This window comes from Acomys minous (assembly GCF_964271855.1).
Source record: "Acomys minous genome assembly, chromosome: 1".
Classification (NCBI taxonomy): domain Eukaryota; kingdom Metazoa; phylum Chordata; class Mammalia; order Rodentia; family Muridae; genus Acomys; species Acomys minous.
In genome coordinates, this window is record NC_140483.1 from 27,660,940 (window position 1) to 27,717,500 (window position 56,561).

Here is a 56,561-nt window from a genome sequence, read left to right on the forward strand (position 1 = left end):
TTTCTTGACATTACATATTTTAAAATACTACTCTCCATATCCCCACTTTTCCATCCTTGAACTTTTGCTTGAGACTTTTTTTGTCGTTGCTGTGGTTTTGCTTTGTTAAATCCCTGACTCCAAATTTCCTGAGCATATAAGAACCATTTAACATATCAAAGCCAATATTTATCTTGGTCGTAGTCTCACTATAGAACCCTGAGTAGCCTGGAACTCACTACATAGACCAGGCTGGCCACAGACTCACTGAACCGCAGGGATTCTGCCTCTCAACTGCGGTGATTTTTATACTTTTAATTTAATTTATTTAAAAGCATATAACACACCAGGTCTGAGTTGCAGTCTTGCCTCCCATAATTTCTTGATGGCAAAACACCCAATACCAGATTTACTCTATTGTTCAACTGGCAATTGATTGTGTAATTGTGGTCTCCTTGTTCATTATCCTTAGTTAGACGAAGAAATCACAGCTTGCACTGTCTTCAGCAGCACATACCATATGCTGAAAATGAAACAATGTGAAGTTTGGCATGGCTCCTGTGACCTATATTTTTTAAAAAGTCATAGCTTCTTAAGTATGTTAAATCTTTAAATGCTTCTCATTGGTGCTTATGATAGACATCAAGGGTGATGTTCAGTAATTCTAAGTGGTCACAATTTGCCCCAAGTTCCTTATCAATATACAATCTGGTACTCTGTGGAATAGTAATTGAGCATCACTATCTTAAAAGCCGGGCATGCTTTTAATCCTAGCCCTGGAGAGGCAGAGGCAGATGAGTTACTGTGAGTTCAAGGCCAGCCTGGTCTACAAAGTGAGTTTAGGACAGCCAAGGATACACAGAGAAACCTTGTCAGGAAAAACCAAAAAAAAAAAAAAAAAAAAAAAAAAAAATCACTATCCTGGCAAATAGCTAAACACATGGGAAATTACAATCAGGCAGTGGGAACCCCCAAACAGACTCATTTGTTTTATGTGCACGGTGTCCATCAGCTTACTTATTTGTTTCTTGCTCGTTCATCCAGCGAACAATTGACACACAGTGCTTCTTGACCCTGAATTATCCATTCCTTCTTCCCCTCCCGTCTCCCCTAGGGTTTGACAGCAGAAAATTACAGCACTGAGATTCTCATGTGCAGTCTCCACTCTTTATTTCAACTAAAGTTGACACTTTAATTCTTAGGGATCCAGGCAAAAAATGGTGTGAATGCTCTTTAGAATATTAATGAGTTCTGGATGCCAGGATAGAAGAAAATCTAACTGAAAACAAAACGCGCCCCAGACACCACAGCAGTCTCTACTTCCCAAAGGAAGCAGTGATTACTACTTGCCAAGGCAATGCAATCCCTTAGTCTCCACACACTAAAAGCCTACTCGGTCCTTCTCTCCCTGACTCCACTGTAGCTAGCGTAGAACTCACCGCCTCCTGTTCAGGGCAGCACAGTGAGACTCAGAACACCCTCAAACCTCTGCAGCCACCCTGGCTTGCCTGGCCTCCTGAATAGCGAGATTACAAGGGTGAGCCACCACGGACGGCCAGCTAAGGAGTTTTAACTTTTGCTCTCTGCACTCCAGATACTGAGCTCTCTTGTTCATCTGCTGTAACGCTGACGAACGAAACTGGCTATCATAAGACTCAGAGCAGCAGTTGCCTTAGGATGGAGAAGCTTCCTGTCTTGGTGGAAGGACTAGGCTGCTGCTGGAGAGCTCCCATGGATTTCATGCAAACCCTTAGGAGAGGGAGGCTCTGTTGAGGAACTGCCTTCATCCGATTGGCCTGCAGGCACATCTGTCTGAGGGGGGAGAGGAGCTTTATCTTATTAATGATTGTTGTGAGGAGGGTCTGGCCCCCTGTGAGCAGTGTCACCCCCTGGGCAGGTGGTCCTGGGCGGTATAAGAAAGCAGCCTGAACAAGGAACAAGGCAGTCAGCAGTGTTCCTCCGTGGTCACTGCTTTAGTCCCTGCCTCCAGGATCCATGAGTTTTTGCCTTGGCTTCCAGCGATGGACTGGAGGCTCCCTGGTCATGGCGTTTATCACAGCAATGTGATATACATATGTAATATTTTTTGTTTGGTTGGTTTTTTTCTTTTTCTTTTTCTTTCTTTTTTTTTAAAAAAAGATTTATTTACTTATTATGTACACAATGTTCTGTCTGCCAGAAGAGGGCACATATATAATATGTGATATACATATATAATATGATATGATATAAATATAAAGCCAATATTTCTTAGAATTTTTTCACTTGTAAACCATCCTTAAAGAAAATACTGTCTGGAGTCACATAGTCTTCAGGACAGCAACCGAGCTATCTGGATTCATATTTTTATTCATTAAAAAAAAGTGAAATTGACCAGGATGTGCTTGATTTGTTCTGTAGCCCAGGCCGTAAAGGGCTTTATTTTTTCTTGCTTCTGGTCCTTAAGTGTGGCGTTGAGTAAGTTAACATCATCCTTGATGTACTTGTTTTAAGCCTTTGGTCTCTTGTTTGTTTTTGTTTTTCTATTTTGGTACAGGGTCTCTCTGGCCCTTGCTGTTCTGGACTCGCTTTGAATTCAGGCTGACCTTGAATTCACAGTGATCCGCCTGCCTCTGCCTCCCAAAGTGTTGGGATTAAAGGTGTGCGCCACTGTGCCCAACACCTTTGGTCTCTTGTGAACCCAGTTTTCTGTTAATGATACATCCTTCACCCATCATTATTGTGCTTTGGGTACCTTTGCCAATGAGTGAGTCATCGATGTCAGACACCTGGTAGATGGTCGCAAAGATGGCAGCTGTAGACTGAGGCACTCACCTGGAGGAAGTAGCTGGCCGAACAGGCCGTAGAAATTGATCTAAGGACAAGGTTGAGAGTCTAGCCTTTTCTTGACTGTATTTCCTACTCAATTTATAGGTTATTGTATCAATCTTTTTTCAGAACCACTTCTCAAGTGCTGCCTTCCTCTTCGTCTCCAGCGACACCTTATACCATGGACATGTGTGTGCTCTTTCATTGCTTTCTTTCTCATTCTTTTTGAGACAGGGTCTCACTATGTAGAACAAACTCACAAAAGCCTCCTGCTTCTGCCTTCCCCTTCCCCACCCCCCGGCATGAGGAGCTCTCTTCATTACAGATTTGCCTTTGTCTCTCCCCTTTTTGTGACTCTCTGCTGCCCACAGAGTAACCTTAGGGTCTTCAAAATACCACCACTGAATATACTGTTAGCATTCTTCTTTTCCTTTTCTCTCCCTTGAAACTGGAAGCCATTGCATGCCTAATGTACATTTTCCTGTCCTCTGAGTTTGCTTTTCCTATTCTGTTTTTGTTTTATTTTTATTTATTTTGGCTTTCTAAGACAGGGTTTCTCTGTATAGCCTTGGCTGTCCTAGACTCATTTTGTAGACCAGGCTGGCCTCACACTCACAGCAATGCACCTGCCTCTGCCTCCCGAGTGCTGGAACCACAGGAGTGCATCACCGCGCCTGGCTTTGTTTTCTTTTTTTGAGATAGGTGTCTCCACTGTGGTGCAGGCTGGCGTAGAGTTCATGGTGCAGCCTAGGCTGGCCTCAAATGTGAAACAACCCTTCTTTCTCAGTCTCATCCTCCAAAGCTTGCCTCTTCTATTTCTCCAGTAAATTTTCATTTATTAAAAATCCACCCCAAATGTTATCTTTCATAAATCCTTCCCAGAGTTCTCCTGGCCAGATTTTTCTGTGTTGAAGTGCATGCCAATCTTTGAACCTTTTGACACATCTCTGAAAACCACCGTTTGTCCATTAGCCTCAGATAATGGCTTTATTTGCTTTCTCTTCAAGAATTGCTTTGAGGTAAGTGGGGTGGTGCACGCCTTTAATCCCAGCACTCAGGAGGCAGAGGCAAGCAGATCTCTGTGTTAGAGGACAACCTGGTCTACAAAGCAGGTTCCAGGCTAGCAAAGACTGCAGAGTGAGGCCCGCCCTTAAAGGAACAACAAAAGCCAAAAGGATTGTTCTAAAATTTGAGTATCAGGTTGTCTACACCTCTAGACCTCTATGCTACTTGAGGGTGAAGGCTAGGGGCCGGTGCACCTGGCACCTACAGTTCCACTAGGAGTGCCACTTATTGGAAGGACCTGCTGACAGAAAATGCCCTCCTGGTTTTCTCTAATTGCCTGGTAATTAGGAACTTGATGTACTACATAGTTAATAGCCCAGACCCGCAAAGACATCAGGAAGCATTGCTGAGATGGGCTTTCCACAAAACCCGAAACGAGAGGCTGCAGTTTGGACTCTTGCCCCATGCTCTGCCTCTAGCCTTGTTCCTGTCTAAAACGTCTTGTCCTCCCCAAGGTTCTCACTTGGATTTTCTTGTTCTTCCTTCCCTCTCATCTGTTTTGTGTACTAGTACCTCCGTTTTCCACCCATTTGAAGGCTATCTCTGAATCAGGTGGTGTACAGTAGGCGTTGTCAGAGTCGAGGCGGGACACCTTCCTCGTCGTAACTTTCCTTATACCGGCCGAGGGACATTGATATGCTAAACAAACAGTAAGTTCATTCTCTGGTGATCTAGTTGTCGGGAACGCTTTCCAGTTCCCGTTCCTTTCCTGCCCTTTGATAGCTGAAAGAGGAGCTGTTCAGAAGTTAGGGCAAGATGGAGACCTCAGGCTGCAACACAAATGGTCCAGTCCAGGCAAAGGCAGACCCTGGGTACAGGTCAAAGGAATGGTGGGTCCTTTTATGTCTGGACGACCGAATGGAAAGTCTCTCCTCATCTCACTCTCGCCTACCATCCACTCCCACACCCGCCCCTAAATTAATTGCTTTTCTTTAGGTGAAGCCAGGAGTCACCAAGCAGATCCTAGTGAGAGATGAGATCAGGACTTGGAAGAGACCGCGAGGATAAACATGAAGAGGACTGTAGGGCTGTCCCTAAGCAAGGACGGCAGCATCTGGCGGCGGAGAGCCGGCAGGCTGCCCCACGACCAGCCACGCAGGCAGGCTCAACGTAGGGCCGCTGCAGAGGCTCTGTACGCGGGCGTGCAGCACCAACAAACCAAGGGTGGGACCCAGAGGGCGGGGCCTTGCTCCAGGAGGGGCTGACGAGCAGTCCTGTTGTCCAGTGGTTTCTTTCACGGGATGCCCCGAAGACCAATGAGCAGGCAGCGGGGCGGCTGCCGCCCGGCGGAGGGGCTGGCCGGTGGCCGGCGGGGAGGGGAGAGGGGAGGTGTGGCGTGGAGGTGTCCTCGCGCCCGCAGCCGCGACCCGGATCTGTGAGGTTTGAGGCAAGCGAGCCGCCGCAGCGGGAACCGGGCCGAGCAGAGCGGCGGGAGCAGGATGGCAGAGGCCGTCGGAGCCGTGGCACTAATTGCCGCCCCGGCTCGCCGGCGCTGGCTGTGGTCGATGCTGGCCACGGTGCTCGGGCTGTGTGAGTGATGCCGGGCTGGGCCGGGGTCGGGTGGGGGCTCGGCGGCCGTGCGCGCGCTCGGGGCGCCGCAGAGGGGAGGGGGGCGCGGCCAGCGCGCTCTGGGGCCCGGGCACGGCGCCCGGGGAGCGCGGCCCGGAGCCGAGGAACCTCTTTCTTTGGATCCCTGTGCGTGGAGGAGGAGGGGGCTCCCTGCTTTGCAGCTCCCTGGGGGCACTCCCAGGAGCTACGTACGCCCAATCCCCTGCCGTCGTCTCCTAGGGACTCTGGGTCGCCCAAGGCCTCCTGGGAGTCGGACCCTGGAATTGGGGTTCTCCACCTTTGGGAGATGGCGGAAGGTTGCGGGATTTTTCATCTGTGGGCCTTTTGTTGGTTTATTTCCTTGTTTAAGCTAGTTTTTTTTCTTTTACCTGGTAAGATCCGTTTCAAACTCGCACACACTCTTAAGTTCAAGATAAAAAACTCAGAATCTCATTTATCTCACTTCTAGGGCTGCAAGCCACTGAGACGAAATTTATGTTGCTTCTGGACTAAAATGCAGACTTAAACGAATTTAGTTGAATTCGTATTAATGCCAAGCATGGGCACCATAATTTGACCAGACATAGAACATTTACAAAGCATGCTTTTACTTTGATTTTTAAAACCCCCCTTCTCCTCTCGGCCGCGTACCAAATAACCAAACAAGTTTTTGATAAAGGCTCCGGCTTCGTTTATGTGAATTGGATGAGTTGTTTTATGGGGCGTCTGAAGTAGTGTCTGCCCCAGGACGGACGTGTGTGTGTGTGTGTGTGTGTGTGTGTGTGTGTGTGTGTGTGTTGTTCAAAGCCAAGTGTTTGTTTCTGTCTCCTACTTCGGTTAAGTAGTGATTCCAGAGAGGACGGACTGCTAGGAAAGTACGGAGGGGGTTCCTCCCTGCCCTATTTCTTTTGTTGTGCAAAATGTAATTTGTTCAATGTCCACTACTCAGTAATTTCTTCCGTGTGAAAGTTCTCTGGAACCAGAAATATAGGTGAGGTTCTCTTGGATTACCGACTTTAATTTAACCAAGATGTTACTAGCATAACATGTGAAAATGGACCAAGATTCACTTTGCGTTTATCAGATGGGATCTGTTCTGTGTTTTCCTATTTCTCCTAAGGAAAAAGAAAAAGTGGATATATATGTATATATATATAAAATTTTTTTTGGTATGGGTTGTATTTGCAAAGGAGCACAGACTAGGTCCCAAACTCCATTTTATCAGCACTCTTGCGGGCTGAATTGCGACATGTCAGACCCCGCCATTGAGGACAGGGTAGTCACAGTGATCAGAGTGTTTAAAGCAGCAGAAGCGGCGGTATGAACTAAATGTCACTGGAACAGGATTACCATGAATTCAAGGCCAGTCTGCGATGATTTGAAGGAAGTACAAGTAAGGGTTCATCTTCTCCGGGAAAGTTCTTTTGAGACAGTGAGCCCCTCACTGCTTATCGAAGGTTGGCCTGGAACTGAGTATCTTCCTGCCTTCCACTCCCAAGTGCTGGATTAAAGGTGTGCAGCCCACCTGACTTTGCTGCTTTTGAGATTCCCTTTCACCATGCCGCCCAGACTGGCCTTCCGTTCCTTGGCTCGAACAGTGCTGTGTCAGCCCCCAGGGACCTGGACTACAAGAACACACTGTTGTGCTCTTCTGGAATAGAGTCTCAAGTTCTGTCCAGTTACTTAGCAAATATCTATAAGCACTTCTTAGATGGAACATGGGGTGTGGTGGTGGGGCGGGAGTCACAGTCTTTACCCTAAGATACCAAATTCTTGAGAAGTCAAAACAATAGGTTTTGTTTGTGTCTTTGTTTGTTCTTTGTTTTTAAATGTGGAAAGTGGAGATTTAGTCAGTGTGGTCACATTGGGAAGACAGACAGAGATCCAGTGACCGAAGTCCAGTTCATCCCCAGGGTCCTGAAAAGTTGAAAGTTAAAATAGAGGTCGGGAGACATATGCAAGTCTAAACAGTCCAGCTCTGTCTGTGGGTTCACCCTCCCTTGACCCATCATTATCTGGGCTTAAGTCTCCAGCCAGGTGGTCCAACAACTTGCTAGTGTTGCAGGCTGCCGCCAGTTACATTGTAGGTATGGAGCTACAGCCTCGAAACATGATAGGGTGCTCTCCTGGACTGTAGTTTTCCAGGGCCGTTTAGAAAGTAGATTAGATTCTACAAATGACCAGTGTTGTCCATTCAGTGGTCCTGTATCTTGTTTCAAAACTCACACGCCCAACCTTTTTTGCGCCTTCCCTCTTGCCCCTTAGCAATCGCATCAGTGCTGTCCACAGATCTAGACTAATGTTAGGTGAGAGAAAGTTGCACCGAGCAGTTAGAGCGCACAAACTCGCCCATGTGCACAGCCAGCACTCATGCCTGCTGGGAGCACTAGTCACAGAGTGAAATTGTTTACAGACCTACTGACCCCATTACACACTCATCTGCACTTCTCTGGTTCGTATTCTGTCTACTGGATTTTTTTTTTTCATGGCTTTTCCACTAATGGTGATGTGAATCGCCACCAAAGCTGAAACAGAATAAAGTAGAAAAGGCCAATTATTAGATCCTGATGATTTGTTGATTGACTTAGTGACTTTCTTGAAGCACTGCTTGTACTGGCCTGTTTGCCAGGCATGGCTTCACTTGCCACCTGAAACAGAGTGACCTGGGGAAATCACCGAAACAATGGCCAGTTGCTCTTAACAGCCTGCTGACTGGCAATATGCGTCTATAAACTCTTGCTTGTTTGCCCACCCCACCTTGTGGCTTTAGAGTACAAATGAGAGTACAAGCTGGACCCAGGAGCGAAGCCTTTCGGGAGCTGTGCTGGCTTCGGTCCACCAGTGACATCTCTTCTCTTCCAGTCTCACTGGTGTAGCGTGCTTACTGTAGAGAGAATGCCACCACAAAGCCTAGGAAAGTGCCTGGGGACGTGGCAGGAACTCAGTGGGGTTGCTGAGTGCCTTCCTTGGGTGGCAGCAGTGGCATGACTTCATTTGCAAGTTGAAGTTTGTTACCTGAAAGTTTTAAGTGGAGGAACTTTGGAGTTTCTAAGCTTTTATACACACACACACACACACACACACACACACACACACACACACACACTTCTTTGAGACAGAGTCTTACACACTTTGTAGCCCAGGCTGGCTTCAGACTCACTGTATAGCTCAACCTGGCCTTGAACTCACAGTAATCCTACTGTGTTGGCCTCCTAAATGCTTGGGATTACTGGTATGAGCCACCGCATTTGACTTCAATTTTTAAAATCAGAGTTAAAGCTTTCTAAACTTGGAAGGGTACATAGATAATTTAACATAAACAAATGTTGGAATTGAGGTCTGACGTTACCTGAATGGCACTGCTTTCCCATAGACCCTGAGCCTCAATGAGCCGCAGGGGTCCTGGTAAGCAGACGTCTGTCTGGGGAGTGAATACAGGCCAACTTAGGCTCTCACTCTGTCGGTCACCTGGATGATCCCTCCCCTCAGGAAGTCCCTGTTTCTTTAGGGTTCTGCTCACCCTCAGGCTGTTGTTTCTTACTGGCCTAGCCTTCTCTCCTCCCCTTCTTATGCCTCCGGCTGTCACCATTACTGGAAAACTTACCAACTTCAGAATGTCACCCTGCCCTTCAGAGCTGTCTCCCCCCTCCCTCTCCCCCCCCCCCAACCACCCCATCAGTGCATTAGTCACTTCCTGGCTGTGTCTCTCCCTCTCCAGCTACCCACAGCCCTTTGTTGGAATCGTTTCCTGCCAAACACTCTTCCCTTCCCAGTACCTTCTGGCCCTTCGTGGCTGCACCTGGCAGCCCCTCAAGGCTGGGAAAGCTCTACCTCCCGTCTTGTGTCTGCTCTTGCGTCTGATGCTGCGTTAATGTCCCCCTCTCAGATCTTTCTTACTGCTGTGCAGTACAGACGTGTTGTAGAATCAGTCTTGGTTTTTTTCTGGGGGGGGGGGGTCAGCTTGGGTTTGTTATTGTTTGTTTGTTTTCCGAGACAGGGTTTTCTCTGTGTAGTCCTGGCTGTCCTGGAACTCACTCTGTAGATCAGGCTGGCCTGGAACTCACAGAGATCCGCCTGCCTCTGCCTCCCTGAGTGCTGGGATTAAAGGCCCGTGCCACCACCGCCCAGCTAGAATCTGCCTTGTTATGGAACCTGACTTGTGCCTCACAGCTCCCCTTAGCTCCAGGTCTCAGCAAAGCTTCTCAAGATGTGTCTGAAGTTCATTTACTAATTAAATCTTGTCATCCAGGAGGGTTTGGAGTTTGACGTTTACATTGCGGGTCTTTTATTTGCCTTGATTTTTCTTTTCTGATTCTTCTCTTTAGCCTCTAGTTTGTGGTGCTGTTTCCAGTCGGTGTCATCCTATTCCTCCCTCCCCCCTCTCCCCCCCCCCCCCCCGTGACCCCCCTCCTAGTCTGTGGTCACTCCAGTCAGGGCGGGACCAAGAGAGACAGTGTCAGAGCATGTGTTCAGGGACCTTCTGGTTATGGAGGATCAACAATGAATCGCCCCCTGATGACTAGAGCTCCCCCAGGCGAGCATGCTGACAAGAGGGAGCTGGCTCAGTCTCAGCTCTTGTTGGCAGACGGACAGGACGTGCCAACCTTGACCTGTTGGTAGCACTGTATGGCAGCAGAGGCGTGGAACTGGAGCAGTGGTTCTCCACCTTCCTAAGGCTGTGGCCCTTTAATACAGTTCCTCAGGAGGTGACACCCCCCCCCAACCTTACAGTTATTTTTGTTGCTACTTCAAAACTGTAATTTTGTTGCTGTTGTGAATTATAATGTAAATATCTGTTTTCCCATGGTCTTAGGCAACCCGTGTGGAAAGGTCTTTTGACCTGCTCCCACAACGTGGCACAAAAGGTTCCGACCCACCGGTTGAGAAACACTGAACTAGGGGCTCACACAACCCCAAATTCTTAAAAGCCCTGGGGCATAGTGGAAGACTGGGGATGCTTAGGTCCTTCAGTGCTTAGAGACCATTTGGACAGATAAGTAATGTACATTAAGTAGGACCAAGGTTTTACACTCGTTACAAATAATGGCAATTGTTTAGAGAAACAGTAAACGATATGCCTTTTATTTATTTGTTTGTTTATTTATTTATTTATTTTATGTTAGGATACAAAGTAATGCGTCTTCTCACAACATTTTAATGTATATGTTTCCTAAATGTTCTCATTTCATCCTCACCTGCTAATGTCTCTTGATAAATAATTTCCTTTAAGCCTTTTGCAAGCATTAATTAATGAGGCAGGCACTCCAGATGGCGTATCCCTTATTTAAAATGACAGGACCTGGTGGCGCACGCCTTTGATCCCAGAACTTGGGAGGCAAAGCCAGGCAGATCGTTGTGAGTTCAAGGCCAGCCTGGTCTAAGAGTTCAGGACTGTCAAGGCTACACAGAGAAACCCTGTCTCGAAAAACAAAACAAACAAACAAACAAAAAATTAAAATGACAGGACCAGAAGTGGTTTTTAGTTTTTGTCTCCTCCCTCAAGGGTTTTTTTGTCTCCTCCTCCAAGACAGGGTTTCTCTGTGAAACAGCCTTGACTGTCCTGGACTTGATTAGTAGACCAGGCTAGCCTAGAACTGACAGACCTGCCTGCCTCTGCCTCCTGAGTGCTGGGATTAAAGGCATGCACCACCGTGCCCAGCCTTCAGAAGTATTTTGTAGGCATTTTTTTTTAACTCTACTTTATTTGGGTTTGTGTATCTACCACCCTTCTTGACCCCAATCCCTTCCAACACCCCAACATCAGGTAGGAGAGACAGAAGGTTAGTCAGGAGAGGTGGCATTTACGTCTGCTTCCTGCTGGTTAGGGTGTTGCGTTCCTTGGGGCAAGCCCAGTCTTCATCTACTCAGGATGGCCTCAGCTTCTTGTCTCTTTTCTCTCTACCACTTGACAAACCAGCAGGAGGAACAGCTGCGCCCCTTTCTTCAGGCTCTGGCCTTTTTATACTCTCTCTATAGTCCCCAGAATTAAACTGTCTTCTGCTGGCACAGTCACTCCTTGCCAGAGCACATAGCTCACCAAGTTAGGCACAACTGGCAAATATTTTCTCCTACTGGGGAGTTCTTATCTCAATTTCTTGAGAGTTTGAATCATATACACTTTAAATTTTCGTTTAATCCGGTTTATCCCTTATCTTGTATTGCTTCTGTTTTTAGTATCATGCTTGTGAAACCGTCTACTGCCCAATACAATATACCGCAGTTAACTCAGTGTTCTCTTTAAGATTGTATAGTTTTGTTTTTTTTAAAAAGATTTATTTATTTATTTAGTATACAGTACACATTAGGTTACATTATAGATGGTTGTGAGCCACCATGTGGTTGCTGGGAATTGAACTCAGGACCTCTGGAAGAGCAGTCAGTGCTCTTAACCGCTGAGCCACCTCTCCAGCCCCAAGATTGTATAGTTTTACCTCTTATATTTGAGTTAAATTTTGTATAGGATGTATTTACATTTTAGCTTTTTCTTTTTTATTGTTTAATAGCTTATATTGGGGATCATTTTATACCACCGGCATTAAAGAACTTTCTTACTGGACTAGGGAGATGGCTCAGTCAGTCAAGTCCCTGTCACTCAAGTACAAAAGTAACCTGGATTCTACCAGCAGCAGTACTGAAGTGCCCAGGGAAAACATTAGTGCTGAGGAGACAGGGACAGGGGAATCCCTGGGGCTCTATGGCCAGCCAGTTTGGCTGAGTCTAGCAAGCTCCAGTAAGGTGGATGACCCTGCCTCAGAAAATAATGTAAAGATCTGTTGGAGAAGATCCCTTAAGTTAATCTCTGGGGCATGCATGGCACACACACAAGTGTACGTACACACACACACACACACACACACACACACACACACACACACACCCTTATTCTTTCTTATAATCTATGGTACCCTGTTAGCTAAGACTTACTTAAACATTTCTCTTTGAAAAGTCACATGAGCATACGAATTTGAAAATTATTTTTTTAAATGACAGTGTGACTTAATTTCATGCTGGCTTCCTCAAGGGTTCTTGAGCTATCTGTTCTGGTAATGTGATTCTTCTGTACGAGACTCTTTACTCGTATTTTGTACACCGGTCATATAACTTTGGCGTCACACTTGGTGATTCAACAGCTTGGTTGTTCTGGGCACTTGCCATGTAGAGGTCTCTGGTGAGTGCTCACCTCTGGGGATGCTGAGGAACTGAGAAAGGTTTCATCCCATTGAACATTTATAGTGTGTCAGGAAGCAAAAGACATAGTTATGTGAAAGTGTCTGGCAAAGTCTTAGGTGAATGAGGTGCCCTGAAGTGTCTGTGTCACATAATTAACAGTATTTGTTCTTTTGCCCTTGGTTGTGTTGTTGTCTCTCTGTGTATGTGACTCACAAAGAGTGCTAAGCTAAACTTTGGTCACTTCAGCCAGCCACACCGCAGGTGGTAAAATGTCCCGAGATTCTGAAACAATGTGATGAGGGAGGAAGTTAGGAGAGCCCTGAAATACACAGCGCTTCCCTCATCTCCCATGACACCTCTGGCCACTGGTTCGCAGGCGACAACAAAGCCGACAGGAAGCTAAAACTAACTTGACAAAACCCATTTCTTCAAGTTACTAAGATTTTAAAAAATGTAATACGTGCGTTCCTAAAACTGTAAGATTTTTAAATTGAGCATGCGCGCACACATGTATGCACGCCCTAGTGCTGTGGCATGCTTGTGGAAGCAAGAGCACGGCTTATAGGAGTCTTTACTTCCCACATGGGTCCCAGGGATGGAAGCTCTTTAACCTTTTGCCCGTGTTCATGGCATGCCACTTCCAACTTAGCTCTTCCACAAGACACTAAGCTTATTTTATGCACTGGGAAACGAGTTGTGGGGTCAGGAAGAAATAATAACCTTGGAATTCTTCACATCCTGATTTTGTTCATACAGTCTGGATACCTTCCATAAGTCATCCTTCTGGCCTAGGGTATTTTCGTCTGTAAAATGAATACGAGCCAGACAGTTTCAAAGCCTGTAATACATGGGAACGCTTAATTAGGAGGTAGCGTAGAGCTGCTGCGGCTGGCAGCGACCCAGGGCCGCTAACCTGGTGGAAAGCAGTCAAGGGCACACGTGAAGGTTGAGTCTCAAAGCTGGCCGTTTCTAGGTGGCTAGGTGGGGCTCATCGGTCCGCTTGCATGAGGCCTGGGGTGTGGGTAGGGGGGCGAGGGCTCACTGAATTGTAGTAGTTGAAATGTCTGCAATCCACTTTGTTATAATTTCAGACTTAAGGAAAAGTTGCCAAAGAATACTTCTGTCTTCACCCAGACTGTTCCAATGTTAACATTTTAATCTCTCTCCTCTCCCTTCCTCAGAAATGATGCGTCCTGCCCCCAGGCATGTCGTTGCACATTCTCAAAAGACTAAAGACACATTTTTTTTTCTGCTATCACCACAGTGTCATTATCCTGATCAGGAAATGGATATTGAAAGAGTTTTATTATCCAGTCTGTGGCTTCAGTTTGCCTGTGATCTTAAGATCATCCCTTATAGCACAGCATATTCACCAGGATCTTTAAATATAAATGAAGGAGGCAAGTTATATTTCAGATTGTCCTTACCCCATCTGTCTGGTGATCAGGCTTTGCTTTGGGCAGGAATGTCACAGGAGCCACACTGCTCTCCATGCAGGCCACCTGGAGACGATGGCTCTTCTTTCTGTTCCTGGTGCCATGTTGCTCCACCGTAAAGTAACCATCATTTCCTGCTTTGTAAGGAACCATCTTGTTTGTTTGTTTGTTGTTTTTCTTTTGTTTTTTTCCAGACAAGGTTTCTCTGTGTAGCCTTGGCTGTCCTGGAACAAGATCCACCTGCCTCTGCCTCTCAAGTGTTGGGATTATAGGCATATCCCATCACTGCCTGGCCAAAGATGACACTTTGAAATTGAGTTTTAAATAAGAAGCTGGCATGGTCAAATTTGCATTTAAATCAAATGTAATTGAGAACCTGTCTAAGAATATCAGTAATAGACACAGCTCCCAGCTACCCACAGCTCTAAAGAAGATGACGTGTTTCTACGCACTGCTTAGCTCACTCTCCCTTGTATGCTGTTAGCTTGTTTGTCCCACTTCTGGCTGCTGTGGTCACAGACTTAAGTTTTACACACAGGAGTAAACTCAAAACTTTGCAGCCGACGTTCATTCAGATTTTGTTACTTTTTTGCCTTCGTCTTTTGAAAATCTCAGGTCCATAACATTGTTTACCAGTGAACCTTCCTCTGTCTGAACCTTAGTCCGATGCCAGCCTCGTCTGCTGCAGGCCTGGTCTTCCTGTGGAAGGGCATCACCAGTGAAGTTCTGACTTCCTCTTTGGTCCTAGACTCTGGGGGGCAGTTGAAGGTTTGAATGCCTGGGTATTACGCTTCGTAACACTTCAGTCCGACTGTCTGAAGGTAGAGGGTGTGTTGGATGGACCCTGGTGTTTGAGGGTGCACTGCTCCCAGTCTGCATAGGTCACTCTCCAGCAGCAAGCTCACGGCCTTCTGAGCTCTGTGGGCTGGTGGCCAATAGCCCCCCAGGGAAGAGGAGGACCACAAGGGCGGGCCCATGTATGAGCATTTTGATTGTATTCTTTCCCTAGCTTATTTGAGATTCAGTTTCATGTAACCATGCTTGGCCTTGAACTCACCCAGTGTCTCTGTCACCCAAGTTTTGGCATCACAGCATATGCCACCATACATATCTGACACGCCTTGCTTTTTCTTTTCTTTTCTTTCTTTCTTTCTTTCTTTTTTTTTTTTTTCCAGACAGGGTTTCTCTGTGTAGCCCTGGCTGTCCTGGACTCACTTTGTAGACCAAGGTAGCCTCAAACTCACAGAAAGCCACCTACCTCTGCCTCCCAAGTGCTGAGATTAAAGGCATGCACCACCATGCCCTGCTGCATGCTTTGCTTTAAAAAAACAAAAATGTATGCATCGGTCTCTGTGTCTCTGTGTGTGTACCATGTGTGTGCAGATGCCGGAGGAAGCCAGAAGAAGGCATTAGATCCTGGAGCTGGAGTTACAGTAGCTTGCGAGCCATCTTGGGTCCATGGAACCAAATTTAGGCACTCTGGAGGAGTCCCAACACTCTTAACCAGTAGCTGTCTCTCCAGCGCCAAGGATTTTTGTTTTTAGCAGACTTTGGTTTCCAGAGTTGTTTGGGTTGCTCTCCTTTGGTAGTGCCATCACAGCTTTCATCATGGGATGCTACGTCAACCCATCAGAAGGAAGTGATCTGATGTGCCCACAGTATTGTATTTTCACCTGCTTGCCAAGAACTGAGGACATGTTTGGATACTACGTGTGCGTGCTCCAGGGCAGACCAAGGGCCGCGGTGGCATACGCACTGCCTGCTCGATTGCATTGAGCTTTCGGTCTTTAGTGAAGTCCACTGTGGAGCATCCCCGAGTTACTCCCTGGGAATCCCGGGGCAGGGAATGGGTCCTCCCTGGTGCACTGCAGATGTTTGTCTTCACGAGGCTGTCAGTTCCAGCGTGGGCTTGTAAGAATGAATGGGGGGGTGGGGGTGGGGCGGGCAGCACTCAGTCACAGGAGATAGAGAGGAACAGAACACACAGAGAGAGGCAAAGAAGCCACGCCAGCCCATATAGTCAGGTGACCAGCGCAGTGACTGGCCTGATTCAGGACCTTTTGAATGGTTCTCATTTCAACAACAGAACAATCTTTGTTGGTCAAAAAAAAAAAAAAAAAAAAATTAAGGATAGAGATGTGGCCCAGCTGGACATGCATGTGAGTGGTAGGAATTGACTGGGAGAGATTGGGGAGTCCTGCCTCTTTCTACAAGTGCATGGAAGTTTCTCTTAAATTGAGATCTCGACATATAAATTCCCTTTGGAGGAGGCCTGTAGATGTCAACAGACCCTGAGAAATCTCTATAGATGCCTTCTATGATGGTGTTTTAAATCTTGAATTGATTTTTGTTTTTCGAGACAGTGTTTCTCTGTATAACAGAGCTGTGCTTGTCCTGTACTCGCTCTGTAGACCAGACCTCTTTGAACTCAGAGATCTGCCTGTCTCTGCCTCGAGAGGAGGGCTGACATTAAAGGCGTATGCCACTACACCTGGCAAACCTTGAATTCTCTTTTGATGTTTTATTCTTTTTTTCCGCTGGTTCTCTCATTTTATTCCCCTTCTCCCCCGGCCCCCCAGCAGTCAAACAGTACCTGAACGCATTGAGAATGGGCCTGGCATTTGTCAGATAACAAGGGTATAATGGTGAACGCAGCAGGGCTAACTCCCTGCCCTCTGCTGCCTGTAGACCGCTGGCCTTTCTGCAGAGCATGATGGGAGAAGTGACAAGGGAAGGACAGGATGTCAAGGGAGCACCAGGGTGGAGGAAGGAAGTCACTTTGAGACTGAGGCCTGAAGCAGAATTTCAGACAAAGTGCAGAGCAGTGTCTTCCTGACAAGTGGAAAGTTCACTTGATGAGTATTCAGGCTCGCTGAATGGAGTGTATTTTTTTTTTGTAGCTGTCCCTGACTTTGTGTCTTTCAGCTAAGAGATCCAAAATAGCAACCCTGAATCATGGAAGAAAGGAGCCCACTTGAGCTCAGAGTGTAATCTGGCTACCGGCAGCCCCCCAAGCAGCTTTGCACCTGCACAGTCTCCACTGACACGCGAGCAAGCCGGCTCCGCTTTCTACCCAGCCTGCTTGTCCAGGCACAGTAGGCACTACTGAATATTTTGACTGAAACAGGCTGACGTCTTTCCTGTCCTTACTAATGTCTTCCCCTCAGTTTGCTTGTTTGCTGTTATTGCTGTTTGTTCTTCGAGACAGGGATTCTCTGTGTAGCCCTGGCTTTCCTGGAGCTCACTCTGTAGACCAGGCTGGCCGCGAACTCAGAGGCGTGCACCACCACCCACCTGGCTTTCCCTCAGTTTTTATTCTGAAAAGTAAAACGTGTGAGAGGAAAAGGCAGAGAGAGAAAGCAGCTAATGGGGTGTATATGAAAACGAGCACCCAGGCAGTTGTCATGGGCCGTTCTAATCTGTCCCCCTCAACCATGGCCCAGCAGGAACCGTTATCCCCAGTAATCTTGTGTTTACTGTTGTGTTTTGTTCCTTCCTTTTAAAAGGTCACACACGAGCCTTCTCTTAGGAGATACTATTAGCCTGTCACATGTACCAACAGAATCAACAAAAAATAGGCCAGAGAGCGCTTAAGTAAATGGATTGGCTGTGCCCTTTCACCCAAGAGGATATACTGAAAACTTCACAGTGCTTAAGAAACAGACAGAAGCAGGGACAGAGATGGGGACGGAGACAGGGAGAGCAGACACCTTCTTTCAGTGTTAAGGAAAACCTTAAGTAGCATCTTTTGAAACGACAAAGGTTTTTACACAGCCGTGTACTGTAAACGTATTCGCTTGAGGCATTGAGGCTTTCTCAACCAATAGCAGTTTCAGGATCATTGTCTGCCTGGGCTGTGCCGGATGTGTACTTATTCACAACTATGCTATCCAGTGTATTTCCAGTGATTTTACAAGTGTGAATTTATTTGGAATAATAAGGTCATTGGGGGCACCTCACACACTTCATATTACTTTAATAATTCAGAATATTGGAACAGGCCTTGTCCGGAAATGACCTCCTGGACAAACTGTTTGACAAAGGGTGCCTGAATTTGCTTTCTTCAGCCTAGGCGGCGTGGCACACGCCTGTAGACTTGGCTGGCTGGATTGCCAGGTCAGAGTCAGCCTGCCCAGCTGCAAGACCAGACAACAGAAACAAAAGCTTTGTTTCTTTGTTGTTTCATACTCATTATTTCCCTTTTGTTCTTGTCTAAATGCTCTGACTTTCCATCTAAAACATAATAAGCACATCAAGTGTGGGCATCAAGAAATGACCTTGTGAGCCGGGCAATGGTGTTGCACGCCTTTAATCCCAGCACTTGGGAGGCAGAGGCAGGTGGATCGCTGTGAGTGTGAGGCCAGCCTGATCTACAAAGTGAGTCCAGGACAGCCAAGGCTACACAGAGAGACCCTGTCTTGGGAGAAAGAAAGAAAGAAAGAAAGAAAGAAAGAAAGAAAGAAAGAAAGAAAGAAAGAAAGAAAGAAAGAAAGAAAAGAAAAAAGAAATGGCTTTGCTGGGGGTGTTTCTGCCTGTTTTCTCCATGTCTTCCTGTCTGAATCAAATTCCGTGTTGTAACCCTCAGTGTCCTTCCCTGCTGAACGACGGTGCCTCGTAGAAGCCCTGTTCTCTAAGGCGCAGTGACTAAAGGGTTCTTTCCGGCTTGTTTATTTGTTTTCTTGACCTTTAAGCTCTGGCATAATTTAGCATAATTTCTTCTTGTCAAGCCAAGGGGAAAAAACGTGCAGTTGCCGTCACTGTGTCTGAGTTTATATGTGAGTATATGTGAGCCTCCAAGTTCACGGAGTATAGCTCACTTGATAGGCATTCTATCTTCTTATTCATGCGTTTCATTTTTGTTTCATTTGTAGGTAATAGTTTTCCCTGGTGTCAGTAGGGGAAAAACGTTGTAAAGACTTTTGGGACCCAAAGTTAAATACACTGTGTCCTGTTTTTTGTTGTTGTTGTTTTGTTTCTTTCCTCCTCTACTTCCTCCTCATTTTTCTTTTCTTTTCTTTTCTTTTTTTTTTCCTTTTGCTCTAATAAATACTATGACAAATACAGTGTACCGTGCAGGGAAGCCTGGGCAGGGACTCCAGGCAGGAGCTGAAGGAAGCCGTGGAGGAGCTCCGGCTACTGGTCTGCTCTCCGGGCTCCCGTTCAGCTCTCTCTCTTTGGCCTTCCAGGACCATTTGCCCACTGTGGCCGGGGGCCCTCCCACATTGATCATTATTAACCAAGAAAATGTCCCACAGGGTTGTCTGTAGGCCAACCCAATGAACGCAGTTCCTCCTTTGAGGGTCTTTCTTCTCAGATGATTCTGGTTTGTGTCAGGTTGACAAAAACCAACCAACATACATTACAACAGTCCTTTTCCTTATTATTATTTTTTACTTATGTTTTAACTTTAATTTTATTTATGTATGTGCATACACACATAATGGAAGCTGGTGCGAGGTAGCGTGCATGCCATGGCCTGCATGTGGGGGCCGGAGGGCAACTGACAGGAGTGGTTTCTCCTTCTACCATGGCCTCTGGTGTGTGAGTGTGAGGCATGGAAGTCGATTTATCAGGCTTGTGCAACAAGCACTTTTACCCTCTGAATGATCTAGCTGGCAACTTTTATTTTCTCATTATCTTGAAGAATTGGATTTCCACATGGCTTTAAAAAAAAAAAAAGATGTATTTATTTATTATGTATACAGGGCTCTGCCTGTATGTACACCTGCATGCCAGAAGAGGGCATTAGACCACATTATAGATAGTTGTGAGCCACCACGTGGTTGCTGGGAATTGAACTCAGGACCTCTGGAAGAGTAGGCAGTGCTCTTAACCTCTGAGCCATCTCTCCAGCCTCTCCACATGGCTCTTTTTATACATAATGGTTTTGGTTGAACCTTTTCCACCATCCCCCATCTCTCTACCTCGCCCCACCTTAACCCTTCTGTTTTTATACAGATCTGCTCTCCTCTCCTCCCCTCCCCCACCCCCCACCATAAAGAATCTCTTCTCTCCTCTCATGGGCACCTTTAATCTCCTTGGTTCTGTACATGCTTTACTAAATGTACATATTTAAAATTAGAAGCTAGGATGTGTATATAAGAGAGACTACGTGGCTGGGCAGTGGTGGCGCACGCCTCTAATCCCAGCACTCGGGAGGCAGAGGCAGGTGGATCGCTGTGAGTTCGAGGCCAGTCTGGTCTACAGAGTGAGTCCAGGACAGCCAAGGCTACACAGAGAAACCCTGTCTTGAAAAAAATGAGAGAGGGGGTGCGGGGGAGGGGGAGGGAGAGAGGGAGCATGGGGATATATGTGGTTTGTCTTTCTGAGCTTGGGTTACCTCACTTCAGGCGTTTTCCAGTTCCATCCACTTTCTTACACGTCATAATTTCAGGTTCTTTACAGCTGAATAAAGTCCCATTGTGCATGTTTACCACATTTCATTACCCATCCATCAGTTGGTAGGCATCTAAGATAATAATAGCCCCCCCTTTTTTTTGCCATGCTCCCATCATTATAAATTCTGTATCTGAAAAGAATCTATTTGATTTTTCCCCCATATTGCGATTCTAGCCTTTGGTGACTCGGAATGCGTCTTAGCTCAGTCCTCTCTGTGTCTTGGAGTTCTTCACGTTTGCATGTGTAGACGTTGTGATTAGGCCCTGAGAGCTCCCTTTTCTGCCTCTGAAGCCGAGCTGTCTGAATCCACAATGACTTAACTATGTTTTTCCACTATTATAATTAAAAGGGTGGTGGTGAGGGGTGGGCGGGACAAAGCAGGCCATTCCTGATTGTTTAAGAAACCAGTGAAGCCTCCCTTTGCTTGGGCTGCATGGAATGTAGCTTAGAGGAGAACCTGACTTCCAGCCTCTCTCTCTCTCTGCTCACACAGAAGAGAGCATTGCTAACAAGATGCCATTCCTGTCAGAAACAATTGCAGTGGGCTTGTTCCAAAGCACATTGGATTCTAGATTCTGTCCTTGCATAGAAACCACGCACAGGTTTAAGCATGAGAAACTGTTGCAGTGTGCGTGGTAAAGGCTGGTTGGCTTCTAGCTGCTCTTAGAGTTGGCAGAGGTGAGTCTGGTCTCAAAAGGGAGGGCCATGACTCAAAAGGAAGCTGTTTATTGGTGGTCTAAGCTTTGAAACCACAGACGACAGTTGAAGCGGACATTCCGAGAACTGAGGAACGCTGACAGACTGTGGTGATGAGAGGAGATCTTCAACAAAACTTCCCAGGGGCTTGGGTTGTGTGATTTGCCTTTGTGTTGAAGAGATGGATGCAGCAATGTGTGCTGGGCGTGTGCTGGAACCAACGAGCTGTTTCTAGAGAAGAGTCTAGAAAGCCCGGTGCCTGTTGAGCAGTGAAGAAAATTGTGGTGGTGGTGGTGGTGGTGGTGGTGGTGGTGGTGGTGGTGGTGGCGGCGGCACTAAAGAAGATACAGGGGATTATAATCTAAGACACTACTTTGAAAAGTATGGCAGCGTGAAACCATCCAAGTTCTGGAAGTCAGGCAGAGTGGGGAAAAGAGGATTTGCTTTTGTAATTTTTGATGATCATGACACAGTTGATAAAACATCGTTGCCCAGAAATACCAGCTGTCGATGGGCGTAATTGTGAAGTGAGAAGGGCTGTTTCTAAACAAGAGATGCAGTCCGCTGACCATAGAGGCGTCCATCAATGGGCATAATTGTGAGGTGAAAAGGCTGTTTGTAAACCCGAGATGCACTCTGCTGGGTCGCAGAGAGGTAGGGGAGGTGGGTGGATGGCAATGTTATGGGTCCTGGAGGAAACTTTGGGGCTAGTTTTGGTTGTTGTGGAAACTTTGGAAGAGGAGGCTGTGGTGGCAGAGGCGACGGCAGCAGAGGTAGTTGTGGAAGTGGTGATGGTGGATGTAGTGGATTTGGAGGTGATGGGAGGAACTGTGGTGGTAGTCATGGTTATAACAGTAGAGGAGGCTGTGGTGGTGGACCAGGATGTGGTGGTAGAGAAGGAGGATGTGATGCTTACATGGAAGGAGGAAGCTGATGGAGGTAACTATGGTGGTGGTGGAACTATAATGACTTTGGGAATTATATTGGACAACAGCCATCTAAGTGTGGGGCCATGAGTGAGGGTGGCGTTAGAGGATGCTCAGGTGGTCTGTATGGTGGTGACTGGTGGTCTGGTGGTGGAATGTGGTAGGTATGGTAACGGAAGCTTTAACAAACAGCAGAAAATGGCTACAATAGAGAGGGAGGAGTTGTCAGGAAAGGGCATTCATGTAAAAATCCGTCACAGAAGGAACAATGGTCCATAGTCAGAAACTTTCACTGCAGATTAAACAGGAAACTTTCTTGCTCGGGACTGTCAGAGCACAGTTTGCAAAATGTGCATCTGTTTATTAATGCAATGCGGTGTCAATTACATATACATTCCTTCGGTCTTTTTTTTTTTTTTTTTTTTTTTTTTTTTTGGTTTTTCGAGACAGGGTTTCTCTGTGTAGCCTTGGCCATCCTGGACTCACTTTGTAGACCAGGCTGGCCTCGAACTCACAGCGATCCGCCAGCCTCTGCCTCCTGAGTGCTGGGATTAGAGGCGTGCGCCACCACGCTCGGCTCCTGCGGTCTTTTATCTATGGTAGGTTTTTTTTTTTCCATTACACCGTTATTTCATTATATTATTGCCCTGTAAATTGTAATAGAGGTACCAGGAATTAAAAAAAAAAAAACTAAGGAATTTTTACTTAAAAAAAGAAGAAGAAGTAGCCAGATATGGTGACGCACGGCTTTGATCCCAGCACTTAGGAGATAGTTCTGGTACAGTCAGGACAGCTAAGACTACACAGAGAAATCTAGTCTTGAAAAACAAAAACAAAAAAGAAAGAAAGAAAGCACATTCTAGTTTAAGCAAGAGAGGCTGTTGCAGTGTGCTTGGTGAAAGCTGGCTGGACGCTAGCTGCAGGCTTCAGTCACGGTTTCCTCCCCCAGACTTTCTCCTGAGATAGCTCTGCAGAGCAGTTGGCGCACTACCTCCCCTTTATCACTCACCAAATACTCCCAGGCCTGTCCTTCAGGGTGCTCTGCATACTTGAGGAGTGGATGCTGCAGCCTGTTTGAATGAGGCTGGAGAGGTGGAGGTTAACGCCTCAGGGAATGTGAGTGCTGAGCCTGATTCTGGGTCTTGTAAGGAAGTGCTGGAAGGCTTGCAGGGAGGAGTGGGGTGGTGTGGTCTTACCTGTTTTCGTTGTTGTTGGTTGGTTGGTTGGTTTCTTTTTGTTTTGTTGTTGTTGTTGTTGTTGTTGTTGTTGTTGTTTTGCTTTTTTTGAGACAGGGTTTCTCTGTGCAGCCTTGGCTGTCCTGGACACGCTTTGTAGTCCAGGCTGGCCTCGAACTCACATCGATCCATCTGCCTCCGTCTCCTGAGTGCTAGGATTAAAGGCGTGGGCCACCATCTCTGGCTGTTGTTTCCTGACCTCTCTGTGGAACACTTGCACTTAAGTGGGTAGGGATGGAAGCAAAGGCACCAGTTAGAAGCCACCGAAGTTGTCTAAGTGACAGTGCTGGCTTCGGCCACTACTATAGCGCTGAGCCTGGGAGAGATTTAAACTGTGTTTTCACGTAAGAAGAAGGTGGTTTCTAGGCAGCTTTGAAACTTGTGAGGAAAAGGAGTCAGGACAGCTCTGAGAGTCTGGAATTGCCACTTACCGAGAGAGAAGACAGTGTGAAGTCAGGAGTTAGGAGTCAGACGTGGATATTTCACATTTGTGACAAATGTCAGTTGTGGGTTCTGAGCCATCACTTTCAGGAGCCCTGAGCATTAAGTGGGTCGGGGGTCACTTGGGGTGCTTTACCTTGTGGCGCCAAGGAGAGCTGGAAGGGGACAGGCCATGAGGTAAGAGGATCTAGGGAGAATAACTTTCCAGAGCCAGATTGTGAGATTTTTAAGGAGCGAGATATCTGATAAGCTTACAAAATAAAGCTGGGTGTGGTGGTGCATGCCTTTAATCCCTGCACTCGGGGAGGCAGAGGCAGGTGGATGGCTGTGAGTTCAAGGCCAGCCTGGTCTACAAAGCAAGTCCAGGACAGCCAAGGCTACACAGAGAAACCCTGTCTTGAAAAACAAAACAAACAAACAAACAAAAAGATTCCAAAATTAACCACTGGTTAAGCCACGTGAAGGTTATCTTATCCCTTAGCAAGAACATCTTGGTTGGGAGAGCGGGGAAGATCTGATTTGAGTTTCTTCAGGAGAAAAGAGGTAGAGATTAGACACTGGAACCAGCTGGAGTTAGGATTCAGAGTCTGGCTCCAAGAGCTATGTGTTCAAATAAGCTGGCGATAAGGTGTTCCAAAATGGAAGTCTGCTTAGTTACTTTATTCACCAGCTTTTGAAATTAGGTCCATCTTACATACACTGCTGAAACCTATTAGGTATCTGACTAGGCCTTTCCCCAAAAGTCCCAACTTTAAACTCTGCCACCTGGCTCTCTTTTTTTTTTTTTTTTTTTTTACACGTTTTTATTGAAAATTAAAAATAATTCCTATTACATCTCATTTTCTATCCCATCCCATGCATCCTCCCATTCCTCCCTCCCTCCCACTTTCACCCCAATCCCCCTTCCCTATGACTGTGGCTGTGGGGGACCTCCTCCCCCTGAATATGGTGCTAGGGTATCAAGTCTTTTCTTGGTAGTCCTCTATCCTTCTTCCGAGTGCCATTGGGCCTCCCCCACAAAGGGACATGGCCAAATATGGGGCATCAGAGATCCTGTGAAAGTCAGTCCCCAGTCTCCACTTAGCTGTGGAGAATGTTCTGTCCCTTGGCTAGATCTGGTTAGGGGTTTGATGATGACTGCCCGTTTTGTCCATGGTTGGTGCCTTAGATCAAGCAGAATCCCTGGGCTCAGATCTAGCCATCATAATGTTCTTCTTGTAGGTTTCTAGGACCCTCTGGGTCCCCCTACTTGCCTATCCTCTATATTTTCCTCATCTAGAGTCTCAATAGGATGTCCTCACCTCTATCCCCGTTTCCTGGTAGGTGCAGACTTTCATGGGACCTGTCCCTTGGGCTAGTGTCCGGTAATAAGTGAGTATATACCATTTGACTCTTTCTGCTTCTGGGTTAGCTCACTCATTATGATCATTTCTAGTTCAATCCATTTGTCCACAAATTTTGGAAAATCCTTGTTTTTAATAGCTGAGTAATATTCCATCGTGTATATGTACCACAGTTTCTTTATCCATTCTTCTACTGAGGGGCACTTAGGCTGTTTCCATGTTCTGGCGATTATGAATAAGGCTGCTATGAACATGGTTGAGCAAATTTTCTTGTTGTGTGCTGGAGCATCTTCTGGGTATACTCCTAGGAGTGGAATAGCTGGGTCTTGAGGAAGCCCTATTCCCATTTTTCTGAGATAGCACCAGATAGATTTCCAAAGTGGCTGTACTAGTTTGCATTCCCACCAGCAATGAAGGAGTGTTCCTCTCTCTCTACATCCTCGCCAGCATGTGTTGTCACTTGAATGTTTGATTTTAGCCATTCTGATGGGTGTAAGATGGAATCTCAGAGTTGTTTTGATTTGCATTTCTCTGATGACTAGAGATGTTGAGCATTTCTTTAAGTGTGTCTCAGCCATTTGATATTCCTCTGTTGAGAATTCTCTGTTTAATTCTGACCTGGCTCTCTTTTTAAAACTCGAGACTCTTGCTGTGTAGGCCAGGCTGGCTTCTACCCTTCATCCACCAACCTAAGCCTCCCACTGCTGGGATTTCAGTCCTGTGTGACCTTACCTAGTTACCTCAATTCATCGTGACGTCTCAAGGGAGGAGCCCTTTGCAACTGAGCCCCCCCCCACCAGGCAAGACTCTTAACTTAGCAGAAGTCTTGGAGAGACTAAGTGTGTGGACATTAGAGCCTGGGACTTGTAATTCTCCCCATCTGAGGAAAACTGTGTGAAATGCCCTGAGCTGGCTAACTGGCCTATCTTGTGCCTTATTATTGGTTCTAAACCCCAGTCCCCCAGGGCTGCTTCTGCCCGCCCACAATTGCAAGGCAAGTCTTTTGTTTGCTTGAGTCTCAAAGAAAGGCTTATTTTGAGGTCTGGACCAAAAATAATAATCCATTGTTCCCTATAATAATAATCCACCCTCTTTGAATAGGAAAAAAATGTGCCTGCTGCAGTGTGGCTATCAGTTTATTTAAAAGAATAGCCCAAGTGCCCATTATATTCTGAGAATAAACATTTGCAGGACGGCTGGGAGGAGTGAGGGGTGCTCTCATTCTCCTTGGCTAGAGTCACAGTTAAGCCTTGGGGTGAGGGGTGGGGTCACTGTCAGCCCCAGTGACAATGCTAGTCTGTTACATTCTCTCGGAGTACTTGAACACAACAGGTATTTAGTCCAAGCTCTTTCTTATAAGAATACCTTATTTTGCAGATGGGTGTTTTTAGGTTAACACTTTCAGGACAAATGCATTGAGCCTGTGAACATGGCTCTGTTCTGACTGAAGACTGCCTTACCAGGCTGCTGCCTCCAACCCCGTTCCGCACTTGCCTCTCATTACAGATCTTGAGGAGGAAAAAAAAAAGCCATTTTAAAATCGCAAACGATAGATACATTTTAATTACCATTTCCTGGTCTTTAGGCTAACTGAACAAACACAGAGCGTGAAATGCAAACCTAAACCAGCATGATTGGGTATTTCTAGAGTACCCATGTCCCTAGCACAGGGACACGTTGAGGAAGGCGGGATTTCACTCACAAAACCAAATATATCATACATTTCCCTGCCCTGAGTCCTTGATAGGAAGTGTCAGTTAAGCAATAACTTAACAAATACGTCTTAGATTAGTTGAACGGCTTTAAATATGAATACGAGTGGAGGTTAATGTGATTACAATTGCAGCATATCACATGAATATAAAAACCATTTAGAGAATAAGACCTTCATGCTATTAAAAGTAGACCACCAGGGAAACCCCAAGAAGACTTTTTTTTCCCCTCCTGGTTTGGAACTCACTTTGCAGAACAAGCTGGCCTCAAACTAACAGAGATCTCCCTGCCTCTGCCTCCCTATGCCTCCCTGCCCCCTACCCAAGAAGGCTTTCAATGGCTGAAGGAATAAACTGTGACCAGCTGGATGTTTCTCATAGCATTGGTTACTTTCCTGTGGTTGTGTTGAAAGACTTCCAGGAGGCCTGAGAGAGTATTCGTAGGTGAGAGAAGTCACTCTGAAAGGCCACCCACGGGATGCTCCCACTGTCTGGCGTACTGAGGAAGACAAAAAGCTGGGGACAGTAAGAGGCCAGTGGTTTCCAGGAGCTTGAGGCCATGCTTAGTCAGCACACTCAGAGATGCTCAGGACAGTGAAAGATTGTGCATGATGCTTTCGTGAGGGGTGTACATTGTGACACTCACTGTTAAGAGCCTTGGGACTTAGAGGAAAGGGTCTTCACAAGAATGAACCCTAATGTAAAGAAGTATTGGCCTTAGTTAACAGTAATGGAGCAATATGTTTATAATTGAGACAAATGCACCACACTAACGCCAGATGTTAGTAACAGAGGAGACTGGAGGAGGGGGACGAACTGTGCGACTCTACACTTTGCCTGCAGGTTTCTGTAAACACAAAACTGCTTTCACTCTTTGTTCTTGCCTGTTCGTTATTTTTTTTTTAAACATTTATTTATTTTATTTTATACATAAGAGAATCGGCCCCAGGTCCTCTCTAAGAGCAACAAGTCCACTAAACTGAGCCATCTTTCCAACCCAAGAAAGACCTCACCTCTCCCCCCTACTCCGCCATCTACCCCCCCATCCTCCCACCCCCGCACCCCCCCTCACCCCCGCACCCCCCACAAGACAAGATTTTACTATGTCTCCCTGGCTGACCTAGAACTCACTGTAAACCAGGCTGTCCTCAAACTCACAAAGATCTGACTGCTTCTGTCCCTGGAGTGCTGGGATTAAAGGCGTGTGCCACCACACCTGCTTCATCTGTTAATTTTTTTTTAAATTATATAGTCAAACTAGTGAAAAATGTTTAGTTAATAAAAACTGAAAACAAACCAAGTCTGGTAGTCCATGCCTGTAATCCCAACACTAAAAAGGCTGAAGCAGGATTATTCTGAGCTCAAGGCTAGCTCAGGCTACATAGTGAGAGTGTCTCCACATAAACAACATGTCTCCCAAAGAATTAGAAAGAAAGAAAGAAGGAAGGAAGGAAAGAAGGGAAAGCAAGACAGTGAGCATTTGTTCTAAAGAAACCCAGTAAGCTCTCTTGTTTTGGTAAATATGTGCAGTGGAATTTCTGCCAAGTCCTGCTCATGAAACTTTTTTTTTTTCCTCTTCAGTAACAGCTAGAATATCAGCCCTGGAGGTGCATACTCCTAAAGAAATCTTTGTGGTGAACGGGACACAGGGGAAGCTGACGTGCACTTTTGACTCTAACAACACAACTGGATGGTTGACCACTGTTTCCTGGAGCTTCCAGCCAGACGGCACTGACAGTGCAGTGTCGGTAAGGACCAGCCCACCCATCTGCCCCTCTTCCCTCCTCTTCCTGTCCTGTGTTCCTTGTTTCTCACAGACTGTTACTCTTGGGCCAGGTGTGGTGGCACACACCTTTAATCCCAGCACTTGGGAGGCAGAGGGGGGGCAGGGGGTGGGTGTGTTTGGGGTGTGTCTCTGTGAGTTCCAGGCTAGCCTCGTCTACAAAGTGACTTGTAGAATGTCCTTCCCCACGTCTCTCCTCCACCCCAGAAACATCCAGAATGGTAACTATTCTTTGGCTAATGATGCTGTGGTTTGAATGTGTTCCCCAAAAGTTCATGTTAGATCTTAGCTCCCCCCCCCAGCCTGTTTGGATGTCATTAGGGTGAGAATAGGTGAAGTGATCAAAGTAGGGCCCCCGTGATGCATTAATGACTCCAGAAGCAGAGAGACTTGGCCTAGGACATGTGTTCCATCTTCCCATGATACCCTCTGCCGTGTTCTGATGCAGCAAGATGCTCTACGGTGCCGACACTGGTTTTCGGCATGCGACCCCTGCTGCATAAAGTTGGGGTCCACATGTCTAGCGCTGAACCGACTTTCCTCCCCTCCTCTCTCCGTTCTCTCTTCTTTTATTGTAGTTGTGTTCTTTGAAGCGGTTCTGTGGGATTCTGTCGTGAATGTTCTGCTTCCTCCTTTCACTCCCACTTCACTTGTGTTAGTTTCAGGACCTTTGCTTGCTGCCTCTCCTCCTCCCGAAGTCTGGCCTAGGTGTATCTCTGCCTCCTTGGCCTGGATTGCCACCTACTACCTGTTTGTTCTCCTGCTTTAGATGTGGGTCACCATTGCTGGTTCAGAACGCAAGTCGGGGGGGCCTTTGGGAGATGATGTGGGAAAGGAAGACTAGATTATTAAAACAAAAGCAAACAAACAAACAAAAAAAGAAAAACCCTGGTTTGCTAGGTTGACAGTGTGTTGTTTATTTCCTTGCTGGGGCTGGGAGAGGGAGGAAGGGAGACCAGCAGCTGCTGACTTTGAGCAGGTGAGATCTTAAATAACAGAGTCACCTAGACTTCCATCGCCAAGACCTGTGGCCTGAGGCAGGTCACTAAGGTTTTCTGAGCTTCCTTCCTCAGTTGCGAAATTCAAGGCAGGCAAGGGGAGATCAAGCGTTATGAGACCAGATGGGAATGGAAGAGAAAGCCGAGCACGTGGGCTGTCTGTGCAGCGGTTGGCAGTAGGCGGTAGGATACGGGTTGCGTGGGAAGGTCGGTGGAAGGAAGGATTATACTGCAAGGTTTACGATGAACAGTAGATTTGTAAGCCCGTTCTCGTGCTCTAACAAAATGGCAGCGACTGGGTGATTTATAAGGAACATAGATTTATTTCTTACAGATCCAGAGTCCAGAAAGCTGGAGAGCAGTGGATCCGGCATCTGGCCAGGACTCTGTCGTTGTGTCATCCTGTGGTGGGGGCCAGAGAGACAAAAAAGAGTGAAGGCCCTTTGCCAAGCCCTCGTGTGCTTTGCATGTCTTCCTGTGCGAGTCTTTTTTAAAAAGAAGCCCTCGCAGTACAGAATGGCTGTTAGGGACGATGGGGATTCCTGTCTCAGAGAATAATTCATGCGTTCTTGTTTTCTCCTTGCAGTTCTTCCACTACTTACAAGGACAAGTGTACATTGGGGATTATCCACCATTTAAAGACCGAGTCACTTGGGCTGGGGACCTTGAGAAGAAAGATGCATCAATCAATATAGACAACATTCAGGCTGTTCACAATGGCACCTATATCTGTGATGTCAAAAACCCTCCCGACATTGTTGTCCGGCCTGGGCACATTAGGCTCCATGTGGTGGAAATAGGTACTTCTCACAGTGGATGATGTGACGCGATGGTCTCTTTATTCATGTTTAGCTGGAGAATAAGACTTACGTTTCGGGGGCTGGAGGGATGGCTCAGAGGATAAGAGCACTGTCTGCTCTTCCAAAGGTCCTGAGTTCAATTCCCAGCAACCATATGGTGGCTCACAACTGTCTATAATGAGATCTGGTGCCCTCTTCTGGTGTGCAGGTATACATGCAGGCAGAACAATATACATAATAATAAGTAAATAAATCTTTAAAAAAAAAAAAGGACTTATGTTTCAAGGTGCATTTGGAAGGAAGGTTTTTTGGAATTTATTTTTATGGTGTTGGATATCAAGCCCCAGGCCTTACAAATGCTGGTCAGGTATGCTGCTGCTGAGCCTTATCCCCAAGCCCTACAGGAAGCAGCTGTGTTTCCAGCTGTGCGGGCTTCAGCTGCGACTGTGGACAGGGGGCATGGGTGTCGGGATGCCTGGCTCTCTGTATTCAGCTGATAAGCCACGGGTGCCACGGGTGTCACGGGTCTCCTTAGATGCTGCTCTGTGGAATTTGTCTAACAAAAGAGGATAAATAATAACTGTGACAGGGAGACTCTTGCTTATGAAAGGAACGAGATTGCGTTTCTTCTCTCTGTGGTCCCATACCCGAACCTCACCCTCTTCTCTCCTCTAGACAACTTGCTGGTGTTCCTGGTTTGGGTGGTGGTGGGCACTGTCACTGCTGTCGTCCTTGGCCTCACTCTGCTCATCAGCCTGGTCCTCGTGGTCCTCTACAGAAGGAAACACGCGAAGCGGAATTACACTGGGTAAGAACTGCTACCTTGTAGGGAAGGGTTGGACAGAGGAAACAGGGCCTTATAAAAACTTACTTTTTTTATGGGGAAAGCGCTGTGAAGAATTACCTGCTGCTTGCTTTTCTATCCGGCCCAAGCCGTCCTGGGGGCTGCGTTGTGAGGGAGCACACATCCGCTGCTTGCTGTTAGCTTGGGTTTCAGTCTGTTCCAGTTTTGTTCTGTAGTTTCCTTCTGAACTTTGGAGAACCGATTAGCTCAGCAGTCAGGTGCCGAGCCTCAGTGCCTGCCGTCCACACAGCAGTCAGAATCCTTAAGCCACAGACCCAATTAAGGGTTTAATTTCACTTAGCCAACTTAAGTGTGTAATTTTGCCGGGCGTGGTGGCACATGCCTGCAGTTCTAGACCTTGGAAATAGTTCACACTTAGCTACATAGTGGGTCTTAGGACAGCCTGGGCTACATGAGGCCTTATCTCAAAATAAAAACTGGGCCTGGCATAGTTCAGCAGGTAAAGATGGTTGCCCCCCCCTCAGCCCCCACAGTGAATGACTGGGGTTTACTCCCTGTAGCCCTTATGATAGGAAGGCACTAACTCCTCACAAGTTCTCCTTAGACCTCCATTTGCACACCATGGCACACTCATGTGTGCCTCCCCACCCCACATAAATAACGAAATATTTTTTTTTAATTGAAATGAGAAAAGGTTAAAACAACAACAACAAAACATGGAGTCCAGGATAGCCAGGGCTAAAACAGAGAAACCCTGTCTCAAAAAAAACCAAAAAACAAAAAACAAAAAAACGTTCAATTGTGCCGTGTTGTTATTAATCTTATAAGGGCCTGCCTTTTGCCTGGTTGTGTAAGATACCACTGGAGATGCTCTGCCAGTAAACGGCCCTCCTGGCCCAGTGTGATTCAAGGCTTCTCTGTGGGTGTCTCCTCCACACTGCAACCTAGGCAGTGTCATCACTTTGCTCTTCCTTGCTTTCATGCACCTACTACACTGGGAGAAGCAGGGTTAATGTCGAGACGTAGGAGGGAGCAGGAAGCCGAGCATCACAAGGGACGTCTTTGAGTGTCTGTGTCTGACTGCAAGACCTTCTCTTTTCCCCACTCCAGCTGGAAAGCTAACCCATGTAAGCTATAGCACTCACACGGTAAGACGGTGAAGGCTGCGGTCCAGTGTGTGGAGCATGAGCAGCGTCGAGCACCTGAACAAGCTAACTTGCGCCATTCTAGAGCCTGTGGCTGGAGGGGACTGCATGCCCCGGCTGTCGGGGAGGCCTCCTCTCTCTGTAGGCTTTGCTGACCTAGAGTTGTTAGGAGTGCTGTGTTTAAACAAGTCTGCGTGCCCTGATTCAGGTAGCACTTACTTGGAATGCTTCTGCTAACTGTTGCTCCTTGCATGAGGAGTGCTCTGTGGTTAGAAACGGCGGGATTGATGGTTTTCCACATGGGACTAATCTAAGGTAGTAACACTTGAGACTGTAGTTCTTGCTTGGGGTTAATGAAGTGGGCAGGAAGAGGTTCCTTGGGTCCTGCCTGCGTGGTACCATGGTTGCCGCTGTTCTTACTTTGGTTCTCCCCTCCCCCCTGTTTCTTGCTTTTCTTCCTTGGTGTGCTGGGACCAGGTCCTGGTTAAGAAAAGCTGACATAGAAGACACACTGACACTGTAACGGGGCTGGGTCTCCTCCTCTCCTCCCAGTAGACGCATGGTAACCGACCACATTGCCTGTTGTTAATATCGTGTGTACATGTTCAGCCCATTCCCCTTGTTGACACTAACCAGCTAGCTCTGTGCTAACACAACAGCTACTACGGTTTGTTCATGAATAGGTCATCTGACTATACAGAACAACATCCAGATGAACCTAGGTTCATCTGAGTGTGTGTGTGCCCTTCATGTATAGTGTATGTGTGTGTGTGTATGTGTGTGTGATTTTCATACATGAATTTTATTGTCAATGATTAAGACCTTTGTGTTAGGATAAGTGAACAGTTTGGCTTAGGACATTTGACGTCCCATTCAGAGAAGATGGTTTGCAAAGTGGTCAGGATGCTTTGGTCTTAGTAATGAAACTATAAATGTTGTCCTCTCCAGACTCTTCACTTCTTAAGATAGTGTGGGCACTAAAGACACAGCCCTAATAACCTGCTTCCTGCTGTGCAATTGCCCTGATTTATTCATGAGGGTGCACTCTCCTGATTTGTTTGTTTTGTTGGATTTTGTTTGGTTGGTTTGGTTTTTGAGACAGGGTTTCTCTGTGGAGCCTTGGCTGTCTTGGGCACCCTTTGTAGACCAGGCTGGTCTGGAAATCAATGATCCACCTGCCTCTGCCTCCTGAGTGCTAGGATTAAAGGCATGTGCCACCACACCCAGCTTTTGTTTTGTTGATTTTTCTGAGGCAGGGTCTCTGTGTAGTCTTGCCTAATCTGGAACTCGCTCTATAGGTCAGGCTGGCCTCAAATTCACAGAGATTTGCCTGCCTCTGCCTCCTGAGTGCAAACTGCCTGGCTGCCTGGTCTACACAGCAAGTCCAGGACAGCCAAGGCTACACAGAGAACCCCTGTCTTAAAACAACCAAAACCAAAAATATTACATCTTGCACTCCAGAGTTTCTTGTGAGTCATGACTTCCTGGCTGTTTGTATTTTGAGGTATTTTTATTTTTTGGTTTTGTTTGGCTGTGATGTTGATAGGGAAACAAAATGCAGGGAACTAAAGAATGGGAGGAGTAAGGGAGCCGCTGTGCCGAGTCTGGGTGTGGGCCTGTCAGTTCTGAAATTCATACAGGAGAGGCTTTCCTCTGATGATGACTAAAGCACTTGGCCACTAAGCAAGTAGAGCTTTTATCCCTTTAAACATTTATCCCAAGGTGAGGTGGAAGGCAGGAGACAGCATCACCTTGTTGCTACTTGCCCTCCTCAGCAGTATGCTGCCTGGTTTAGAATAATGCTACAGTTTCGGGGTGGAAGACAGTTTTAAGCTATAGATTGTCTGAGACCCATTGTTTTGTTTTCTGTTGTTTTTGCTTTTATGTGCCTGTCGCTTCATTGTGCCATCACTAGAATCATTATACTTTTGTTTCCATTTATTGTAATTTTTTTTGTTTTCACATTTGTTCTTCAAATTGCCACTTCATCAGCTGCAGTACATCAGAGCGTTTGTCACCAGTTAAGCAGGCTCCACGGAAGTGTCCCTCCGACACAGCGGGTCTGGTAAAGAGTCCGCCTTCCGCCGGATCTCACCAGGTAATAGCTGATGATGGCACTCCATTCTAAGGTTTGATACGCTGTGACTTCTTGGGTATGAGGGAGAATACTGCACAGTGATAGAGGCATCCAGGGAGCAAGGTGGAGGGATGAAAGGACTGGCCTAAGGCCACAGGAAAAGGTGTGGAAAAAACCGAGCTCAGGAGAAAAAGGGGGGAGTGGGAAGAACTGAGCTCAGTAAAGTTTCCCACAAACCACCACGAATGTTTATTAAAAATGTGGCTCCTTTGGCCCAAGTGCAAGTAGCAAGTGGCGTCATCAGCTATAAAACATTCAATTGCCCAAAGAAATAAATCTTGTAGACAGTAATCTAAAGAACTCTGTAAGGATTTTACAGGGAAGGGCAGGAGCAGTAGTTCCTTCAGGAAAGTTCTTGCAAGAGGACCTGGGTTCAGTCCTTAGAACCCACATAAAGGGGAAGCCAGCTGTGGTGGCTTGCACTTCCGGTCACCATGCTAGCGACGGCTCACTGATCAGCTAGCCTAGCCTAACTGCAAGTCTCCGGTTCTGTTGAGAGACCCTGTCTGGCCAGAAATGGTGGTCCATGCCTTTAATCCTAGCACTAGGGAGGCAGAAGCAAGTGGATCTCTGTGAGTTTAGGGCTATGTAGCAAGCCCGGGGGGGGGGGGGCGAAGCGGGGGAGGGAGAGAGAGAGAAAGGAGAGAGTCAGAGTCCAAGACCTGGATGGCACCTGAGAAACCACATACATGTAGCTTTAGCATATGCACAAATATTCATTCGTTGGGGTGAGGGGGGCGGTGCTGGAGAGGTGGCTCAGAGGTTAAGAGCACTGGCTGTTCTTCCAAAGGTCCTAAGATCAATTCCCAAGAACAACATGGTAGCTCACAACCATCTTTAATGAGATCTGTTTCTCTCTTCTGGCCTTGCAGGCAGAACACTGTAAACATAATAAATTAAATCTTAAAAGTTGAAATGTTAAAAAAAAAAAAAAAGAATATATATGTTCCATAGCTGCCATAGTGGTCTCATTCCGTGGGTTTTACATGTGAGGAGGCTTAGATGAGTGAGGAAACTGAGGCAGTGTCAGGATCAGGATTCAAACCCGGTCTGTGGACAGCAGGTGCTCAGAACCTGTCCCTGGCTTCCTCCTCCGTTCCTGTCTGACTATCAGAGACAATGTATCTCTGTTTGCTGATTTGCATCCTGACTAGGAATAAGGTTGTAATGAAGTCAAGAGAGTTACAATTCAGTGAATGGCTAAGGATGCCTTGGGGAAGACCTGAGCTGCCCTTGGAGTGAGGTGAACATTGATCTTCTGAAAACAAACTCCTGGCTTTGAACAGAGAGACAGTGGCTTTTGAGACATTGTAGAATAGGTCATTCTACACGCCGAGCTCTCAAGGGAAAGAAACAGCGCAGGCCCTGGAATTGCACCAGTGTGCCACAGACTCCAGCGCAGGAAGTGAAAGTGGAAATGACAGGTGGAAATCGGAGTCTGGCCAGAAAACCTGACACGCTCTAAAGGAAGAGCATGCTCGGGCATGAGTGTACGCACGCATCTGACAAGCCTAGAATGGGATCTCTCGGGAGGCTGGGGCTGAGGCTACAGCTGTGCGTACACGGCAGGCGACTTTGGAGACCAGAGAAAGAACCACCTGAGAAGAACAAGAGCCACAGTGCCTGGTGCTCACATGTAGCTGGGAATTTGTCTTATGTTCACTTCGGTGCTCGGAGGACTCACGCCAAGGCGCTTAAAGTTAACGCTCATTGTTTCAGAGTTTGAAAAGAAGCCATTAGAGAGTTAAATTAATCCAGGAGCAATTTAGCTGATGCCACAACAAAATGCAACAATGCCCGACAACCCAGTGCCCAGTAGTGTAAAATTCATAACTGTTCTGGTACCAATCAAAAAATGGCCAGGCATACAACTAGGTGTGCTAACACTGTCCTGTAGTGCAATACTTGAGAGGCAGAGACACAAGAACTGCCTAAGGACCAAGCTGGGCTGCATAGAGACCGGGCCTCAAAGAGGGCTAAGGGAAACTAGGCGTAGAAGAAGGAAGTAGCTAAAAGAAATCAGTGGATAGGGGCCAACCCACACTCTGGGGAGATGGCTCAGCAGGCATAGTGCTTGCTGCATTTGCAAAGGACCGAGGTTTGCCTCTCAGCACCCAGACAGTGGCTCACAATTGTCTGAAACTCCAGTTTTAGGGGATCTGACATGACACCCCCTTTGGCTTCCTTGAGCACCAGGCAAATACATGGTGCACATACATACATGCAAGCAAACGTTCATATACATTAAAAAAAAAAACTCTTTTAAAATACAAACCCAGAAATGACAGAGATAATGTTTTTAAGGTCCTTGTTTCAGAATCCCATTAAGACTCAACAAGTAAAGGAGACAGAGAACTTTGTACATAATGACACAAGAGAGTCAGACAGGAACAAAAACCCTGAGTGCCTCAGATGTAGCCCCAACACACGGGAGGTAGAGACACAGGCTTCAGGCCAGTGTGAGTTACAGAGTGGGACTGATGAAAACTAAGGGACGATGGCAACAGCAAAGATTAAATACCACTGAGGAAAGACCAGTGAACCTGAAGGCAGCCGTAGGTGTTACCCGAAATGAAGTATGTCCAAAGCAAAACAAAAATCCCCAGAATTTTCCATTTAATTTTTTGGGGCAGTGGGGCCTGCCTTTGCCTGTAAGGGACTGAAATCATGGGAAGCGAAACTGAGAATGAAAAGAGACTGCAATAAACTCAGCTGTATTGATTAGATTCAGAACACTCCAAGTGAAAGTTAGAGGGGTTAGGGATCTCAGTGGCAGAGAGGATACTTTTATTTCCCCCCCCCCCCCCCCGGTTTTTTGAGACAGGGTTTCTCTGTGTAACAGACCTTGCTATCCTGGAACTCTGCGTAGACCAGGCTGGCCTTGAACTCACAGTGATCCACCTGCCTCTGCCTCTCAGATGTTAGGATTAATGGTGTATGCCATTTTGAGCTGAGTGTATACTTTTTAATATTGCACAAAATCCTGAGCCAAGTGTATACTTTTTTCTTTTTTAAAAAGTATTTTATCAATTTATTCATATTATATCTCAATTGTTATCCCATCCCTTCTATTCTCCCATTCCTCCCTCCCTCCCACTTTCCCCTTACTCCCCTCCCCTATGACTGTGACTGAGGGGGACCTCCTCCCCCTGTATATGCTCATAGGGTATCAAGTCTCTTCTTGGTGGCCTGCAATCCTTCCTCTGAGTGCCATCCAGGGGACGTGTCAAATGTGGGGCACCAGAGTTCATGTGAAAGTCAGACCCCACTCTCCACTCAACTGTGGAGAATGTCCTGTCCATTGGCTAGATCTGGGTAGGGGTTCGAAGTTTACTGCACATGTTGTCCTTGGCTGGTGCCATAGTTTGAGCAGGACCCCTGGGCCCAGATCCGCCCGTCATAATGTTGTTCTTGTAGATTTCTAGGACCCTCTGGATCCTTCTATTTCCCCATTCTCCCATGCTTCTCTCACCTAAAGTCCCAATAGGATGTCCTCCCCTCTGACCCACTTTCCTGGTAGGTGAAGACTTTCATGGGACATGTCGCTTGGATTGTGTCTAGATATAAGTGAGTATATACCATTTGACTCTTTCTGCTTCTGGGTGAACTCACTCATGGTCATTTCTAGTTCAATCCATTTGTCCACAAATTTCGGGAATTCCTTGTTTTTAATAGCTGTATAATTTTTAACATTGCACAAAATCCTAGGTTAGGGGCCTGTAGAGATGGTTCAGAGGTTAAGAGCACTGGCTGTTCTTCCAAAGGTCCTGAGTTCAATTCCCAGCAACCACATGATGGCTCAAAACCATCTATAATGAGATCTAGTATTCTCTTCTGGCCTGAAGGTATACAAACAGGCAGAATACTGTATAAACAAACAAACAAATCTTTAAAACAAAACTACAACTACAACAACAAGCCTAGGTTAAGTTTCCAAGATAGATACCTAGGTAGATAGGTAGATAAGCCAAATAATACTGTTCAGATAGCTGGGTGGGCGGATAGAAGATGGTCAGACTGAATAAAGTATACTTTGGCCTGGATTATAGTGTGTGTGTGTGTGTGTGTGTGTGTGTGTGTGTGTATACATATATATATATATTTATATGTGTGTGTATGTATGTATGTATATATATGTGTGTGTGTGTGTGTGTATCCATATATATCCATATAATTCTAGCATGTGGGAAGCTGAGTCAGGAGGATCAAAATTCTAGATCAGTCTGGGCTACATACAAGATAGGATCTCAAAAAGAAGCACATGTTTTTTAAAATATTTATTTATTTAGTGTATTAGTACCCTAGTTGCATGTACACACCTGCATGCCAGAAGACGGTGTCAGATCCCATTATAAATGATTTTGAGCCACCATGTGGTTGCTGGGAATTGAACTCAGGACCTCTGGAAGAGCAGCCAGTGCTCTAAACCACTGAGCCATCTCTGCAGCCTTCCCACATTTATTCTTACTAGGTTGTTTTGTAAGTGATGTCTGTGCTTTTTAAAAGTTATAAAAGTTTAAAAGTTTCTGCTTTGCCTGTCTGTGGAATTTTCCAGTCCATTGACAGTTGGCACAGTACTATGAGGTGAATCATATGCTTTTCACTCAGACTTACTGGGTAGGTTTTTGTTTGGTTTTCGTTTTGATGATTGTTTCTGTGGTCATGCTAACTTGTATCAGAGGCTACTCACTAGGTTCAGAATTGCCTCAAATAGTCCTCACTTCCCATGCTCCTTAGACCGCTAGACTCAATCCTCACGGATGCTTTTGCTCACCTCAGCACGACCTTCAGGTGCCTTCCTCTCAGGGAAGCTGCTCCTGGGAGTCCTCTAAGAGCATCCCCATGTTTGAGGGCACTTTGTGTGCACCCAGGCCGCAGCATTAGCACAGAAGATACAAGTTCAAGTGTGCTGTCTGTTCATCCTGTGCCTGGTTTCTTTTTTTCAAGTTTGTTAGCAATTCAGTCTCAGCCTTCCAAGTGCTGTGATTACGGGGGATTGTCCTTGTGACTAGCTGCAAACTACCTTTTTTTGCAGCCCCTTTCTTTCAGCCTCACGTGGCTGTCTTGCCTTAGGCATCATACTAAAAAAAAAATGGGTAACAGGAAGAAACCCCAGGCTTCCTCATGTGCAGTGTCTGTTAAGAGCGAGACATTGCCAGAAGCCCCCATGGACTTTCTTTTCCTAATTTCTGTAGGCCTAGAGTGTGTCACCTCTTTTAGTCACCTGTAATAATTGTGACTGGCTGAGATTCACCCTAGGTACCCAAATGGAGAAGGCCTTTGCCTCAGAAAAACAAAAGAGATACCACCATCACCACCACCACCACCCAGAGAGTAAATAGCAGAACCTCAGAGGCCCCCACCCCCACCCCCGCTAGCACAGCGTGAGGCCGGATGGGTCGGGTGGGGTGGCCACAGGAAGGCTTTGGTTAGAGCTTGGAGCACTGTGTAGAGGGAGGAAAGATAAGCCAGAAACTTTGCTTTGTGCAGCTTAATTTTTACTATGACAGGTTTATGATAATTTGTGTGAATATCTGAAGAGTTGGTTTTCTTGATTCCTTTCTGGAAAGAGTCAATATTTTGCATGCGGAAGATAAGGATCTGAAGAACAGTGACTCAGTGGGCCGTTTGTGTGTTCTTCAATGGCTGTATACAGACACAGTGGTGTGTAGGGCTCTTGCAGCTTCCATCCCGTCTTCACGGTGGGCCTGCGTGGTGTACTATTTTACTGCCTCTGTTTTCCTCTGAAGGTGGAAGTCAGGCGGAATCACTCAAGCGATACTGGTAGAGCAAAGCTTTAGACTAGATCTGTCAGGTTCTGAGACAACGTCCAAAGTCTTCCCTGCCTGACCAGTTACTCTCAACTCTCTTGATCATCAAAAATCAGTTTGACTCAAAGAGTTATGTAGTTTACTTTTATATTTGGTCTTTAAAACCCAGTGAAGTAAATTCTAGAAATAGTGTTTTGCCAGTAGTCGCTGAGCGCATGATGAAGGCAGGCATTCCCTCTCAGGGCGTGCTAAGGGGTTGAACCCTCTTTTTGGTCTTTCTTCCTTCCACCTTCAGCAGCATGCTCAAGCATGAAATTAAATTTGATAGGGGTGGAATTCAAAGCTGATTGCAGCTCTAGTTGACCAACTTCCACCAAAAGAATGCAAATTGGGCCTTGTGTTCTTTGAAATGTTTTGGTTTTGGAACAGGAGCCCTCCGTAGCTCAGGTTGGCCTTGAACTGACAGAGACCCACCTGCCTCTGCTTCCTGAGTGCTGGGATTAAAGGAGTGCTACACCTGGCTTCTTGAATTATTGGAGTGGTAGCCAAACAAATTTTTCATTTGGTTGTTATAATAGTGGTGAGCCTGCCGGGGTGGTGGACGGTGCAGGAGAGATGGCTCACAGGTTAAGAGCACTGGCCACTCTTCCAAAGGTCTGAGTTCAATTCCCAGGAGCCACATGGTGACTCATAACCATTTATAATGAGATCTGGTTCCCTCTTCTGGTGTGCAGGTACACATGCAGGCAGAGTATTGTATACATAATAAATAAATAAATCTTAAAAAAAATAGTTGATGGAGGGAGAAAAGCTTGCAGTTGACCTTTGGCCTGTATGGCAGAGCAGCTAGGCTCCTGTGGGTCTGGCTGTTGCTCTTATCTGTGTTCTTTCTTCCCCTCACGTGGCTCTCTTAGAAGCAGGGGGCTCACTTCTAGATCAGTCTTGTTTCCTCGGATCCTCCTGAAGTGCAAAGTAGTCTCACTAGTGTCAAAACCAGGCATGTTCCACAGAAACTCTAGTGCATATCGCCTTCTAAAGAGTTCCAGAACCAAGCTTCCAAGGTTTGTTCTAGATGGAACTGACCTCAGCCATGGCCCCTCCTCACCCCCACCCCATCACGCAAGTCCTCTGCATTATTTCATACACCCCTTCGTCTCGCCCGGCCTCTGCATGATCTCAAAACTTGTAGGTGATTAAGTAACAAAGACCCTGACTTTAGACCTGTTGTGTTCTAAGGGGAATTTGAAACGGCCAACCGGAAGGCAACTGACGAAAGCCAGCCTCGCCCAGGGAGGGTTCCTGTTTCATTGCCAGTCCCAGCAGGCTCAACATGAGACACAATATAGTCTCACATGGAATACTTGCTGGGGTCTTAACATTTACTGACTGGTGCAGATGATTCTGTATGTGTTTCTTCTCTTAGTTTCCTATTCGCACACTATGTCAGTTACCTCCTGCTGTGTAACAACAGCACCCCAAAATGAAGGGCTTTGCAACAGCCGATGCTGCAGGTCAGTCCGGCGGACACCTTGAGTTTGGTTAATGGGATCGGTTACCTCAGAGTGTTTTAATGTATGCTTGTGTGAGGTGATGGTGGCAGAAGCAGCTGGCATCTGTCGTGCGTACTGTCCAGCACTAAGTCTCGTAACAAGGCCAAAGGTCTTGTTAGTAGAGCATATTCAAAGTATGTCCAGTGCCACATGGTGCCCCGGGAGTACTGAGTGTGGCTTTACCTGAGTCCAGATGGCGCTAGTGACTGATTTTACTACTTGTGACGCACCATCACACAGGCCTGCACCGGACCCACCTTCCCTGTGGAAGTCAGAATGCTGAACTCTGCAGGACCTCAGCGCACGCACCGGAGGGCTCAGGTTGGGCTCTTGGCACCTGCTGTTTTATGACAGTCGGAAGCTGAAGGATGCCCCTAGACCCCTCAGAGTTCCCTGGATTGGGAGAAGACCTGACTTTGGGTCGCACTACATTTTCCTTCTTAAACCAGAGCTGTTTTGTTGCTTTTATTTACAATCTTGCAGATTTAAAGGAATTTAAAAAGCCATAAATGCGCCAGGCGGTGGTGGCGCATGCCTTTAATCCTAGCACTTGGGAGGCAGAGGCAGGCGGATCATTGTGAGTTCGAGGCTAGCCTGGTCTACAAAGCGAGTTCAGGATAGTCAAGGCTACACAGAGAAACCCTGTCTGGAAAAACAAAACAAAAACAAGACAAAACAAAAAGCCATAAATGCAAACTGCCTTTCTGGCAGTTGAACTATCAGCCTCTGGCAAACCTTGTTCCTGAGCGTCAGGCATTTGCTCTGTTCGCTACAGCCCAGCCTCCCCTGCTGTCCTGGGTTGAGCTCTGACAGCCATCTTGGGCTTCACCGGTTTCCTTGATGCTGAGGGGCAATAAGAAAACTTCTACTTTAATCTATCTAGAGTTTTTCTTTACATTTCTTAGACTGGAAGGGCAGTTGACTGGTGTTGGAACCCGGAGAGGCAGTCTGGTAATGCGGCTCAGCGGTGGAGGGCGTTCCCAGCCTGCCCAAGACCAGGAGGATGGCCCTAACACCAGAGAAGGCCAGGGAGAGCACAAAGCAGCAAACCTTTAATCGATTATGATAGGCTCAAACTGAAAGGATTGTGTTGTATTTATCTTGAATATTTAAACTGTTTAGGGACCTATTTGTATAAAGTGACCAGCACAAATTAATTATATGGATGTCATCTCTATGTTGTTTTCTATTAGGATGATTCTGAAACTCAACATCTCAGTGGCCCTTGGGTTGGTCAAGGGCCCAGTCTAGTCTGTATGCCCGGTGCCGATCAGCAAAGGCTGATGAGTGCTTTGGCAGCTAGTAAAGTCAAGAAGGAATGTTACATATTTTTATAGAAATGTCTAAGTATACATAGCCTAACTATACATATACATACAAAGCCAAAGAGAATAATAATGTAACTAATTTTCATGGGTGACGTCAGAGGGTGCCCGTTGTAGTTTTAAGGTCAACTCTATACATATCATCATAAGGAACCTCGACTCTTCGAAGAAGAGGAGCCCTTGCTTTGGAAGCCTAGTTTTGTGGCTGTAATGACTGCCTCTGTCCCTGTAGCTCGGGGACCATCAGGTTTTCCAAACCTCTAATCCGGCTTCTCTTTTCCAGGGCCCGGTCATCTACGCACAGTTAGACCACTCTGGCGGACATCACAGTGGCAAGATTAATAAGTCGGAGTCTGTGGTGTATGCCGACATCCGGAAAGACTAAGAGAGCACCCCAAAACATATCTGAAGCAAGAAACAAATCTAAACTGGACTCTTGTGCAGGCTATGCCCTTAACCACGTGTGGCCTTGAGGACTCAGGCAAGGACAAGCACATGAATACTCAGAGAAGAAAATGTGTATAAAGGATATATATATATATTCTATTTAATCTTTCTGATGTGAGAGGCCAGTGTTGCATGATGAAGAAATGGCATGAGACTATGTATACGTATATGCTTTCAGAGGAAATTCTAATTGGAAAGTTTCAGAAACATCCCTATCACACAGCGATCCGTTTTGCCTTATTGGAGACTCCGCAGAACCGTTAGTAGTTCCAGCAGACGTGGCCTTTTCCTCTAAGGGCTCAACCAGTCTTAGCATTTCTTGTAGCTAACGATTCAGTGGAGGCGTGTCTCTCGCAGCATCAGGACCACCTGTTGCATGCCAGCTGAAGGACACCATCCACTAACCATGCCATCTGGGGACAGTTTGAGACTTTTTTTGTTGGTGCTTTTCTCACACAGGAAGAGTGTTTCAGCCTGAGATGGTCCTCATCACCAGCCTTCTATTGTGAGCTTTTGTCAGTGTGAAGACAGCACCGCTGGCTGAGGCTGCATTCATGGTTAAAAGGGTACACATGGCAGAGCCCAGGCATGACGGGAACGTGTGAAAGTCTCTGCAGAGAGCGAGCCAGCGGTCTCCTTTTTCTTCTTCTTAGCAACTCTATGAACGAACTGCACATTGCAGGCGCTGGTGCTTACTTGTTCAGATGATGCCTCTTCTTCCTTAAGGCCCTCACATCTGACTCAATGACCCCTCCCTACCCCCAGCTGGAGCCAAATCCTCCATCTGCCCAAAGCTACCTTCTTCCCTCGGCAGAAGCAGTCAGCTGCCAACTTCCTGGACTGAGTCTGCAGCCTGGTTCCAGATGCTTGCAGGACGGTGCGCAGACCTCACGGCCTGAATCTGCAGTATCCGGTCTCTTTCCTGGCTACAGATAACAGTGAGGTCACGACCCGATGGCAGGCAGACCTGCCTTTCCCATGTCTTCTGACCTAAAACTTAGGTGGGAACTGTGAAGGGACACCTAAGAGGGATGGTTTACAGATGGAAGTGCCTGCCTGTGTTTTCTCACGGAAGACACATCCAGCTAGGGAGGGAGATCAGAGTCATTGTTACTTTTTGATATTTTCATTTGTACTTCTGTGAATACTTTAATACATCTTTTTCAATTCCTGGTGTTGCCTGCTTGTTTTTAATCAGGCAGGAAAAGAGCTAGAAGCCTTTTAATTTGTACCACTGAAGCCACTCAAGCCCCTCCCCTTGAAACGGCGCCACCTGTGTGCCTGCTTCAGAGCCTAACGGGACTGAAGCAGATGTTTGTGTGTCATCTTTTCTCTAGTTAAGTCTGTTTAGATGTCCCCTTAGAGACCTCATGTAACGTATAAAAGCCGTGTCAGGCCAGCAAGATGGCTCAGTGGGCTTGACAGCCTAAGTTAGGTCCCCAAATCCACATGGTGGAAAGAAGGAACTGCATCCTGAGGGCTATCCTCTGACACACACACACACACACACACACACACACACACACACACACACACACACACACCACATTTTAAGTGATTTGGAATAAAATAGCAACTCCCTAAGCCCATCAGTTCTGCTGTTTATCAGCTGGGTGTTCACTTGTCTCATCCTCCACACAAGATCGTGAATAGCAAGACTTTGCCATCTTGTTCGTGGCCCTGCCCGGTGTAAAGAAACACTTTACATTGCTTCCTGCTTGCTGCTTGCTTGCTGGGTGGGTGCATCTGTCTATTCAGCAAGAGACACAGAACTGTCCTGAGCCAGGCTCTGCACTGAGTGTGAGGAAACAAAGAAGAGGATAAAGCTAAGCTCCATGAGGACATGATGGCTGCCGAGTGACACGGCGGTGAGCCCAAATCCCTCCTAAGATTTGGCATGTGCCAACTGTTGGCCTTTCTTACTCTCCTGTTGTACACTGAACTAGCACCAGCTGTGCTAGCCTCACACCTCTTTATAGAAAGATGTTCAGGCTTGGATTATATATTTGCCCAACCACTGTCACTTAGCAATGAGGAACAGAGAGGGAGCTGGGACCCTTTAAAGGGGAAACACCTCATTTCTTCTTTATTCAGCTCAGTGCTCTGCACACCCACCCAGCAGCAGTTTTCTCTCAATTTTTCTCCATGAGTTGGATGTGAGGCATGAGGGGCTGGGAGGACAGGTGATAGCTGTCCAGGGGCTTCGTTTGTTTCAAAGACAGTGGTGAAGGTAGAAAAAGCTAAAGACTATATGATGGTTTAGTTTGTCAAAAGCTGTACCGCAAATACTGCCACTGACCAAACAAGGATAGGTGCTTTCTAATAGTGTGTGTGTGTGTGTGTGTGTGTGTGTGTGTGTGTGTGTGTGTGTTAGTTATCTGTATGTGGGGGCGTGTATGTATGTGTGTGTGGTGTCTGCGTGTGGGGGGGGGTGTATGTATGGTGTGTGTGTGTGTGTGTGTGTGTGTGTGTGTGTTATCTGTATGTGGGGGAGTGTATGTATGTGTGTGTGGTGTCTGTGGGGGGCGGGGCGGTGTATGTATGGTGTGTGTGTGTGTTTTGCTGGCTACCAAGGATACAAAGTGAGCCCCTGGCTTTCATAACCTCAGGCTTTCCAGGATGGGAACCCTTACGGGTTTTCATCATCTACACTTCTCTCAAAGGAATACTAGGTGTTGCTGGTCTTCCTCCTGCTGCAGGGGCTCTGGCTTCTCAGGGAACATGCCAACCCCATCCAAAGCCACTCACGGAGGCCCGGGCCGAGCAAGCTGAGCTGAGCTAAGAGGAAACCTCTGAAATTCATTCTGAAGGCAGTTGGGGTGACCTTAATGGCTGCTGGATTTCAGACTTAGCCCTGCCCTGTTCGGGGGAGGTGAGCCTTTGTGGCCCAGGAGGGGCCAGGTAGAAATGGTGGTAGAGACAGATGGTGTGGCAGCTTGGAGAGAGCCAGTGAGAAATCTTTCAACTGCAGTGGCTCCGAAGAGACTGCTTGCTGCATTTGCTGTTGATAGAGATTGGTATTGTCCCCAAAAAACTCATAGACCCTAAACAGCTAGGAGAAGTAAACAGGTCTGTCTCCTCAACAAACTTCCTTTCTCTTACCCAGGGCAGAAGGAAGGTAAAGGTTTCAATAACCCCAAATAAAATAGAGTTTAAAAACAAGTGTCAACAGGGAAGTGTATCTTAAAACCAAAAATGGCATCCTGATTCTCTTGCAGTTTGCCCCTGTTGTCCCTTAGCATTGTGCCAGCGACGTTTCCGTGGCAGACAGGCAGGAAGCAGCCATCAGTCACTCCCACCTACGGACAGGGCTCCTCTGCTCTGGACACACTGTGGGACTTTGGTTCTTTGAGACAGGGTTTCCCTGCGTAGCCTTGGCTGTCCTGGACTCAACTTTGTAGACCAGGCTGGCCTCTAAGTCACAGAGATCCTCCTGCCTCTGCCTCCTCGAGTGCTGGGATTACAGTTGTGCATCACGGTGCCAGGCCGCACTGTGGCATTTCAAGCCATTTCTAAGCTTGCAGACATTTTAGGCTGTTCCCAGCTGTTGGTCTCATTAGTAATTCTGTGGTTATGTGTCCTCATGAACTATTTAAAAAAAAAAAAAGCCAAATGTAAACAATGTTCAGCCCAAGGAGTCACAGCTCAGGGTCAGACTAGCCCTTCTGCCTCTTGGAAATGTGACCTAACATCTGAGGGTGTCAGCGGGAAGGGGAGGGGGCTGCCGTGGCCTCCTTCCCTCCCTCCTCACATCCTTCCCAAAGCCTTCGGGACCTGACAGGAAAGCCTGACTTTGTGGGCTGGAAGAAAAACATTTGGGAGCAGAAGGGAGGAGGGAGCTCGGAGATCAGCAGGAGTGGGCTGTGTTTACCAGGAGAGAGGCAAGCCTCTTAGGCTCAAAGGAGTCCCTGGGGGACCAGCCACTTCCAGCTTCCATTTCCTCCCGAAAACAGGATGTGAAGCTGTATTGTCCCTTCTTGGTCTGGCATCGAGTTCTTTGCTGTGGGCTTTGTGGCGTGGCCTTTAGTGTTCCAGCATATAGGGCAAGCTGGGTTTTTTCCCCCCTTAATTTAATTTAATTAATTAATTTATTTTTAAGGCCCACTAACGTCTGAGGCAAGACGTTGGATATATTTATTAGTGTTCTCACACTCGCTTCTGTTCCTTACCATCAGACCTGTGTGGCTGCCACACTGGTGGACAACTCGGCCTTTGAGGGAACTAACCGATGTCAAACATTGGCAACTGAACCACCACTCTTCCTGGGTGTGGGGAATAAAGCTAAAAAGAAGCCGGCCTTTGGCTGGAGGTTTCTCTCTAAAGAGACTAATTTTTAATAAAGACTATATCCTATCTTCTTTCTCTGTCTTAGAATTTCTTCTTCTTCTTCTTCTTCTTCTTCTTCTTCTTCTTCTTCTTCTTCTTCTTCTTCTTCTTCTTCTTCTTCTTCTTCTTCTTCTTCTTCTTCTTCTTCTTCTTCTTCTTCTTCTTCTTCTTCTTCTTCTTTTTAGTTTTTCAAGACAGGGATTCTCTGTGTGTAGCCCTGGCTGAGCTGGACTCACTTTGTAGACCAGACTGGCCTTGAACTCACAGCGATCCGTCTGTGCTGGGATGAAAGGCATGCACCACCACTGTCCGGCTGTTTTAGAATTTTTTAAAAAAGATCTTTAAATTTTATTTTATTTGTGTGTGTGTTTTCTCACACACGTGTGTGTGCACCCACCCCACATGGAGGCCAGAGGACAAGCTTCCCCTGGTCCCTCATTGTCACCATATGAAATCCAGGGGTTGAATTCAGCTCTCACTCAGGTGTGGTGACAAGAGCCTTTACCCACTAGGCTATGTCACCAGCCCTTGAGTTTTTTTCTTTTCTTTTCTTTTCTTTTTAGCTTTTAAACATTTATTGTTGTTGTTGTTAATCTGAGACAGAGTTTCTCTGTGTAGCTCTAGCTATCCTGGAACTTCCTCTTAAACCAGATTGGCCTCAAACTCAGAGATCTGCCTGCCTCTGCCTCCAAGTGCTGGGAGTAAAGGTGTGGGCCACCACCACCCAGCATAACATTTATTATTTTTAAATTAGGTGTATGTATGTTGTGGGGGTGATATGCATATATGCATGGAGGTGCACATGAGTGTGAGTGCTGCTGGTTTTAACTGCTGAACCATCTCTACAGCCCCATAATCTTTTTTTTTTTTTTAAACTAGATGAAATGAGTTTTGCATTCATTTGGTAGACAACCTTTTGGAATGTTCAATAAACCCATGAGAAGACCATTTTAGAAAACTCTGACACCATTGCTTCAGGCCTAGCAGGACCCAAGAGGTCTTGTTTTTGTTTTTAAGATTTTTTAAAGGTTTATTATGTATGCAATGTTTTGCCTGTGTGTACACCTGCGCACCAGAAGAGGGCACCAGATGTCATTATAGATGGTTATGAGCCACCATGTGGTTGCTGGGAATTGAACTCAGGACCTTTGGAAGAGCAGACAGTGCTCTTAATCTCTGAGCCACCTCTCCAGCCCCTACCCCTGCCCCTAGAGGTTTGTTTATGATGTATCTGGGTGTCCCTGGTCTCTTCCGTGTAAACCTTTCCTCGAGGACATTTCACTGGCAGAGGGAGGACATTCTGAAAGCTTGCCAGAGGATCTCGGTCCCAAGAATGCAGAGCATCCATTCAACACATGGTTATGGGCAGCTAGCTACCAGCACCACACCGCTCCTGCCAGAAACACTAAACAGAGTTCATGTCACTGAAGGAATATGGACAGGTGTCTCTGGCAAGGGGCTCGTGTGGTAGAGAGAGTCCTACTATGAATCCCTCAGACCCAGGGCCCGAGACATCACACCCCAGGCTCTTGGCTGAGCCAATGTTTTAATGCTGACCAATTGAAGCAAAAGAACAAAATGAAATAAACAATGGAAAGCTAGTATATTCCTGGAAAAAACTGCCCCGCCCCCACTCTGGATCCTGCCCCGGGGGGGGGGGGGGGGGGAGGCAAGAGGAAGTTCAAGATTTGGACTCCCAGTCCAATAACTCCTGGATGGGGGTTCATAGGCCCCAGAAGATAACGTACTATGGTTCATTTTGCTAAATGGACCTTGAACTGCCTCCTGGATAACCTATTTCTCAGTCATCAGAGAAGTCTCTTTGTGCCGTGGTAACCCCGAAGACACAGCTAGGCAGAGTACTGGAGAGTGTGTCGTTGGAGCACTTGGCAATAAGTGGGATGTGTGCATCCCTCCTCCCCAAGGCTCACAGGTCGTCACAGAAGAGGTGGGTAAAAAGATTGTAAAAGCAAGCGGTTGAGGAGGATTGAGAGTAGACAGCGCCTTCTTGACACCACAGGACCAAATGGGATTGTAAACTCAGCTGCTGTAGTGACCTGCAGAAGACCAGAGCGGTCAGCACAGTCCTGCATGGGCAGCAGTGGGTGGGGGTGGGGAGACACCGCCCTGCCCAGCTGAGAGGAGAACAGCTGCCAGGTGACAGCTCCTAGGAGAGCTGTTTTTATCTACTATCTTTAGTGGTGTGACCCCTGGTAGGTTGACCATACCCCAACTTCAGTTCCATATATATATATATATATATATCACCAAACTTGATAAGTGCTTCCCATAGGTACTTATATAGAGGAGGAGGCGGCGCTTGGGAGCCGGGTGGTGCATGTGCGCTCACATATAATCAAAATACATTTTATGCGTATGAAACTCAACGAATAAAAAAATGTTTAAAAAAGAACAATTTTGGTCCCTTGAGGCAGGAGAGATGGCTCAGAGATTAGTACTAGCTGCTCTTTTAGAGAATTTACGTTCGATTCCTGGCACTCACGTGGCAGCTCAGAAGCATCTGTGACTCGAGTTCTAAGGAATCTGATGCCCTCTTCTGGCTTCCGAGGCATGCGTGAGGTGTATATACATATATACATAGATACAGTAAAACACTCATACACATAAAATAAAAATAAATATTGTTTTTAAAAAGGTTTTGTTTTTTGTTTATTTTGGTTTTTTGGTACAGGGTTTCTCTCTGTAGCCCAGGCTGTCCTGGAATTCACTCTGTACACCAGTCTGGCCTGGAACTCATAAAAAGATCTGCCTGCCTCTGCCTCCTGAGTGCTGGGCTTAAAGGTGTGCACCACCACCACCACCACCACCACCAGGCTAAGATTTTGTTTCTTATTGTAATTTGTATTTGTATAGATTGTTCTTCTTCTACCTCTTTTTGTTTGTTTGCTTGCTTTCGAAACAGGGTTTCTCCGTGTAGCCTTTGCTATCCTGGACTTGCTTTGTAGACCAGGTTGACCTTGAATTCACAGAGATCCACCTGCCTCTGCCTCCGAGTGCTGGGATTACTGGCGGGCGCCACTGTGCCCGGCTGGCTATCCCCCGTGCCTTCTGCTCCCTGCAGGTGGGCATGGATCAAACCATCACAAAAGGCAGGGGCTCCCTGTAGAGGCAAAGAAGCACCATGCGGGGATTGTAGCAGGAATCAGAGAGATGGCTCAACAGTTAAGAGCGCATTTTGCTCTTACAGAGGACCTAGCACTTTCTTAAGGTGGCACACAATAGCCTCTAAACTCCAGGCCCCAATACCCCTGGCCTCCTCAGGAAACTGCACTCACACGTTCACACACATACATAATTTAAAACAATTGTGTATTGGTGTTTTGCCTGCATGTCTGGTGCCCGCGGAGGCCTGAAAAGGACATTGGATCCCCTGGAATTGGAGTTACAGACAGTTCTTCGCTGCCATGTAGGTTTTGGGAATCAAACTTGGGTCCTCTGGAAGAGCAGCCTGTGCTTTTGACCTAAGCGATCTCTCCAAAATAAGTCTTTTTAGTATTTATTTATATGAGTATTCTATTTGTATGTATGACAGAAGAGAGCACCAAATCCCATTATAGTTGGTTGTGAGACACCATGTGGTTGCTGGGAATTGAACTCAGGACCTCTGGAAGAACAGTCAGTGCTCTTCACCGCTAAGCCATCTCTCCAGGCCCAAAATGAGTCTTTTCAAAGAAAGAAATTGCAGGGTTTCCGCCAGTGTTCGCCTGTGCATCCAACTGATGCTGGACCTCATTAAGCACTAGCATCTTTGGATCACAGTTCTTGGATAACTGCATAGTTGACAAGAGTTTTCTCTCTTGTTCTGCTTTGACTACAGAGTTCAAGGGCAGCCTGAGCAACTTAATGAACCATGCTCCAAAAATACATATATGTGAGAAAGAGAAAGTGAGAGACGCAGAAAAAAAGAAGAAAAAAGAGGAGGGAGGAAGGAGGAGGAAAACGGAGGAAAGAGGGAGGGAGGAAGTAGAGGGCTGAGGGCACAGTGCTTGCCTAGCATACTCAAGGTACTGGGTTCGAGGCCCAGCACTGCCCCAGCAGAACAACAGTCTATAGCAGTGGTTCTCAACCTTCCTGATGCCGTGGCCCTCTAATAGGGTTTCTCATGTTGTCCTGACACCCGACCATAAAATTATTTTGTTGCTACTTTGAAACTGTAATTTTGTTACTATTGTGAATCAAAATGTAAATATTTGATATGCAGATATCTGATATGTGACGCCCCCTCCCCCCAAGGATTGAGACTCACAGGTTGACCACATGTTGGTCCAAGCCTATAATCCTAGCACTGAGAAGGATTTTGAGTCCAAGGCTAGCCTAGTCTGGCAGACGGACTCTAAGTAAATAGATAAATTAAAGCAGGCACAATAGCTTTTTGTCTGTAATTCTAGCACTCAGAGGCTGAGGCAGGAAGTGTGCCCCAGGTTTGGGGCCTTTCTAGGCTACGCAGTGAGTTCTAAGCTAAGCTGGGCTACCAAGCGGGACTCTGTAACAAACAAAGAAAAGTCACATATACAATTGCAGCCTCCTTTCCCCTTCCAATGAAGTGTGGAGGATGAGGATGGCGGCATCTCATGGTGGTGGTCCCTGGTAGCTGCCGCTTTCTAGTGGTTTGACATTGTCAACTCCTTCACTCACCCTACACACCTACTGCCTACACTATAAAGTGCTCTGAGCAACTGTGAGCAAGACAGAGCTCTCTGAAGGCATTCTGGTGCTGGATCTGAGATACAAAGCTAAGCACGGAAGACTCTCCTCCCTCAATGAGGCCTGTGAGGAACGCGCCCAGAGGCAGCCGCGAAGCAGTGAGGTGAGCATTAATGAGCAAAGGCTCCCAGCTGGACAGCCTGTGCAGGCTGAAGAGAGCCTGGAGGCAGACAAGCTGGAAAGCAGGTGGCGAGAAACTCAAAATCCTGATAAGGGCTGTTCCAGGTGGCAGAACTAGCTCAAAGAAGACCCCACCCCCAGCCATTCCCACTGGATTTAGGGGAAAGGCCATGACTGCCTTACAAAACACGCCTAGGGGGCTGGAGATATGGCTCAGAGGTTAAGAGCACTGACTGCTCTTCCAGGGTTCAATTCCCAGCACCCACATGGTGGCTCACAACCATCTATAATGAGATCTAATGCTCTCTTCTGTCATTCATGCAGGCAGAGCACTGTATACATAATAAATAAATAAATCTTATAACAAAACAAAACATGCTTAGGAATTTTGTCCTCGGCCAGCATGGGATTTGGTTGTTCATTGGGAAGTTTATTTGGGCACTGACAGAATATAATGAGTGAGCCGGGCGTGGTGGCGCACGCCTTTAATCCCAGCACTCGGGAGGCAGAGGCAGGTGGGTCACTGTGAGTTTGCAGGCTGCCCAAACTCCAGCTTGCAGCATGATTTACCTCTCTGTCCTTATTATTTTGGCCCAGATCTCTTCCAGCCCTGGGGTGGGGGGTGAAACCAGGGTGGCCGTGGCCTAGGGACCCATCTCAGGGGTAGGGCACCTGCTCGGCCTGTGCACAGCCTTTGATTAGATGCCCAGGACCTCATATAAAAACCAGAAATACGGTCCACACACTTTCTCAGGAGTCGTCCTGAGACTCCTGTTTTGGATGGTGTTGATGGGCACCCAGCCCCTAAGCCAGACTGCTCACAAGGCTGCAGCCACAACGTCTACCTTCCTTTGCTCAGTGGGTCTTTTCCAGACCAGCTAGGAGGATACAGAGGTCCAGGACCAAATGCTGTGTCCTGGCCTAGAAAGGCCTTCTCCTGCCTGACTTCAGCTAGCTTTCACCAGCCTTCTAAACGCCACAGCAGGGCGTTTGCCAGGGTTCCCCAGTGTTCTGCGTTTTAATCGCCTATTTGCTACCCGGCATTAATGCGCAACCAACTAGCAACCACCTTACAAAAAGTCTTACGCAGCTGCAACTATTATCTCCATTTCACAAACCAGGAAACTGAGACACAAAGAGCCTTCCCCCAAGGGCGTAGACAGCCGCCGGGTCGGGTAGGGTCTAGTGGGTTTTGAGGCCCACGTCAAGAACCAAGGTTTGGACTTTCTTGCTCCTCACTGTGTCCCTGGGATAGCACCTGGCTGATACACTGATGTTAAATAATTCCTTTCTGTCTCCTTGAGGGCCATCCGTTGCACTCACTCAACACAATCCCAGGGCTGCTCTAAGAAAGAACAAAAGCAAATATTCTTTAAACATCCATTAAGTGACTGCTTCCCAATGCCTGCTATATGTTTAGCTCTGGACTTAGTGCTAGATAGACAGTGAGGATGCCAGGCGTGGTGGCGCATGCCTTTAATCCCAGCGCTTGAGAGGCTGAGGCAGGCGGACCACTGTGAGTTCGAGGCCAGCCTGGTCTACAAAGTGAGTTCAGGACAGCAAAGATAACACAGAGAAACCCTGACTCAAAAAACCAAAAAACCCAAAACCAAAACAAAACAACAAACAAAAAAAAAAAACCCATTAAGGACAGCATCTTTACCCTACAGGAGTTTACAGAAGGTAAGTTTCAAGGGCTCATGGGAAAACAAACTAAACCCATAAAGATCATCTCGTTTCTCTGCTCTGGTTCTAAAGTCGCCATGGATTATCTATCTCATCCTTCCCCTAAAAATAGTTCTGGGCAAGCTGCTCGAGAGAGCACCTCGATGGAAGCTTCTTGTGGTGCTAAATGCTGAAGCTGCAGGTCTTGAGACAAGGGCTCGGATTTCTGTTGGAAAGAGCTCCGGAAGCTACAGCAAAATCTAGTGCTGCCATCTGCTGGCCACAGACCAGAAGCCAAGTTCAGCAAACCACCGTTAAGACCAGACGGGCATGGGCTTAGACATGTAGAATATACACTCGCTAAACATCAGTGTAGTCTTTTCTACTTCTGTCCCTTTTCTCTTTCCTATGTTGAGCTAGTTTTATATCTAGCCACTTTGATGAAAATGTTTATTGGCTGTAGGCGTTCCCCATTGGAATATTTTAGGGTCACTTATGTACACCATCATATCACCTGCAAATAAGATACTTTGACTTCTTCGTTTCCAGTTTGTATTCCCTTGAACTTCTTCAGTTGTCTTGTGGCTCTAGCTAAGACTTCAAGTATTATATGGAGAGAGCGTGTAGCCTTGTCTTAATCCTGTTTTTTTGTTTTTTGTTTTGTTTTTGTTTTTGTTTTTGTTGGTTTGTTTTTGGTTTTTCAAGACAGGGTTTCTCTATGTAACCTTGGTTGTCATGGATTCACTCTTTAGACCAGATTGGCCTCCAACTCAGACATCCACCTACCTCTGCTTTCTTAGTGCTGGGACTAAAGTCATGCACTACCATACCCATCTCTCTCTCTCTCTCCTGTCCCCTCCCCTCCCCTCCCCTCCCCTCCCCTCCTCTCCTCTCCTCTCCCCTCTCCTCTCCTCTCCCCTCTCCTCTCCTCTCCTCCTCTCCTCTCCTCTCCCCTCCCCTCCCCTCCCCTCCTCTCCTCTCCTCCCCTCTCCTCTCCCCTCCCCTCCCCTCCCCTCCTCTCCTCTCCTCTCCTCTCCCCTCCCCTCCTCTCCTCTCCCCTCTCCTCTCCTCTCCTCCTCCCCTCTCCTCTCCCCTCCCCTCCCCTCCCCTCCTCTCCTCTCCTCCCCTCTCCTCTCCCCTCCCCTCCCCTCCCCTCCTCTCCTCTCCTCTCCTCTCCTCTCCCCTCCTCTCCTCTCCTCTCCTCTCCTCTCCCCTCCTCTCCTCTCCCTCCTCTCCTCTCCTCTCCTCTCCTCTCCTCTCCCCTCCTCTCCTCTCCCCTCCCCTCCCCTCCCCTCCTCTCCCCTCCTCTCCTCTCTTCTCCCCTCTCCTCTCCTCTCCTCCTCCCCTCTCCTCGCCCCTCCCCTCTCCTCTCCCCTCTCCTCTCCTCTCCCCTCCCCTCCCCTCCCCTCCCCTCCCCTCCTCTCCTCTCCTCCTCTCCTCTCCTCTCCCCTCCCCTCCCCTCCCCTCCCCTCCTCTCCTCTCCCCTCTCCTCTCCTCTCCTCCTCTCCCCTCCCCTCCCCTCCCCTCCCCTCCTCTCCTCTCCCCTCTCCTCTCCTCTCCTCTCCTCCCCTCTCCTCTCCCCTCCCCTCCCCTCCCCTCCTCTCCTCTCCTCTCCTCTCCTCTCCCCTCCTCTCCTCTCCTCTCCTCTCCTCTCCCCTCCTCTCCTCTCCCTCCTCTCCTCTCCTCTCCTCTCCTCTCCTCTCCTCTCCCCTCCTCTCCTCTCCCCTCCCCTCCCCTCCCCTCCTCTCCCCTCCTCTCCTCTCTTCTCCCCTCTCCTCTCCTCTCCTCCTCCCCTCTCCTCGCCCCTCCCCTCTCCTCTCCCCTCTCCTCTCCTCTCCCCTCCCCTCCCCTCCCCTCCCCTCCCCTCCTCTCCTCTCCTCCTCTCCTCTCCTCTCCCCTCCCCTCCCCTCCCCTCCCCTCCCCTCCCCTCCTCTCCTCCTCTCCTCTCCTCTCCTCCTCTCCTCTCCTGTCCCCTCCCCTCCCCTCCCCTCCCCTCCCCTCCCCTCCTCTCCTCCTCTCCTCTCCTCTCCTCCTCCCCTCTCCTCTCCCCTCCCCTCCCCTCCCCTCCCCTCCTCTCCTCTCCTCTCCCCTCTCCTCTCCTCTCCCCTCTCCTCTCCTCCTCCCCTCTCCTCTCCCCTCCCTCCCCTCCCCTCCCCTCCTCTCCTCCTCTCCTCTCCTCTCCTCCTCTCCTCTCCTCTCCCCTCTC

At 47.2% G+C, this 56,561-nt stretch overlaps 1 protein-coding gene across 1 annotated transcript; it reads left to right on the forward strand.

The window, feature by feature from the left end:
• Positions 1 to 5,151: 5,151 nt before the first annotated feature.
• MPZL1 (myelin protein zero like 1) lies at positions 5,152 to 44,690 on the forward strand. The gene is made up of 6 exons (XM_084790299.1): positions 5,152 to 5,382; positions 28,340 to 28,506; positions 30,126 to 30,339; positions 31,015 to 31,147; positions 34,282 to 34,387; positions 43,356 to 44,690. Exons 1-6 carry the CDS (start codon positions 5,292 to 5,294, stop codon positions 43,455 to 43,457), a joined length of 813 nt encoding a protein of 270 aa, XP_084646425.1. The 5' UTR covers positions 5,152 to 5,291; the 3' UTR covers positions 43,458 to 44,690.
• Positions 44,691 to 56,561: the final 11,871 nt, after the last annotated feature.

Excerpts from the sequence above, each read along its gene's own strand:
- MPZL1 (XM_084790299.1), top strand. The coding sequence starts at position 5,292 with ATGGCAGAGGCCGTCGGAGCCGTGGCACTAATTGCCGCCCCGGCTCGC. Across the intron at positions 30,340-31,014 it reads GCTCCATGTGGTGGAAATAG|ACAACTTGCTGGTGTTCCTG; the intron begins GTACTTCTCACA and ends TCTCTCCTCTAG. Across the intron at positions 31,148-34,281 it reads GCGAAGCGGAATTACACTGG|CTGCAGTACATCAGAGCGTT; the intron begins GTAAGAACTGCT and ends CCACTTCATCAG.